We start from the raw sequence: 72,089 nt of genomic DNA, 5'->3' as shown, positions 1-72,089 counted from the left end.
ATGAGTGGCCACAGGTAAAGTGGCATCCACACAGCTTAACACTCTGTCCAGGTGCCCAGGCATGTACTAAACTGGGCAGCATGTCCACTTTACAGTGCAAGGCAGCTGTCTATGCCTGAAGGAGACCACACCTGCTAGGCTGAGAAGAAAATCTGTTATAAAGGTGAAAGGGTACCTCCCAAAAGACTTTTGGACATCTCTCTGGTGTCTTTATTTAGGTTTTTACTTTCTGTGGTGACTATTAGAGTTAAAAGGAATCCCCTCTCCTTCTGTCCTTTCTCTCACTAAAGTCCTTGTCCACATGTCTTGTAGGCAAAAAGACAACTGGGATCTACTCTTTTTTATGCATGCTAATTTCTTGAGCTTTCATACTTCTGTTTCAGGAGAGAACTGGACTGTTGACATTTCTTGTCAACTGAGGCATGAGATAACATGGGACTGGGTTGTGTGACTTGTGGTGTACCTGGCATCTTTGGGCTGCATGACTTTGGATGTGACTCCAGGGACTATCCCTTGTGTATAGGTGCCTTTCTGGTTAACACATCCCTGGGCTATTGCATAGTACTGTGGTCTTCTGCTCAGTGACATCAGCAGCTAGTCAGCAAGCCACAGACTAGGCTGATCAGCAACGGCACAGAGTGTTGAAGTGCAATGGACACCTTGGCTTTGTGCTGCATAAAGGGGCAGAGCAGATCACGTGGTGAGGCAGGAGTCAGTTACAAAACTTGTACAGTGTGTGAGGTGTGATGGGTCTGCTGAAGGCTGTCACTGCTTACTGTCAGTATCTGCTCCATGGTCCTTCATGAGCAGCTGCAGCAACTGAGAAACCTCACGCTTCTGCTTCTGACATCACTTTGAGGTCACTATATCCTAGCACCAGGCTGCACCAACAAGCGTCCCAAGGACGTGTGCTGTGTCTGTGCTCCTCAAACTTGCTAGGGCAGGCTCTCCTTGTGCTGCAGTTGAACCAAGGGACAAAACACCCATTGAAGATAATGAGGACATGGGTGAGCCCACTTCCCATATGGTGCCTGTCAACCACGTGCTTAAGAAACATCTGATATATTTTTATTTTGATTGTGTGCTCAGTGTAAAGATTGAGACTGGTAAGTCCTGAATGTAGACCTTAAGAAGTTCCCAAGTTTTGTATAAATATCCAGCTTCGTTCTTTTGTGAGAGAGCCACATGCCACCATGAGAACTCCTATGGTTTTGGGTGCAACTTAGAGAAGCCATCTGCTTTAACGCATGCTTATAGCACTCCGTGGCAAACCCTGTGACTCCTGTCAGTGCAGTATTTGTTTACAAAAACCTAAATTTAGTGGCAGGTCACTTTGAATTTCTGATGAATAATTGAGAAATATTAAGGTTGAGCCTTACATTTTTTGCATTTCTGTGGGTTTTGTATGGCTTTAGAATATCTGCCACCACGGCAGCTTAGTCATTGTGAAGCTGTAATGCTATTACCATTATTGTAAATTAAATTTACACTTCTTGTTTGAAACATAAACAGAAAATCTTTTACACAAGACTTTAGCCAAGAGTGCCACCTTTACAGTTAAAATACTTCCTGTAATAAAGTTGCTACAATATAAAATCACTGGAATTATAAGAGATCCTGATATGTATTCTCTATTGATTAATATCTTGTTACATGGTTCATTTCAGTTTAAATAGGTCCCTGAACTTCAGGTTGATGACCAAAATTTTAAAATGACATTATAGTGGACAGGATTTATCTGTTATGAAAAAAGCTTACCATTTTATGTCACCTTGACTTTGAGCAAATGTATCATATTATAACTCAAATTGTTCAAAGTACAATGGAGCATAAAAGAAAAATGATTCTGAAGAAGGCACAAGCACAAATTGACTTTCATGCTTCCTAAGGACAGAGGCTCAAGGAAAATGTGGAACATCATCTTTGTTGGTTTGCTTTTAGTTTCTGGAGTTGTTTGGGGAGTCCTCTAACACTCATGGATTGCACTTGGGTGGACTGGATGTAAATAACTTATGGCTTAGGAAAGGTGCAAAAAACAAAGAGACTTTCCCAAAACTTATTTCTGTTGTAGTAAATTGCTGACAGTGTCACCACAGCAGAGACCATCTTGTGTTTTCTTATGCTAACAGTAACAGTCAGGAAATTTTTTCTTGGTTTACTGTTTCATAATTACTATATTTCTTGTATTAATCCTAATTTGCATATTAGTTTGTGAGCAATAAAGGTCTGATAGAGGACAGGAATATGCAGCTATGTTATATATAGGAAACAAGAGTGAATTTAATATAATTTATTCTATTCAGAATGAAAATAAATATCTCAAATGGGTAAGTATCTTGAGTGGACAAAAGTCTTCATTTACTTCCACGGCACCCATAGTGGTTTCCCACTCTGCTGCCTAAAGCTCAAACTTCACAGTTAATAATAAACATCATTGACTAAATGATGACTGCAGTTCCTCTGCTAGAATCACAAGCAATCGCTTATGTTCCAGCCAGTGCTATTCTTCCTTCAGTGCATTCATTCACAGAGCACTCTATATTACCAAACCCTCTGCTTGATCACCAGCTTCAACCACTAACTCACTTAAAGCTGTAAACATTTTCCAAATAGTTGTGAAACACCTAATAAACCTGTGCGCTCTTCTTGTGCTTCAGTTAGTCATTGCCTATTACCATAAGAAAAAAAAAAGAAGGACTTTGACCTCTAGAATAGAATTTCAGGGGCGATCTCATCCAGAACGTCTGAAAAATGTGTCACCTCAAGCCACTAACCAATTTAACCTTTACTGTGTTTCATACTTAGCAGGGAAAACAATTCCCTCTAACTGTATCCTAAGGGTACAGGAGATACTGATATCACTTACAGTGTATTCTGGCAGATAAGGTTTCATTTTCATCTTTGGCATTTGAAGATCTTAGTCTAATGACACTGTATAAAAATGGTGATCTCTTCTGCAGTAATTTCCAAAATGCTAATTCAGTAATGCAAAAAGTGACTGGTGGTGAGCTTCTGAATGCGGTTCATTTGTCTACTGTTTAGAAAATGTTTTCTTGATTTCTTAATAAATAGGTGTCTGAGTTAAGTCCTGGAGTGTTAACCAAAATAGTTGTTAGTAATCTGAGAAAGCCTAAAGGTTGTTTGAAAGACTTGCGCATTATTTTTTCAAAATGGATTGGAACAAACTCTTCTCATGCTGTGTGTCAGTCCTCCAAATAGTATAAAATGTCTGTAAGTCCTGAAATGCTGTTTGAATCATTTCTCAGGGCTATGCTTACAAAGCATCTGTTTTAAAAGTTAATGTTAATCAAGGCTTAGTTATAAGTGAGAGAAAAACACAGCTGAATAACTACTCAGAATATCTTGTTAATCTAGATAGCTTGTGGCTTATGTCATGCTTCTGTTCCAATGAAATTATATCTCCTCCTGGATTATTTTCTACTTTCTTGTAGTCTAAGAAAGTTTACCATAGAGGCAATAAACTTTTAATGATAAATGCAATAGGAAATTGTTTTCATTCCAAATTTATTTATCTTCCTGGCAGTGCCAGGCACACACCAGCCACATAACATAATTTAACGGCAAGCTGCGCAACAGAATGGGAGTCACTGGAGGAAGCCATGCCCTGGTTGCGCAGTGCCTTAAGCAAAGTCTTGTGAGGGCATGCCTACCTGTTTGTTTTGCGTCTGCCCATCCAAAATACTGTATGTTACATTTCCATCTCGACTAACTGATTAATGAAGGCTGAAATAATTGATGATGAATGTAACAGAAACCTGGTGCAAGTATGGAGGTTAACAAGTTTATCTTATTTCTCACCATCCATTATCTGTGCATCTCTGATATTAATTAAGTAAACTGCCAAATCAAGAATTGAGTAAGTATAACCTAAAACCTATGAATGTTGCAATATTCCAATTATATTTTTCACAATGTGAAAGATTTTGGTAAGTCATTGGTCTGATTACGGAAGTGCGAGTGTTGCAGGTCCGTTCCCTGGGAATAATTGTATCTTTATGACTCCCTATTATTAAGCAGTGATACTGTTTAAAGGCCAGCAAAATAATTATGTTGTTTTAGTTCAGCCTGGGTGCTGATGTCATTCTTGTCAAAGTGAATGTGAAAAAATCAAACTGGGAGACAGGCTTCAGCATGACTCCAGTTCCTGTTCAAGTGACAGTTGAAGGTGCTTAGGATACCTCAGGAAATACTTAGCAACCTGGTGAACCATGTTCAGAACCTGGAGAAAAGAGAATCATTCTCATCTCCAGTTCTAAAGAAATTGAAGAAAAACAAATCTCTCTTGTTATTAAAAACAAATTTCCCAAGAGCATCTGGACTTTCCAAATGTTTAGCATGTGAATGACTCACCAGCTTTATGCTAAGATACCATGCTGTTATTTCAAAACCAAAATATCAGCTTTGACATTTTTATATGTTGCACAGAGATCCATAGTCTTTCTCATTATTATATATCATTCAGCTCTTAAAAATCTAAAAGGAAGCTTGGACTAAGCATGATGCTGATTTTGAATCTAGAAAGGTCTGTTACAAAAAGATTTTTCTCTGACAAACCATTTGGCAGAGGAATGATATTTTAAAAAGTTTTTATCTTTCTTGTTTGGCCAGACTCTCATATTAGCTGAATTGTACTTGTTGCAGAATTTGAAATAGGAAGAAAAAAAGTTATCCTTTTATTCTAGCTAGCTCAGGACTTAGCATGGACCAAAGGCTGCCCTAAGCTGGGCTAATTAAGATAGTGTGCTCACTGGGTCTTGCTAGAAAACAATTCAAAACGATTCCAACACTTCTTGTCAGGAGGCCTTAACTGCATCGAAACATCATTTTTAAAGGGGGTGAGAGGGAAGGAAATATTTAAAGTATTTTATGTATATACAGATTCCCTTGTTTTGAGAATTTTTACCACTATGAGTGGTTTAAAGGAGAGAGAGGGCTTTGCTTTTGGTGCTTGCATAAAAAACAAAGTAAAATGCCAATTTTCATGCATAAGGAATTATATGTGCATGAGGAATATATACTTAAACTCTCAGTGCGGTCATGCAAGCTCTTACTTGGAATAAACTAAATGATGAGTCTTCTTGAATGGCCAGTACTAGACAGGAGAAAGTAATCTAAGCCACAGAAGGAAAAGTACATTCCTTAGACTCATCTATTACTTGTGATAAATAAAGAATGAACTTGTTATTTTTGTTACAGTGAAGCATGAATTTTCAGATAAAGAAAAATTTAGTCCCCAGAAATTTCCAGGTCTTCAACACAGGGTGATATTTTGGTTGGCGTAATAGAATGAGCAGGGCTGAAGTACCTTCTGTAACAACATCTGGGGATCTTTTGGTTAACTCACCTTAGACTGACATCTAAATGATCTAAGGATCAAGAAGAAAATGGGAATATAAGGCTTCCTTATCTTCACAATTTAGTGCTAAAGTTGTGTTATAAAATATGGCCATATACACCAAGTCCAGAGAGAATGATTTTCGACGTATGGAGACCTACATCACAAATACAGGCATTCTCTGTGTATGTGCTATGTGAAATAAGAAGCTCTGGACTTGTTATGCACCATTTTTCATGATAAACTGGAATTTTTCTTGAGCCACATGGGCTCGTTGATTTTACATTTCCCTGGGTTTTCTCCAAATAGAACGAAGGCTACATTTTACTGTATCTGTATTTGTAACTAGCACAGATATCAAATGATTTCTATTTGTTTCATTAAGAGCTGTGACTATAGTGGCATGACCCAAGAATGCAAAGTCTGTCAAGCAGCCACTAAATTACATTTCTTGTCCTATTCCCAAAAGGCCTTGCCTCACACACCTGAACACGTGTCTACAGGCTGGAATAAAACAGGTGTAGGTAGGAGAAAAGACCAACCTTCTCTCAAAAAGCTATACCATTTACTGGCAGCGTCCTATCAAAGTAGGCTAGAACTTTTTAGCTACACTTTAATATGATGGGTGGACTGGTTATAGAGATATAATCACTGTAACTTCATGATCCCCCTGTATATGGTCATTGCTACTTTTCTAAATAAATAATTGAATAAGAGAGGGACTGCAGCCCCTCTCCTGGGGAACCAACTGCATTTCTTAAGCCCTGAAAATCCCTTTGCCTTCCCTGCTCCTATGCCTGCTATCCATTGCAGGCCATTAGGTATACAGTTCCCTCTCAGTAGCTAATGAGACTTAAATAAACATACTGAGAGACGAACACGGCCTCTACAGTTTAATAAATGATGCTGATTCTGGTCTCAATTACGCTGGTGTAAATCTGGAACACCACCACTGTTTACAGTTGAGTTACTCTAGATTTATATCCGTGCTGAGTTTAGCCCATAGATTTCATTTTTTTAACCTTCTGGAATTTTATCACTGTGGTTTAAGCCATTTTTAAAACCCAAATATGGAGATAGTTTAGCAGATCCTGTTGCGTACCTAATTTTTTCCATATCTCTTTGCATACTGCAGCTCCAGCTTTATTTTTATCTGTTTTTAAACCTTACTCTTCCAATAGTCAAGGAACCGATAACATTGTACTGATAACTGATAAGATAACATTACATATTATAATTAGAAGATCAATGCTGCTTTTCTTAGAAAAAGTCCTTTAACTCTGCCCTTGTACTTTTGGCTGCAAGTAATGTGCAGCCCAAGTTTTTGGGAGTAGTTTTATATCTGGTTCATGATTAAAATGATTTGATGGATGGAAGAAACACAATGAATCTTAAACTAGCCAGAGGAACAAAGTACTGTTTTGTTCTATAAAACAAGTAGTTCCAGACATACTATGATCACATCACCAGTGTTATAATGAACAGGTTGTTCAGCATCTGCCAAAAACCAAAGGTGAGTCAATGGAAAAAAGACGTTAACAGGGGAGATGTAGCCAGTCAGCTCACAGGCAACATAAATCTTTGAGTTAAGTAACTTTCTACCAGGATTCCTTTTAGGCTGAAATACTAATAAATGACAACACTTTCTACAGAAACTGAGTAGCCTTCCTTTAGGTTGTTCTTAGCTCAGAGTATGAGTACCAATAACTATATGCAGTACAAAGAAGGAAATTTCTATGCATTTTAATTCTAAGATGCATTAAATGTTATGATTTTAACCTTGTTTGAAGCTGATTCATCTCAGTAATGCTTCTTGAAAGTATTAGAATTTGGTGAAAAAAGGCAATATGAATTGGTGTAGTAAATGTATGAGGAAACAGGAATCTTGGATTGCATGAGTCTTGAGAACGTAAAATATGAAGGTGTTCTGAGCTGACTTTGGGTTAAATGCAATTGCCAATCTCGATGAAGCAATGATCTTTAGTAGTACTGAGGACAGGAATCCATATATCTTGTAATCGTTACCCGTATCTTCTTGATATAATAAGAAGAAAATGTGTGTGGGAAGGGGGAGGGGGAAGAAGATATAAAAACCTGTGCAACAGAAGCCATTTAAAAGACAAGATTTGCCAACTATCGTTACCATAGTTACCTTGCATTATAATTATAGGAGAAAGATCTGTGGTGGTCTTATTTAACCATGTGTGGGACGTATCAGTGATTTGATGATGACCCCTGTTCTATGAAGTTGAGACGAGACATACCTTCTCTCAGCACATCAGACTCAGGGAAATGAATTAACAAACATTAAAAAGTCAACCTGTCAGCATAATAATGATAAATTATGTTTATTTCAAGACATCTGATCACATTTCCTGGAGATGCAAGACTGAAAATTTCTTAAGAACAGTAAAGAAAGTTAGCTGAGTGCTGTAGTGTTAATTTTCAAGCCCACTAAGTCAGGTTGTGTGTTCCAAGAGAACTGATGCACACTCCTACAGAACTAAAGTACTCTGACAAGTCTAGATTAACTTTGAGGATTGAATAGGAGTCTGTTAAAGTTATATGTGTAAGCCTCCATGGTTCTTTGTTCTTTGTATTCGTAAACTAGTAATTCCTGAGACATGCATGCTCTCTTCCTACAGCTCATCTCTTTGGAGATATTTTTGATGTGTTTATCTTGTGAAGAAAAGAACTGAGGATTTTCAGAATAAACTTGACAGCATAGGAGAGCACGTGTTCTCCAGCTCTTCTTCCTTTCCATTCGTACTGGCCCAGCACTGGTGTGGGGCTTGGAAGATGTGGAAGTTCTGGCAGTGCCATACCCTTTTACATCCAAATTCTTCTTTGTATGTGCCTGGTACAACCCATGGACTGGTTGTAGATAATTTGTCTTGCCGTTGCTCTACCATTATCCTGGAGACACTGAAATATAGGACTGCAGAAAGCAAAGATACATGCTAACTCATGTGCCTAGTAACTGTTACTCATACAAACCCAAAGATGTAAACCTCTTGAACTTCGCCTTGTACGGCCTGGGAAGAACTCTTTAATCCTTCCTGACTGGTCAGTGCCCCAAGTTGATCCTTTTGGAAGCTGCCTCCTACATACAATTATGAAAAACACACAGCTGGGTAAAATGTAAAACTGTACTTACATGAGAGAGGAACTGTTTTGTAGCCTGTGGCTTCTGAGTCACAGCTGCATTGGACTTTTTAGATGCTGTAGATATATTTACATTGTGCTCAAATAACTGACCTTGGTAGAAGCTGGCTAATTTGGGACCTGCTGACATCACCATCCTGGCAGCTCAAGCTAGCTACCCTTGCATTTATCTGCTTCTGGGGCAGATTTTGCAGCCTCCTTTGGGCTTGCAGCTGCTTCTTCTACCACTGACATCAGGACCTGAAATAAAGTTTGCAATTACACTAGGTGTGTCTTCAGGGGTTGGAATGCATCCCTTCCTTTAACTATAAACATAAAACACTCTGTGCCATGTTGTGACTCATGATGAACTTTCTGTCAGTTTGGCATTTTCTGTGGAAACACCATTACTTTTTTGTTAGATCTCTTTGTTTCCCACAACTTCTTCCTGAGAAAAGTGAACCTGACTGTATTTCTGTTTTTCTACCCAGAACACTCACTTCTAACACCCAAATCATGGCATACCTGTGAAGCAAGGAAACACAACAGTTCTGTTTATTATAAAGAGAAGAGCTCCTTGGTTTACATAAGGTTTTATAGGGCAATCTAGGGCATTGAACACGAGCCACCTCCCGCTTGATTGGCTTTTAGGCTCTCATCATGGCTGCAGAGGAGGAGTTATCACAACGAGTTCTGCCGCTTCCCTGTTCTGAGCTGGTTTGTTGTAATTCTAGCCTGATTTCCAATTTTCATTTAGGTCTACATTAAAGTTACCCTGAAATATATCTACCCCCCTCCTCCCCAAACATTTTGACATGTTAGAAAAAGTCCAAAAATCATTTTGCATGTTATTTATTTTCTGCTCTGCCACAGACCCAGAGATATCAATTGTTGAGATAGTCCTACTTGTGGGATGGATTTTTTAGTTAAACTGAAGTAATTCTTGATTCTGATGGGCTATGCCAGCCTACATATACTGATAATCTGACCTGTAATTTGTTTGTTCTCTATATACTGAACATTCACTCACCCTACACCTAGAAGGAAGGGCAGAAGTGGGAAGGAAATAAAGACAGTCTGACATTTTTTATCTTTTTTTACTCTGCAAAACAATTCTTAGTCTACTCACATACTGATACACCAAAGAAACCAGTAAATCTTCAGTATGTTTCAGGTAGCATTTTAAACTTTTTCCTTTGTGTTGAAGGGATTAATCATAAAAGTGCAATACTTTATGGCAGTGAAAAAAATATATTGATGGAAATTATTTTCATTGGCTCGTGTTGTCTTTTTAGTCTCTGTAACATGATTAAAACAACTCAGAGAAGCAAACCATGCAACCTCACTATGCTTCCTGAAGCCTATCCTTTCTTTACAGAGCAGCATTTATTGCCTGGAGAGGAGATTAACTAAGGACTGGAAACACCCAAATATTTCATACTTGCTGCATGACCATGGAGGCTGCAGAATCTCTAAAGTCTTGATACTATTTCTGTAATCTTCTGTGAAGCCTAAAAGCCTGAATATGTGAAAAAGACCTTTTAGTTAATTTTCAGTGGGGGAGGCTGTAGCTTTTGACTGATGTCCCACATGCATGAACTACAAAATTTAAGCCAGTTAAGCCTATTCTCCAGGTATCAGCCTTGATGGAATATAGAGAGCGGGGGAACATCTCTCGTTTTGAATAGCCTCCATTTTACACGACATAAGTGGTAAGTATCACAGATTCTTCTGTGCTAAGAAAACAGTGTAAGAATAAGATGTAACTTCATTTTGTCTCCATGTTGAAGTGCCTTTTCCTTTTTTATCCATAGCAGTAATGTAGTAATGAACATGAATAATTAATTATCACTGTAAAGCCAGACACTAAATTGTTTCACAAGCAAACTGTTTATGCAAGTGAAATAACAGGCACTTAAACTCATTTTGCATATATATACAGTGCCTAATATTAACATATTAACATGGATTAAATGTTGTGGTTTCAGCCGTTTGGACATGAGGAGGCATATGCACAAAGTAGCTTGCTGGTACAGCTCCAGCCCAAAAGCTCACACTGGAAGAAACCAGCCTCACTGAGCTGTCTGATTTTGAGAATTGGAACTTTTATTTTTATGGGAATCTTTTTGAAATGCATGTTCAGGATTTAATCCAGTAATGCTGAAATGGGTAAAAAAGCTTAGTGATTCATTGGTCCACTCTATGAGAATTATTGTTACACAAGAATTCACAAGACTAGAATCTTAAGTTTGAAACTTTTCTGTGGGGTTGATAGCAGTGTCCAATTACCTAAGGCAAAAATGTTTATTGAGGTGAGACAATGTCAAACATCCAGCACCTGGAATCTCAGTAAGATTTAATTATTTTTTTTTCCACTTCGCTGTCTTCTATTTTACTCCTACATCTGCAGATTTGAATATTCAAGCACAAGCTGAGAGTGGGAGTACATTATTTTGGGCTACTGGTATTTGGTTTGAAATTGTCAATCAGCCTACAGTCAGTATACAGTCAAGAACAAATACTGCCACAATCTGAAAAAAAGCACTCATTACTGTTGATATGAAATGAATTTATACTGAATACTCCTGAATTAAATGTTAATAGTTCACAGAATGTGTATTAAATGTTGGTGCATATGACTACCTCACAGGGTTCTGCAGTACCTTAAACAGAATTTCATATGGTACATCAGTAAAAATTACTTCATACAAACTCATTTTTCTTAGGGTTTTCTCAAGGTCAGTAGCAATTTTCCTGCAGTGAATGAAAATGCAATTTTCTTTTGTCTTTTCTGTATCCTTCCCACAACTGGATTTAGATTTAACACTCCAAAGCTTCTACTCATATAAGACAGGAACATCTGCACATGCTCCGTCTGCTATCAACCAAATAAACTCAGCCTTCAGAAACTGCTCAAAGGAAACAGGATGAATTCACACACATCCAGTAGCTCTATGTGACATCACCTCTGGAAGAAATACACAATATAAGAAAATGTATGGGATACCTGTAAATAAATTAAAATTTCCTAAAGCATTAGAGATATGGAGAGCAATGTCATTGTCAAGTTATTGAGAACTGGGTAGTATATTACGTTCTCTATTTTCCCAAGTGAAGGTGATTTTTCAGAAGATTAGACATCACAGCGATTTCAGCTAAGCTGCTGGCTGAAGTTTGGCCTGAGGAATGCCGGTCTGCTACCATGTCGATGTGGTGGCTACCTGTCATAGATGCCACTGTCGTAGAATGACTTGTAAGAAACCTTGCTGAACTGCTGAGAAGTAAGTGGAATGTTTTTATATTGGAAAAATCCTAATTTATCATTAAAGAAAAATTTCCATGAAATGCATTTACTTTGAGAAAAAGGTTTGTTAAGAGGACAGCTCTTACCCAGTGTGAAATTTCTATTCAGAAAGAAAGGGTCAATACAGACCATCTCGGCATCTCAGGGTGCTGTAACACCTGGTTTGGCAGGCTGCTGCTCTCAGAAACCCCGCATCTCTAAAAACACAGGACACTGCATTTTTCCTGGCCTATTTCTTAAAACTAGGTTCTATTTTTTTCTTGTTAACTTAGGAGAAAACAATCCTGAAAATCTCTTTTTTTTGCAGTTCTTGTTGGATTGTTGGTGTTGCTGTTCAGTAATTTTTTGGTATGTATTTGCTTAAGATTATGACTTGGTCATCTTAAAAAATTAATTAACATATATTCCTTTGGTACATTTGTTAGTGATATGTGAAATAGAACATTCTCATGCATGTGTCTGAATATGCAATATTTCTCCCTTCAAAAATAAGCTTAATTTTGACTTCTATTCAGGATGGTAGCCTTAACCTCTTTTATTTACATATTAAGAATGATAAAATATATTAAGACAATGACCCCCAAAGTATTTTGATCAGAAAATACAGTTTGCTAGAATTTACTGAATTACTTATTACAGTATTTGTAAAGCAAATTATTCTATTGTAATTAATAACATCAATCTGTAAAGATCTAACAGATCATCTGAGGGCAATGACTAGTTAATAATGCACAGTCTGATATGTACCATCCCTCTTATGGAAGATAATACTGCTAATTACGCAGTAAACTCTGCCAGAAGCAACCACTCAGAAAACCTAACAGAAGCCCTTTGCAGAAGAGAAGTCATTGCTAATGACAAAGGTAGAGCAGAACCGTCAATACAGGTATAACTGAGGGATGGTCTCTGGATTTATGTGCCACAATGTGAAGCTGTGGAAGTTCTGCTTTGAAAAGTTGTTTCACGAAGGTTAATTTCTTGTGCAGACCCTTTTCCTGTTCGACTATTATTGGACATGTGCCCAAGTCAAGATTGTATCCAGGTAGGTTGAGCTCTTGCAGAACTATACCTGTGAATAGATTTTAATAAGAAGAAATCTACTTATTTTTCAATACGCAGATTCATGTTCTTGTCCTAGCATCCATAACAAACCAGCTGAATAGTGTAATAGCTATATCCTTATGTCAGGGTTTTATTTTGACTTGTTTGTAGAATTTTAATTTTTAAGCTTTTCAGTACAATTTTAAGTGGTGACAGAGAACCTTTGCATGGGCATGATATTGAGGTAGATACGTGCTGTTGCTGGTCATGTAAGGTCAGCTTTGGAAAGCAGTCATTGTCTTTTCACCTAATGACTATCTGGGCATCCAAACTGAAGAAATACAACTTGATCTTTCAGAACTGCTTCGTATCTGAATCTTCTGTTGGCCTTACCTCAATACTCTGATGTGCATTGAAATCACAAGGCACTTTTGGCTCCAAGCTACCATCAACTAAATTGTGCATCAGCATAATCATGCTAAATCAACAGTACTTTGTTGATACAAATACTGGATCGCCTTAAGTACTGAACAGAAGCACATTATTTTCATTTACAGTTCAATTTGAGAAATTTTTTACTTTTGTCTTCTGCCTGGGGACTCTAAGCTGCTCTGTTGGTTGTGAAACCATTTTGAGCATTGCTCTGCTTCCCAGTGCTGAGTCATGTGAAAGAAATAAATGGATACAATCTTTTTCAGACTTGCCTCTTGACAGTCATATACTTCAGGGGAAGATGCAGGTTGTCCACATTTTCTGAAGTCAATCGTTTTTATGTAGCTTTCTGTACTTTGAAGGAAAGGGTCATTCCCATTTCCACTTGCATTTGAACATGATCTTCTCACTAAGATTACAATATTTTACTGTTAGGCTTTGACCTGGAACTGTGCTAAACAGCCATAAGCTTTGATGCTGTATCTGGGAAATACATGGAATATTGTTCCATTGCAAACAAACCCCAACAGTGAGGCTTCCAACATCGCTCATACTGAAAAGATGGATATTACTGCCCTCCCACACCTGCAAGTATAATCTTTTATAAAGCAATGGGAACTGCCTGTACATATGGGAAGCAGAAATTTGCCCTGGATTAAAATGAATGTACAAAAAAAATTTGAGAACAGAGGACTTACAGAAAATGTTTCTTTGCCTGCTGGCTCCAACACACTAGTTCAGATAGAGGCCAGGAAAGCAGTGACTATTTGTTGTCACCATTTGGTAGTCTGTGTGAAATGAGATAGTAAATGCTGCCAGTTCCATTTTCTGACTAATCCAATGCCTGTTCAGTTACAGGAGTTGAGAATGTGCCTGAATAATGAAATATTTCCCATGCTCAAAATCAAGCAGGTGGTTTAGTACCTTGATGAGTCAGGTGTCATAGCAGAAAGCATTATAACTCTTAATGCTTGTTGGCATGCCTGTAGGTAGGCTCAGCCAAGAGGACAAGAAAGGAACAAACTTCTCAGCCCAGGAAGCTTGCTGGCAACATAATGAGGGATATTACCCTGTCACTGCCTAGGCTGTGCTGGAAGATTAATGCTTATTTTTTTCTAATTGCCTTCAAGTAGGAAACCGTGCTACAGCCTCCTTAAGAATAGCCAAAAATTTGTGTGTGCATCTGTGTATAAGTGCACAATTATATATAACATGCATACACACGTGTGCAACACATAACATACAGACTTGCATAACGTAAATGGCTCTGCTGCTACAGGGAGTCACATAAAAACCCCAGCTTCACTAGCCTTTCTCTGCACCTCACAGTTATCACCCCTCATTCAACTTTTTCACTTTTTTGGGTGACATTTTTTCATTGCAAAGTGAATTAAAAAAAGAATGACTAGCAACATAGTAGAAGCACTAAGGATTATAAACCTTTTGTCTAATCAGAGGTTTTTATAGAGTTTTATCATGAATTTTCTTCATGAGAGGGTGGAACATCTGAGGAATTACTGCACTTAAAAGGAAGTGGAAAATATTTATTTTATGATTTCCAAGGACTGGCTTTTCAAAGGCTGTTTTGTTTATATGTCTCAAAGTATGTGCATAGACAGACAAGAGTTTAAAGTTCTTTCCCAAGGTCTTCAAACCAAGCAGTTTATTCCTCCTTTTGCAAGCAGAGGCTTAACACACAGATCAGAGAAAGGGTATAAACCTTAGTACTCTCTAGCAGAAACCAGTTATCATGATTTTGTAGTCGAGCTGGCTGATCACGTACAGAAGCAGAGAGATTCATTGTAGCACTTGCACATTGTCCACGTGTGTGTCCTAGCCAATGCTTCAAGGGCATCGGCAGGCCCGGGATCAGCCACAGTGTATTTCCAAATTCCTGTAGCAAGAGTGGGCCAGAATGATCCTTTTGCAATTTTCTTTGCTCTTAACACATTTGAGGACTCCCGTGTTAGATTTTCTTGTGAGAGTGCAGCGCTCACTCTATCTGCAGCATGACTTTCTTCTGGCGCCTCACCACCTGTCACTGGCTGGTTGGTTAGCTGCCAAAGGCTGCTTACCACAGCCTGGAGAGGTATATTAAAAAACTAGAGCTTCACATTTTAGTGTGGCTTGGCAGTAAGTATTGTCTCAAAAAATCCCATTGCTTAGGGAGGGGCAACCACAGAGCTGTGCTGGGGAAATCCCAACTATTGTCTAACAGCCAGAGAGACTGCAAGTTCATAAGGGTAGTGAACTGCCTTAATGTATTTCATATATGCCTAAATCATACATAACAAGCCAAATATCCTAGTACACCTGTTTTACATGTTTTATATTAAAACAAACAAACAAAAAAAAAAAGGAAGAAACTCGGTCACTATACTGAGTAAGCTGAAAATTGCATCTCTTATGTAGCAAGCTAGTATTCACAACTATGGTTAGTACGTTGGTTTTCAGCTGAGAAAAGACTAGTTCACTAAAAACATAAACACAATGAGCCTCCTTTCTGCAAATGGGGCAGCTTTGAGATGCTCCACTTAACGCAGACAGAAATCTAGATGTCCCGAGTAATTAGATATTTGGTGGTTTTGGTGTTTGGGTTTGTTTTTTTTTTCAGATGAGGCAAAGGGAGAAACCAATTTGCAAAACAGACTGTTGGTCTTTCAGTGGTTCATAAAACAACCCCAGATCTCGCTCTTGCTTCTGCTGTACCTGGGATCACCCTACAGAACTGCTAAGTGCCTGTCCAGAGTGTAACAGAGGAAGGCAGTGAATTCACTCCAAACTCCCAACGATTTGAATCTGACAAACTACTTCACCTTTGCCTCCGTGCTTTTAACTCAACTGACCTTTTATATTATTTTGAATTATTCATTAGCTATCTAAAATTAATTTCACAAACTTACAACATTTAAGACTGTAAGCAAAGAGAAACTCATATTTGTACTATTACACTAATAGGTTTAATAACAATAATTCACCAACATCTGTAATCATAAAATAAAAACTTCATTATAATTTCAATACTGTTAATACAAATCCTCAGGTTTGCCAGTACACCAGCTGTGTCCTGGTGCTCAACAACACAAAACAGCAATTCATGCAAAATTACCAGTCTTTGTTACTGACTCTTTTCCCTGGCTCCAGTCCCAAAATATTCCTGCTGTTCAGGTCTTTTGTTTCCTCTCACTGGAAGTTTTTTTATTTCCTAGGAGAAAACAAAAGATATTCCCCAAGGATGCCTTCAGTAGCCTTTTCACCTCCAATATCATGCCTCCAGCTCTTTATTCCTCACAGTTAAAAGCCTCAAGTGTTTGGTTAATAGTCTCTACTGACTTGGACAACGTGATTCTTTCTCAGGTGCTTCTGGCATCATGACATGCCCACAGTGTTCTCTAGCACCTCTAACCAGTTTGGAAGCTTAAAGCATTAAGTAAAATACTCATATAGCAATAATATTTTCTGACTTCTTTCCTTAAGGATTGTAAAATGTTCAGAAAACCAAACCAACTAACATTTAATGATTCTTTTTGAATTAGGATGATACTCATAGTATTGGATACTCTGCTGAGGTAGAAACTTGAGGCCTTACCCAGGAGCAAGGCCTGAGTGTGTTGGGCACTGTGCATGCTTTTTGTTAGGAAAAGTTCCTCAGAAGGAGTTTGCAACTTAAAGGCATAATAAAGGCAAGAGGCTAAGAAGAGGAGATAGGTTCAGGATGAAATATTTCTTTCCTGGATTTGAACCATTAATTCAGAAATAGTCCCATTGCACTGGACCTACTGGTTCAATCACTGACAGCAACTTTCCAGCATGCATTGTAAAAATGTGTTAGAGAGGTGGCAATGATCGGAGAGTTCATGGTGCTGAGATATCACTCGTGTTCCTTCCAGGCAGCTTCTCGTCTTTGCCAAGTAGCCATCCAGAGAAAGGATAGTTTATGTTTCAGACTCCTGGGTTGCCTTTGTGTTTCTTCTCCATCTTAGTCAGCTGACCATCTTGTAATTCCTGGTGTGGGTACAGAAGAGCTTGCATGTTTGCTGACTGAGATAATGGATATCTTCACAGCAGTTCTTTTGGGAGGGGAGGGAGGGGAAAGAAAGTAAAAAGTTTGCCTGTCAGTTGGCTGCATCTGTTATTCCCCAAAGCCTACTGAGAATACAAAAAGGGGAATGAACTCAGATAATCAGTCTCAGATAATGCTCTATTGTGTAGCAGACCACAGATCTCTCAAGCTGCCATTAAGATGAGATTCATCACTGGTAGACAACAGAATAATCTAAAATAATTATCCATTATGAGAGCATTGGCACCTTTCCTGAAAGCATCCTGCACTGCACCTTGGTCGAAAGAGGACACAGGCTGTCTTAGGTCTATATGGTAGCTACACACTCTTTCTCTCTCCTTTTATACTGAGAAGCTCCTGTGTTTCTATACCCCCTGGTACTCTGGCAAGTAGTATCCAAATGAAAAAATGGCACATGTCTTTTAAGAACACAGGTTTCTCAGGTTATAGGATACATGCATCTTTACACTGATCATTTGGTCACTCACTAGTAGAGAGAATAAAGATTTTTTCAGTGGTATCTGGAGCACAAAAGTCTGTTAACAGTGTGGTTCTCTGGCTGAGCAGATTAGAAAATTCAAGATGTATATCATTTAAAGGTGTTTTAACCTCACTGGGAAGCTAGCAACATCATGTTTTGATATTGCTTTCAAAATAAGTATCAGAATTGTGTTTGGGCAAATAATGTGCCTGTAAAATGGGCAAAACACTTGCAATGATCTTACAAAGTGAGGGGAGACAGATGCTACACTGCAGTCAGCCATTGGTCTTTTGGACAGACCACTTCCTCAGTGCTATCTCTCCCTGTCATTCCCTACCTTATTCGCATTGCAGACTCCTTACAGCAGGACACATTTCCTAGTAAGAGTCTGTGAAATGCTAAAAAATTTCAGACCTTACTGCTTGTTCATTTTCATGCTGCTTTGAGACCTTAAGTGACTCATACGGGGCAGCTTCAAGGGGAGACTGGACAATGCTTTTAGTGCCATTGAACCAACTCAGGTGTGTCTGCACTGAAAATGTACTCCAGTCCATGTATCGCTGATATTCTGTAAAAACCTGAGGAGTTATAAATCTGGATTTTAAGGTCCAGTTTTGCAGCTACTGAGGTTGTTCTTGTGTATAGAGAATTTTTCATTTTAGCTAAAAGTTCACCTTTTAAAGCTTGTAACCATTTATCACAATGACCAGGATTATAAAACTTTAATTCTAAGACTTACTGTGAATATTTATGTTCAAAAAATAAAGTCCGGAAGATGACCAGTTGCACATCAGCTCTGGACTTGTTATGTGACAAATGTGGGATTCTTCATTTTGTTTAGACCCTTAACTAAACTTGCCCACATAAGCCAATTTTATTTCAGCAACAAAGAATTTAAAAAATGAAAGATCAAAAAGTTTCATTTTGATTTGGGATTGTCAGATCAAATCATTTGGTTAACATCTTTATGACTGTTTCATTCTACTATTATTGCTATGTCTAAATGTCAGTCTCTTTATCCTATGGTACAGATCTTTTTTGTTTGCATAGCTGATTCAGTCTTTCCTCCCTGAACCAGATGTAACAATCTCCCTTTGACCTTCTCTGTAGGTGTTGTAGATGAAATTCTGCACAAGGTGTTAAGAGGGAATATGAACAGACTTACAGCTTTGTCTATGGTTTCAATAGAAGTAAGAGAAAAACAGTCCAGCATCAGCATAAGACATGAAAACATCCTACAGGAGTGGGATGATTTCCTGAGCTCTTTGGGAACAAGGGCACTTAGGAAGACAGTACAGCTATTAACTCATTACTTAAGCAGAGATAAAGCACTTTGAAATACTATGTATTTGATAAGTTTTATATAGACCAAAGAGACAGCTTGATGGATGAATTTTCTGTCAGCCTGTCACATGACTCTCAACAAATGTGACGTTTATTCCCGTTTTTCATAATCTCTGCTGTATAATAGTAATAAGACAGTAAGCAAAGTGTTTCAAATCAATGGTGCATTTCTTGCCTGGTGGAAACCACTTAGCCTTCATTTGTGTTTCCAAGGTGCTTCACCTGAAGGTCAGAACAACTCCTTAGATACACCATGGACATTGACTGTCCTGGCACTTCAGCAAAATCACAGGCAGTCTCCAGTTTTGACAGAATGAAGTAATTTTCTGACAGCTGGTGCCCATAATACAGATGGTGATCTCAAAATATCATCCTAAGCTTTCTGTTCGAGGAGGGTGGGTAGTGCAGTGTAACCCTACCAACAACAAATAGCTTGTTTGTTCCTTTTCTGTGTGGTTGACACTGCAGTTCTGTTCTGAGAAACAGGATTTTGAGGTATTATTACTTTAGGACTCAGGACATTTGAATTCAATTCCTTGTGAATGTCATGTCTGCTGGGATACTGGGTAAGTCTAGATCCAACAAAGGACTCCAGTGCCCTACAAAGCAATGCCCAGGCATGCAGAATGCAGAGCTTTGTGCCTGGTAGTAGGCTTCCTATGTAGTGACTTGTTATATATGAGGCATAAAATAGCTTTCCTATTAAGCTTAACACTTAGACACCAGACTGAACTTTAGGCTTTTGATGCCTAAGTCAGGGTGGCAGGTAGAGGCCTCCTTTCATTCCACCAGTGCCCAGAGCGACCTCACAGAGACAGGTACCTACACTTCTTTGAAGGAACAGGACAGAGTTTTTGATTTTTATTGTTTCTGTCTCTCCTGCAGAATACAAGTGATAAATAAAGCCATAATCTCCTTGGTGGCTATCATCTTTTTCAAGTCCAGATTTTAGAATAGTATGACACTGATTACTGAACTCCTAGAGAAAGTCTACCTTTTAACAGTGAAAACTTATCATAAAGTTTCTAGAAGATACTTTTATGCATCTCTTATATTTTCCTCAGCTCTTTTGGTGAAATATTTAGCTGAATGTTGACAGGTATTGTATATTACTGTGGCTCAACTGTGCTCTTTACATTGATGTGTACTGAGAATCAGGATATATGCATCTGTTCCTTCCCTTTGCTTCAGCAAGGCAATCCTTTTCTTTGAGGTCATGAGTCCTGCAGAATGAAGCAAAAACTTGAACCACCTCAGTCATAGCTCAGCCATGCTTAGTGTGAGACCATCCTAGACTGATTCCAGCAGAAAACCTGTGGCTATTTCCAACTTGTGATGTCTTAACTACATGGTGCTGTAGCCGGTTGCTCAGTTTCTAAATACATTTCAAGGGAAACAGTAAATATGGATTGTTATTGCAGCAGAGCAGTCCAAAATATTTTCCACAGCATTTCCCCACTGCAGCAACCCTCCCTCTTATGAGGGCTGCTGGAGCTTCCTTGTCTTCCATTCTGCCATCACAGGGTCCTCTCCATCTTCTACCTGAGGGCAAAAGGTGTGGGAAGGATAAAGAAAGTTTATCCCATGTCTGGTTTGAACAATGTATACGTTATCTACTTCTCATAGACGTCAACACTGACATCTTTTTTTCTTTTTTTTTTTTTAAATCACTACACCATGACAAGGAGCTTCTAGCATTCAGAGGTGTGGGCAAATCACACTTCCACAGTGCATATAAGCCCCACCACAGCTGGACATACAATTTTCAACTCCCACATTTGTGTAAGTGGCCCGTTCCTGGAACCACCTAATGGAGAGGACATCTTTATCCCAAGAGTATTCTTGCTAGTAAAACCTGGTGATAGTGGGTTCCTGTTCCTGGGCAAAATAAATGTAAAAGTGGTATACTGAGTAGAAAAGCCATCCAGGGATTTGATCCAATAGAACCACTGGATGTGAGTCAACCACTTCCAATCAGTAACCCTATGCTCTGCTGTCTTGCACTTTATTCATAAGGATCATTTAGAATGAATATTGATTTTGTAAGCAATGTGGTATATTGGAAAAAGTCTGCTAATACCAGTAGGTGAAGAAACTGACTTACACCTTCGGTCCATTCAAAATTCATTATTTTGAGGTTATCATAAGTGAATGAACTAGTGGATTTTTATGCATATTTACACACAATTACCTGTACTTTAAAAGGTGCATATAGGACATTAATATTTTATCTTGCTAGCTATGAGCAAGCTCTGATCTTACCACTGCTCTGCACATTTTTTATTCAAGTTTTGCTTGCTTAGAGATGTATCTTGATATTTAAAAGGTTTATATATTCTATTTACTGTTTCAACAAACATATGTGAATATAAACAATGTCCAAAAAAAGTTTCTCCATGACTGAATAAAGGATTTTTCAAACTGTGGGTCTGCACACTGTGGAAACTGATACAAGATGGAAAGGATGGCCTTTTTTGAAGGGACCTTGGGAGACCTTGCATGCCTAACACTGACAAAAGTAGCTGTATGCTTTATACCAGGGGTCCTCAAACTACGGCCCGTGGGCCGGGTACGGCCCCCCAGGGTCCTCAATCTGGCCCCCGGTATTTACAGAACCCCCCCACCACCACCCCCCGCCGGGGGTTGGGGGGGAAACCAAGCAGCCACAGGTGACTGCCTGCCACTGCATCCGCGCGCCGGCCCCCTGGTTAAAAAGTGTGAGGACCCCTGCTCTATATGCATTAGCTCCTGTCCCAGTTCTAAGTGGTCTATGACATTTTCTGGATAGTGGCTGTTCTGCAAAAATAGGTTGCTTTTTTTCTGAAATCCTGCAAAGATGTCAGAATTTTCCACAGCATTTCTGTGACTAGCCTGTACATCAATGATACTGACAAAAGGCAAATGTTAAACTGACAGTCCATTGGTGTTTGTGTTAGAACTGGTTTGTTGCATTGGACAAAGCATCGGTAGACACAGAAGAAAGACAGAAATTCTTTTCAAAAGAGCTGTCACAGTGTACACAAATGAGCCTGCCTGTGATGTGATTATCCCAGTTCTAAGTATCATTTAGCAGGTACTTTGTGCACATGAGAATCATAAAAGATAGCAATAAAAAGATTATTTTAGACTTTCCATCGAACAGAGACTCATTTTTGGTTTCTTTTTGTTACCTTTAAGGAGTCCTTATTCATGAATGTGGGCAATAGGAAGTTTAATTAAAAATAATTAACTATATTGCATCTTGCTGTTGTTAACTTCTGCTCAGTCAGGTAGGACTTGAAAGACACATAGAAGAAAGATTCAGATTTTCCCCAGGTACTTTAATCTTGTTTATTGTCAGCTTCCCTCTTGGATTTTCCTCAGGAGAGAGCCCAAGGTCTGGTGATTGCTTCAGACCCTTATCTTTGTAAAAGGACTGCCCACCAGAAGGAGTAGAAAACACATTATTATACTCAGTAACTACTCACAGTGAATGAGCACAGGTCCATTTTTTGTCAATATTTGTGATAGCTATATGTTACAAAACTTGTCACCTACAGAGCTTATGTAATTATAAATTATTTAAAGGAGAGAAAAACATTCTCAAGAATTATTCCCAACCAGAAAAGAATCCAGCTTTGTCACATTAATGCCTCAGCTCTTCTGTAGTTTTCACAACACAGTATCTACAAATTTAGGTTGTGTGCCCATAGTCTTTCTAGCCACAACACTCAGATTTATGACAGCATAGATTTCCCATCAGAACAGATGGCATACTGCAGCAGAATTTATTAAAGCTGCATTTCCCAGACCCCTTTCTGTAGCACTCTTGCTCTTTCCCCTCCTTTTCTTAATGTGACAGGACATCGTATAGCTCTGACACTGAAACTAGCAAGAAGACATGTGTGGTTCCTTGCAAGTCTGCACTGCATAAATAATCATTCCGATTACTGACCTGCTAAGGCTCCTAGCTGGCAATCACACAGCAAAGCTTGTCATTTCTCCTGTTTGGTGCTGCTCCACCATTCCCTTATCCTGACTTCTAAGCTGTTATGTGTCTCTCATGTCTGACATCAGAGAAGATAATCAGCTGTGGCTTAGGAACTGTATCATTCTAGGTCTTATGAGTAAGTATCTTGGGTTAGTAAGAACACAGACAGGTATCGAAAAAAGGATGTGACTTGACAAAATAAGGCCAAGTTATGAGTCTTTATGTTTCTAGGAAGTGTTATAATTTCGGGTTTTCCATAAATCAGGTTTGTAACAGATGGGTGAAATGTAGGTCAGATGGAGCAGACATCTTAGTAAACACTTGCTTTATGGTTTTTTTTAATAATTTCTGTCTCTTGTCACATGATAAAAGGAGGTTTAAATCAATCTGTGCAGACCGCTTCCAGTAACACAAGGGATAATGCGAGGGCAGACCTGCAACATGAAGGGCAGGATTCTGGCATTCGTTTGTGCCTTGTGTCAGGTTCATCTTGGATGCACACTGGATAAAGCAGCAGCGTTGCAGGCAGAATTTGTACACCTGTTAATAAGTACTGTGACAAAAATGACACACAAGACCACATACTGAGCTGAAGCTCTTGCAGTCCCAGGGCATCAAAGGGTCAACCAAGGACACAGTGGCAGCCTTGACTTTGAATTTCCTGGCTGTTGTTGACCAGCTCAATACTTGAGGTTCATGTGTCTCCTTCATATTTTGAAAAAAGCTGCATGGGACACAGAGCCCCCTCCTCCAAAACATAAGGAATTCCCAGTCCTTTCCTTTTAATGGCTCACAGCCCCTTCTGTAAACATATATATTGAAGAATTTAAATGATGGGCTTTTACGTTGGATATCCCTGGATCTGTGAGGGCCTGCCATATAAATACATCACACCTCACAGGTGCAAGCACTGTTGCTGCTCCTTTTGAGCTGTAATGGTCTCTGATGTTGTTGCACCTGCTGCACATGCTGCAGGTTCTCATCTTGTGACGTATGCAGAGCTCAGCGTGTATTGCTCTGCCCTTGCGGCTGCTTTGGGCATAGAGCTAATACAGATCTCCACTTCTTACTTGATTTAGCTTTAAATATGAAAAAATAAACTTGCAGAAGATTCAAAATCATCTGTCATATTACCCTTTTTTCCCAAATACTTCCCTCCAACTGTTTTCCTCACATCTGGTATCTTTCCCTAATTTAGACACCATGTTTCTTGTTTTACATCACTGACCGTGTGTACTAGGATTTTAATCCCCAGTAAAGGTTGAGTCAAACCCAGGAACTTTTTTCCTCATACATTTCTAAGTTTGTTTAGTTCTGAGCCTAAGAACAAATTATTTTGGCTATTATTTCTTTATACAGTTTATATATTTTATGTACTCTATCTAGAGAAGCCAGCCAATAAAGCGCTTGCATATGTGCTTAATTCAATGGAATTGCCATTCATCTTAAAGATATAAGTACTTGACTTTCTGACATCCCTGGGTAGAGCTGTAAACAGGAAATTACAGTTACTGATACAGATTTAAAAATCTCTGTCTTAGAATACTTCATAGCCTGTATGGAAAATAATTCTTGAACCAGACTCATGTCTATGGGCAAAAGGCGGGTAAGAAATTACATGGTTTCCGTGATACACCTTTGGGGGCCACTGCTGTTAATTGCAAGCCAGACCTGCAGTGGGGCAGATGAAGGCCAGGCTACGTCTTCCTCGGCAAGCACTGCATGAAGAGGGGTGCAACAGGAAGCCTCTGGCTGGGGCCTAAAGACAACATCCACTGGAACTGAAATCAGTGGTAACCTTTCCACGGCATGAAATCACATTTGGATAGGATCCAATAGGAAAATAAATTTTAACTTTCTGTGGAACTGACTATCTTTGCTGCCATCCTGTTCATTTAAAAGGAATAAGCAAAGACCCATTTCCCCTCATGCAGCGGAAACTTATTAGAAACCACTTTTTTTGGTGACACATCTAAGCTCCCCTCTGGGACCACTCATCCCGTAAAAGTTGTTTAAGGCATTTCTGAAGAATAGCTACCGGTACTTGTTCTGGCTCTGTTCTGATTCTTCCTTGCTCTCTTCTCTCTTGAGTGAATTTGTTGGCTCCTCTATAATACATACAATATTAATCAGAGCCAGAGACACTTTGCCACATACAGGTGAGCTGAATAGGGTCATAAAAGCCTTTGGTGGGAACACAACTCTGGTTTCACCAAAGTAGTTACACATACATGCTTGTAGCCTATTTACTTATCATTACCTTAAAGAAACCTTGCAACTTCTCTTATCTTTGGAGAAATTTAATCTGATTCATCACAGCTGCATTTTATGTTGTCTTTTTTCTAGATTTCTGCACAAAATCAGAGTATTATGCTTTGCCTCGCTTCAGCTTTTGGCAGTTGGTGGTCTTTAAAACAGAGATGAACTGGTGAACTGTTCTTGACTGGAAGGGCCATGCAAAAGGCAATGCACTTCTCTTCATTGCAGCTGTAGGCTGTGGGTCCATGTGGTGCTATAAGTAGAATGGGTTCTTTACTGATCAAATATCAACATATCTTTGATAGAAAATTACCTGTATAGAATATATTTATTGCAGTACAGTTACCTCACTTTATGAGAAGTGGAAGAAGAATACCGTGACTTGTGGCTGTGTCTAAGCTCTTAACAATGGACCATTTGATCTAGATAAATATGATGTAAAAGCTCTGCAAGAAACACGTCTTCATGTTTAATGACTCATCTGTCGTGGATGGAGAACAACTGCCTTTCTCCACCTCCAGGAGAGTTGTTAGAAATGAAGCCTTTCTCCTTTTCACGTTGTCACTGTTTTTAACAAACAGCAAAAACTAAACGTGCCTCCTTGCTTGATGTTGCCCTGAAACTATGCGTAGTAATGGATTATCAAAGCAGTGCAGCTCTGCTTGTTAGGGACATTTTCCAAAGTGGAGCTTTGATGTACCATGGCACAAGAATTGTGCTCTGGCTTCTAATTAGTGCTGACGTGGATTTGATAAGGTGCAGAGGCAGGGCTGGGACTGCAGTTGCCAGAGTGGTGTCTCTCGCCCAGCATGAGCAGTTCCAGTACATGCACACCACTAGGGAGGGTAGCGACCTGCCCTGTGATACAGCTCCACAGCCGCATGGCGTTTTATATTTGTTTCCACCATTAAAAAGACCCACTTAAACTCAAAAAACCTGTAAGCAGTGAATGGAAATTATAGCCTGGCAAAGATGACATTTCTCAGGATTGGCTATCTTGAAAATGCAGCCTGTTGGTCACAATTGTTGAGTCATTAATTTCCTTTCTAGGCAAGCAATTAGTGCTCTGTTTCCTGTGAAGAAAATTTCCCTTTGGATGGCAGTGAGTGAGGCTGGGCAAATGATGACAGTTTTGCAGAGGTTAGCCAGCTGCCTAATCCTTAGAAAAGTTTCTGACAAGATGCATTTTACAGAGGAACACTTGCATGTCCATAAACATCCACACACATGTTCATTCACATCCCACACAGAAATGTCAGCCACGATATGGGCCTCATTGTTCCCTGTGCTGTAAAGATAGGGTTTATGCCTAAAAAACTTATAAACCCCACAGCTGATGCCACCTGAAAAGTGATAGATCTATATAAATCAATGAGATTTGATTTATACCAAGTGAGAAAAACATAATTTCTCTGCTTTTATTGGAGCTTTGCTTGAATAAAGATTAAAAAAAAATATGACAGTGTATACCTAAATATATCTTATTTGAGCAAAGATAGAGAGAAATAGACGGATTTTCTTATTCTTCACTTTGTTGTACAGTTCATCTGTCTCTGTTATTATAAGTGAAAACTGATAGACATTAATAAACTAAATATTTCTCACCGTGCCTTTTATTTCTGTTGTTAGTGAGTGCTGCTCAGCTCAATTTCAAATCCAGTTCAGACTGCAGAGCATTAATAAAGTCAACTGATGAAACAAATTCCACCTTTTATAATCTTAAGCTCTAAAAGATTTACTAAATTCTAGTGTCCTTCGATCTCATGTGACGTGTGCAGTCAGAGGAAAATATAAAAACTGCAGCTGGGCAGATAAGATTTAGATTAAGAGAACCATTGCCTCAAGAAATCACAAATGTTGAATTCAGTTTGGATGTTGCACAAAGCAGAACATAAAGCTGTGGGAAGAGCCTGTGAACCCCCTACTGCTGGACAATTTCTTAATGCAGCTGCAGCACTTCAGTAATCAAAAAATGACACTATACCTTTCTCTTTCAGTTAAACAGGAATAATTATAAATAAGCTTTCTATGAAACTCTTTCCACCACTAAGCATGGCATTTTACATTGAAAATTGCTGCCCCACGTTTTTCAAAGGCCTTCAAACACATGAACATTTTCTGTAAGGGCTTGGGGACAATGGGCAGATGCGGCTCCTGGTTATATGACCCATAGGATGGGTAAGGACAGGAGCCTTCCCTCAATATCACGTGGCCAAGGGTAAATGATGCTGTGCTCTTGCCAGTGGATTCCCCTACTCTTTGTGGAACAATGTGCTGGACCGGGTCCTCAGCCCGTGCAGGCCCCCAGGGTGCCAGCAGAATGTCAGGCTTCCCCTGCAAAGCTGGCCATGCGGTTTGGTACTTCTGGATGTCAGCCCCAGCTCTTGCTTGGATGGTAATCTAATGGCCTTGAGCTACTGGGGGATTTCTCTGCACCTCTCTCTCCATCTTCTCCTTCTTCCCCCGCTTGTCAAGTGCAGAAGGAAACTTTTTTGGCTGGAGGAGAGGTATGGAGGGGAGGAATAATACACATCTCTCTGCTTCTCTGATCCTGGAGCTGGTAGCATGGGAGGCAGAGCCACACTGCCTCTGTTCTCATTGGAATCTGTAGTTACCATTCCCCAGGGGACAATTATTCAGTTGGGAGCTTTATGAAGCAGCAATGGTCTCCCAGGGATCAGTCCCTCAAGGCAGGTGAGAGGAGTAAGAAAACTGAGACAATGTTCTGGCTCTGTTTGACAGAATATTTCCTCTGTGTTTGTTGGTTTTGCCTGTTCCTGGAAATGCAAAGGGCCTAGAAATAGTTGTGGACCTGTCTGTACATGCTGATGCCAGTTCTCTTTTTCAAGTTCATCCAAAGCTAGAATGAAGAGTAATCTCAGAATTGATTTTTGCTTCTGATGAGCTCTGAAATATGTGTCAGATTTGTGCTTCAAAGAAAATGATTATTCACCCACACAGGATTGCACTTTTTTTATATTCTTCTCTGCATTTTAACTACATGCTGTGGACTGTTCTTCCAAACAGAATTCGGATGCTCAGCTGAGTACCAGCAGCTTTTGTGACACGTGTGCTGCAGTAAACAGCCCTTGTTTCTTCTGCTGCATATAACCTGAGGTGAGCACTTTTTTTCTGCAAAAAAATTAGTATTTTATTTCTCAAAATATCTTTTTTTTTTTAATTAATATATATGTGTGTGGATAACTATTGATTAGGCCCTTACAAAAAGATTTTCCAGTCACAGTGAAAAATTCCAGTGAAGTGGTTGGTCATGTTGCACAATACTAATTGTTTTAGGGAAATAAATGAGAACAATTAAGCTAAGTTGATCTGTGGTTCACACTTCTTGAAGATGAGATGAACACCTACGTTCAGCGGCCAATTTTTCCAAAATGAAGTATAGTCTTTACATGTTTATATTATTCTGAGCCTTTCAGAAAAACATCTGCAGGGCCAGCTTCAGGTCAGAGTCCTGCCTGGAGCAGCACAAAACCAGGGAGTGTGGCTGCAGTAAAATTTGCTCCTTAGTCTGAAGTGAAGAGCTAATTCTTGAGCAGTGAGGCAAGGTAACAGAGTGGTGATTATCCATACTTTATGATTATCATAACTCTGCTGCTGCTGCAATATTTTCAGCCAGCACAGGATCCACTTACCATGCCACCTTACAACCATCAACAAGGAGCACAGTAGATCCCAGCTGGGACACATATCAGCATATATTATGGCTGAGGGACAAAGTAATTCTCCTATCTGCAGGAATTTATACTTACAAACCAGAGTGTATCACCTGCCTGGGGTGGTAAATCCTTGCTGTAGCTGATTGCCCAGTAGTCTGGCTCTGTAGCAATGCAGGGGATCTCATGGGCAACCTAGACCTGCTGTTGCACAAAGCTATCTCATATTAGGTTTATAGCCAGGAGCTGCTGAAACAACAAGGGCTTATATTTGTTTCCTTTAAGTGCTGATGTGAACAATAGTTCACTCAAAAGACTATTTGCACAAAGTAATTAGGAAGGGTGTGAACTTGCCTGACGAGTTATGTTTCACAACTCAGCTGTGTGCTCAAGGCTGCCTTTGCTACTTAGCGTGAGCGGGTAGTCAAGCTGAGTGCATAGGCTTCATATCAGGAACAGGCTTGTGGCTGTGGCCATAGATATTCTCCTTTCTACGCCTTTGTTCTCTACGTACCCTTCGTCTGTCTTGCCTATTCAGGCTACAAGCAATTTTGGGGCAGGGATTGTTTCTATCGATATGCAGAGTGGAATGATGCACTAGTTTGAACTCATCACCAGCTCTGTACATGCCCCAAACCCAGAATCAGTACAGAAACATCAGCACAGCATTTGACCATTAAAATTGTTGTGGAGGATAATTAATCCAGACAAATATCACATTGACAAAGTTATATTGTCTCCTAGTTCCTTTCACTCTGCTGTGCCCTTTAGCTACAGCCTATTTAGATGAACAGCATTTACACTAAAGGGACCTTGATGTTGAACAGGACTACTGTGTAGTACTATAACAGAAACTGAGGACATTATCAAGCGGTGCCCAAATTACTTAGTGCAGGGATAAGGAATAAGGTGAACAGCAGTAACTGTTCAGCAGTGCCCTGGATGCCAATTGATGAATACCTTCATGGTCCTGGAGGGTTTGTGCTTGGGGGAGTAACTAAACAGATAAGGGAGGGAGGATAAGAAACAGCTGTTTCATGAACTATGAACTGAATGAAGGTAGATTTAAACTAGTTCGAGGTTATAGCCTGTAAAATAAGGCCAGGATAGCTGTTGAGCTCCTGTCTTACTGAGGTAATAGGAAAACAACTTGATTTATAGTGAGTCCCTTTGGCCTTATTTATATCTGGACTTGTGGCAAAAACTTCCGGAGTGAGGCATTCCTACTCTCATTTCTGTAACTTACACCACTTTGTTTTGTAATTTTTATTTTTGGTAATCTCTTTTGTAAACAGAATGTCCTGCAGAGACCTACAGTAGTGAGTCCAATGCAAACAGGACATCAAAATGCATTACATTTAAAAACACATGCTGGTGTATGGTTAAGATTACAACATTCAGAGCTACATTATATAGGATACACTATACAAACACTTGAATTTCTCACACAGTTACCACTATTTTTGAGGGAGTTTATGTTTGAGTTTCTTAGCACCTTATCACAGATTTTATTAACCGTTCCTTGGAAAATCCTTTCCTTTCCTTTCCTTTGTATGTAACAGAAATTGGTGTGTAACCAGACCACAGGGATATCTTTGCACAGGGTATTCTGCTCAGGCACTCTATAACAGACCTTTAAGGCAGCTGGGATTTGCAGGTAGCCCCAGCTCTGGGCAGTGATACAGCCAAGCCTGGGAAGCTGCCAGGCATGCAGAGCCCACTGGGGCTCTAACTCTTTAGGCTCATGAGACTGCTCAGACCCATCTCTCACGCTCTTCTCTCTCCTTGTCACTCAGCTGCTGCCACCCAGGTGCTGAAGCAGCCAGCAACAGTTTTCTGGTCCGCAATGTCTGTCCCCTTGCTTGTGTTCCCTTGCTGTCCCTGCTGCTGCTGTCAGATGAAGGTGGCTGATGGTTGCAAGGAGCAGACTGGGCAAACAAGATGCAAGAGGCTGGGGGACTGCCCACACTGCAGTCTCAAGTCCAGTGGCTCCTACTAAAGACATAGAAAAATGCAGAAACAGGTAACATCCCAATATTTTAGTCTATGTCTTTGTTTGGAAAGGAAGTCCCATATTAAATTGGAAATCTAGCAACCTATTTGGGGCTTACTCCAGCCTTGCTGAGAGACTTAAACTGGAGCGTCATGGCTTAGCTCTGTCTGGTAGAGTAGAAATATGTGAGAAGATTTGGCCCCTGTAGAAGATAGCTTCCAGTCCAATTCATTTCAGTGATTTCTGTGTTTGTCTTGCAGCTTGTCCTTCAATGAGATGGAGTACCGCAGTGTGTGGGAACTTACTGTTTTGTAACTAGCTTTTGCAAAAAAAAAAATATTGCTTTGATAGAGATATCATTCAGTTTAGGCAATGTCCAAGTTTTATCAAGGCCTTCCAGTCTGCTTAATTTGCTCATATACCACATGATTGTGACCCCAGTTTCTCAGATGACTTTGACTGTTCCCTCCCACATAATTAATTTAATGCAACCCTGAAAACAGCGCAGTTTAGTCTCTGTGGAAAGCCCTGTAGCTCCAGCACAACTTAATTCTTTCCAGCTCTTTTTTATCCACGGACTTTCTTGCAGTGGAAAGAAATGGCAGTGCAGGAGCTGCTGAGAGACAGCATCCCTACAGCCATAAAGCTGACACACTAAGACAAGCAACAAGGTAGCACTTAAAAATCTCCTGACACAGCCAAAAAAGAATGTTTGCTCTAAAAACTTGTCTAACTATGTTAATTAAAAAGAGCAACTCAACAAAGAAGAACAAATTCCAGTCTTTATGAAGGCAACAGGAATCTGGAATTACTTTCTAATTACTGAAGTGCAGTTACAAAAGATTTCCACTGGCAGAGGCAAGATCATCAGGCCCATGTCACAAGCCACATTTTAATGTTGTTTTAAGGACAATTTGCCCCAGGTGTGGCTAAAGTGTGTATATGGATTTTAGACGGGAGGAATAAATACCTGGGGAAATTCTAGACATTTTTTTTTATATATTGGTGAGATACAGGCAACACTTACGAATTGAAAACAGTCCTAGAGACAGCCTTTGGACATTGCTTTCAGAAAGATTGATTCTTATCATCTTATCAGCTGAAGCATATGACTGCAGAATGCACCAAGAGGCGGCAGACCGTTTCCACAGCTATGACACAGAAATGACCAGCAGATTATCTGCTTGAGTACAGAAGGTCAGCAATCTTGCTGGGATCTTGGAATACAGGGAGGACAAATTCCTCTCTGTTACCAGGTACAAGTTTAAGGAAAAAAAAAATAATAAAAAGTGCAATCGATTTTAATGGAGTGACTCTGGATTTACACTATTACAGCTGAGACCAGAATTTGGCTCATTGTGTGTAGATATATCTATGAATAACCTTCTTAACCTGTTGGAAAGCTAATGATGGAAAATGTTCCCCATGAAAGCATATATATTACAGCTGTGTAAATATATTAAAAAACCCCAAACTGTCAGCAAACTTGCTGGCAGACATATGAATGTTTCAACAAGTTCTCTGTACTCCACATAGCTTCATTTTTATTCTTTACATAGACACGCATACATGCAAACACTTGCATATAGACTTAATAGGGTCTAAAGAGTACAAGACTCTTAAGAGAGGTAATTTTGATCAGCTAGCTCCCCCAAACAAACAGGATCCTGTTGCAGAATATATGGGATGTGCTGCTTATGAAACACATTTTATAAACCTTACCTGCTTGCCAGCTGTGAAATTCAGCAGGCAATCTACATAATAACCCTGAGATTTAAGAAACAGAGGGCCTTTTTCTCTCCCTTCACATCTTCCAGGGGAGAACAAGAGATGCCCTAATGATGGCACTGGAGTCTCCCCAAAAAATCTTCAGCAAGAGCAGCTGTCCTTCTTGAGTCTTGCTGTAAATTGCTTTTATTGTAGGCTAGTGGCAAATTTTTAAGGAGCAAGGAAGAAACATAGAGTAGGTGTCTTTTAAGTCCCAGTGCCCCTTGGAATTACTTCTGGAGAGGTGTGAGTGACACTCAAGGCTAAAGCTAGAGACATGATCGATCGGTCCTTCATTTTTATAACTGTGTTTAATAAATAAAGTGACTCCTGACCCAAACTTGTACATCCACTATTTCAGTGGAAAAAAAAGGGGGGTAAGGGAGGATTTGACACATACTTCTGGTATTTTTAAAAGCTAATAGACTGGTTAAATCCCTATAACTGAGTAGTTATAGTGAATAGTTAGTGTTTTTGGCAAGGCTGTTAAGACATATTTACAGCATGCAATTGGAAAATAAGCTTGTTATAAATAAACTATTCCCAGTTACAGATTAAGAAAATATTGGATATGTACAAAATGACAGCATTAAACAATGAAAGTATTTCCTGAGGAGCTGAGCCTTAGCAAAAGCCACAGACAAAATATTTTTAGTGGCATTCCAACACTGTGTTTCAGAGCCATTTATAACAGAGCTCATTATGAGATATTCCTTTCTGCTACAGGCCACAGCTGGATATACCAAAAAATAACCCTCAGGAAAAAAAAGATTAAAGAAATATTTACCTATGAGAAAGAGTCACAGTACCTGGCTTTATTTCATACAGCCAATTTCTCCTTTTCGATCCACCATGTGGGTTCAAGAGAAGAATTTGCCCTTATGTCTCCAAATCTTCAAGCCCCTGCCTCTCCTGAGGACTGCTATAAATCCTGAGTCATTCCCATCTGCAGGACCACAGAAATCCCAGAAAAAGGCTTCTGTAGAAGCCTGGCAGGGCATGAGGATACCTGTATATGTGGGCTGTAATTACCTGCTCCCCTGCCATCCTCCTACAGCACAGTAGCTGTGAACCCTCTTTACAGCACATGTAAAATGGATCCTGACTTCAGCTATTGTGCTGGGCATGAAAACTAGCTTTCAAGTGAATCATGCTGCTAAAAAGTTCAGGTATACTTTGTCTGTTTAGAACAGCAAACCCAAACACTAAACTAATATCTGTATTATAGCTCTTAACGCCTAAGATAAGGTGGGGAGGTGGAGGGTGAAAGGAAGAGAACACAAGTGTAAAAATGTGTAGCCTCTGGGCAGCAGTGGCTGGAATGCCTTCAGGGCACTAGGAGGAAAATACTCAGAGGAGGCACTTTGCAGGCTTTGTAAAGGATAAAAGCATCATTGCCAGTGAAACTGCCCTGCCCCGCAGGCCAGCTGTGTTACTGTTCAGTGACACCACAAAGGGCATTTTGGTTGCTCCCCATTGGGCATGTATCCACCTTAATAACATTTGTGATAGTCTGCTTTGTCCTGCTTGTGACTCAAACCACAGCTCACCCCAGGCACTTTTGTTTTATGCAGCAGTTTTGCCTCCTACCAATCTATGTCTGTACTCCTGGGTTTTCACCTTTTTCCTCCCAGCCAGGGCAGATGGCGCAGTCTGTAACTGACCCAGGAAAGCCGTTCCGGGGAGAAGCAAGTTGGAAGGAGGCAGAGGGGTATCATCCCTTTGCTCAGGGGACAGCTCTATAGAGAGCTACATCTAATTTTGCTTCTGTTCCTCTCCTTTCCTGTGTGAATGGTTTTGATAGGGTGTGTGCAGGGAAGCCTGCCAGGCTCCTGCAGCTGCCTAGCTGGTTACACTTTCCCAGGGAGAAGACATGCAGGTAGAGCTGCCAGTTGTCTTCCTTAGCTGAGCTTGCTGTATAAATGCGTACACTCTTCACATGTTTGACTTTCTTTTGGAGAATATTAGTTCATGCATGTCTGGATGACTGCAACTCAACACACATCAAGTGCCACCTTGTCTTCTCACCCTTTGTATGTCCCCTTGTGTGCTGACTTTAAACATACCCAAACCCAATTGTATATATAGACGCACAGGAATCCATGCCACTGCATGACAACAGCCCTCTCCTGGAAGTGAGAGGCAAAAGGGTTCTCTTGGGTCAATTTGTTTGTCCCTCTGATCAGTGGGGATGCAACACATTCTGAAATAGCTAATAAGAAGTCTAGGTGTTCCCTGATTTTTTGCGGACAACTGTTTACTGCATCAAAAGTTTGTCTTATACTTCTTCCATAAAAGACCATGGATATACACTGATGAGCTTTGATGGGAGCTGAATCTCATTCAATATTTTTAATAAAAAAATAAAACATATCAGTTTTTCTAATCAAGGTGATCCATCTTTTTTTGATGGCAAATTTTAGATCTCTTCTGGGCAACATGGAATTGGCAATGGTAGGTCTTGTTCTAGGAAGATACGAGAGTATTCATACCTCCAACCCTTCCTTCCAAGAGACAGAACAGCAGTGATGGCATATCTTCTGAGCTCATAGAAAGATTTCATAGGCCTGCCCTAACCTCTGGTCCTCCTGCTGTTTTGAATGATACATGCTACGTGGTGGAAAATGAGTTTGAGAGTCCAAATTATTTTATTCCGAGGGAAGTCTAGTATAACTGAAATGAGACTTTTGGCATTTATACTAGCCTGATTTTGTTTTACTGTCTGGATTGCTTGATGCTATGAAGGGCTACACGGTAAGCAAAGCTGTTGCAATGGCCAGAATTTCCTTGTGGGGTTGTTCCAGTGAGTTGAAAACTTAACTAGGAAATCAGATAGTCCTTTACAGAAATACATCATTTACATACTACTTTTCCAAAAAGATCCCAAGAGGACCCTAACATACTGTAGTGAGGTATATTTATGACTTGTTGCATATTTTTTCCATGAATCATATCACATTTTGAAGATAAGAATTTGATAGTAATTGAGGCATGTTTTAGATCAGATAGGAGTGGCAAATTTTATTCGTAGGTAGTGTAAAAACAGAATAGTTCCTCTAGGGTTTATTTCCTTAGCACAAAATCTCACTTCCATTGAATAAAATGCAAGTGTGTCTCAACTTTAATAGGGTTAACTGGATCCACTGAGTGGTATAGATGAGGGTAACAACAGAAGATAATGATTGAGTCTATAAGCCATGTAGAAGCAAAAATAAAACTCAATAGGAAGATTACTGTATTAAACAGGAGCTTTTACATGTGTTCATGAATCTGTATTTACTGTCAGTAACTATATACATAAGAAAATATTTTTTTTACTGTGAAGGTGGTTGAACAACTGGAAAAGAACATGTCCAGGGAAGCTGTGAGTCTCCCTTCTTTACAGAAATTCAGAACTTGACTGGTCATTGTCCTGAGCAAACTGCTTTAGCTGTAGGGTTGGACTAGATGATTTCCAGAGGTCCCTGCCAGCCTCAGTAATTTTGTAATTCTGTAATTTCAAAGTCCAAGGGAAAGTTTAAGAAAAGATAAAACGTACTCTTTTCTAAAGCTTTGTGCTTTAAAAGCTACAGCTTGCTCCAGCAACAAATAAAAGCTTTTGTTTTGTAGACTTTTTGCATGGAAAGTTGTTGTAAATATGAAGTGCAGCAAAAACAAAGCGTAGAAAAATTGTCAAAGGTAAATAGTAAATTTTGGTACAATTTTTCCTTTTTCCCTGGATTTCCCACTCAAAGCAAAAAGCACAGCATCGGAAGTGAGTGCTGGAGGATGGGACTACATTCAGAAAGCTCTAGTTCTTGTAAGCTGGAAACATAATCAATAACCATGTAGCAGAATGGAGAGTCACCAGTATTGTACCGCCCTTCAGAAATCTGCTGTTGCAAAACCAGGTATGGTGACTGTCATGTTCAGGATAACTAGCTAATGGGCAATTACAGTCAAATCCCTTCAATTTTCCCTGTAATTAGAGTAATTATATACCCTACATGCCTATATCCCAAGATGTGAGGACGCTAGAAAAAGTAATTTGTTTTCATGAAAATCTTATTAAGCTGCTTCATTGGTATTAATCTTTCCCTGTTAAAAACTTTGTTATTTCCAATAATTGAAGTCCAATGCATTGTGCTTTTTATATTGCAAAATCCATCTGTATTTTGCCTCGGGGCAAAAGGTCTGAAGCAGCTGTTAATGGAGAAAGGTCTAACAGTATAAATCATTTGAATTTCTCTTCAGTTTGATTCTAAGTAACAGCTGCTTTAGGCTACTTCACAGCACATTATGTTTGTAAAACAATGCAAATTGGGCTGTGTTTCAATGGTTGTCCTGTTTGTCTGGTGAGTGTTAATTCAACACAGTGCTGCATTTTACTGTCATATTTATAAAGAACAACTGATTCCTACCTTGGGAATTCTCTGTCTGGATGTTTTCCACCTTTTGAAGTATAATAAGAGATTGACTTCAGCTGGAGTAGATGATATTTTCATCCCATTGAAACGTACATATCTGATCAAATTCTTTGCCCCTGTTTTCCTTGTGCAATCCAGTTAAGGAAACAGAGTGAGTGATATGTGTTGCATATAGCCTTCCCTTGTGCACAGATAGTTACAGGGCAAACCTGAATGGAACATCGCTGAAAATATTTACTGTACCCAATAGTGACCTAAGTCAAAGTAGCTGTTTTTGCACAAGCGTCCTTTACATGTTTCACTTACACTGAAAGGATAAAAAAACCTAAGATTTTTCCCCTGTCTGCTTTATTAATTTGTATTCAGAAACCTGCTAAGAGTAAATGCTTCACTTTACTCTTAGTATATGGCTAGGATTTGTGCCCTTTCTATTTCCACAGTTTTCTTTTAATTTGCTAGTTTCCCCCAACCAGTTTTAGACAGTTTATTTTTCAGCTAAGCTTGAGGTAGATGTGGGTAACCATTTGAGAATAGTTTTGCACATTCTGAGTCAGTTTTCCCATCTTAGATTCATAAATTCACACATCTTTGCTTCTCAATGAATTTTGGGTGTTTGTTTCTTTGAATGGTAAAGAATTCCTACTCTTTGAGAAAATATATATGTAACACCCATGCAGGTAACAGGAGTTGGCAAATGCTTTAGTGATGCTACTGTAGTTGATGTCACTACATTCATCAAAAATTCTTAACTTTGCTTACAATGTTTTTAGACATCCAAAAGCAATGCAGTGGCCGATATATGGTCAGGAAAACAATAACAGAGAAGCTCTGGTATGTCTTGATGAACTAGTTAAATCAGCACTTTTTTCAAGAAGATATGGCCCCCAATTGCTAAAGCTGGCAGAATAGAGCATTTTACTGCACCTCAGCTGTTCCATTGTACAGTTCTATACATGAGCTTAACTTATCAACAGAAGTTGTTTTGCAGTAAGATACCAGATTATGAGCAGCAGCAGCTGAGGTGCAGCAGGTTTTCCTGTATCTGGAACAGGAGCAAGAATTTCTGGCAAAGGGTCAGTAACAAACAGCTGGGATAGGGGGAGAAGAGGCAGTAAGGTCTTAGCCACCACAGCTGGTTGCTCAGTGAACGTGAATCAAAGCCTTGAGAAAAGCATATACTCAAAAATAGTTTAATAGTTCATGAAGCACCTGTAGTCTGAAATACATTCACAGAGAATATTTGTTGGACAGCTGTAAATGATGAACAAAAGCACCCTTATCTACTCTTGGATCATTTGCACAGAGAAAAGAAGGCTATGTCTGTAGTAAAAAATATTCTTTATGAAGCTCAAGGCCTTGTACCTGAACTTTGAAGATAAAATATTTTGAATGGAGATGACTTTTGTTGAGTGTGTCCTTGTAACCAATATGTCCATATCACTTTGCAAAATGCAATACATTTGAAGTTATGCAAATGGCACCATGGCACCTGCCCTTTACAGTGCTGCAATAGTTTATGAGGAAATACCACAATAGGAGTCAGAGGACATTGAGGAGAAAGAAAGCTATGACACCAGCCAAAAAGAGGTCTTGGTGTCAAAATACTCCTGTTTTTCACCCCTGTTCTGATCATTTCCTGACTCTCCTATACGGAGAAGCACTCACACTATTTATTTATCGATTGACAATCACATCTATAAAATACATGCCCACTGCCTAAGCATCTGGGTGGATTTACATTCACAAAAAGCCTAATAAATCATTCACAACATATTGCCAACAACTGCTAGAGAAAAGAGAATCCCAAAACTAATTAGTATCCGAGAGCACAAAAGCCCTCTAGAAACTTCATTTCTAACCAATTTCACCCCTAATTCTGCTAAGATAACAAGCCTCATGGATTTTCTTAGGAAGAAGCACAGGGAAACAGATAAGCTTTTCTGTGAGCCCTGAAGGCTAGCAGGACTAGCAGTCCAGCTGGGAAACAAGTTCTAGAGCTGAGCATACTTCACAGCAAATATTTTCCTGTCCATTACTGAAACTGGAACTGGCAAAAGAAATCGTCAGGTGAACTCAATGGCTTAAAAGATAAAGGAAAGAAAAAAACAGGTCCCAGACCATTTAGGGCTTTGTAGCTTATGCCAACATGTTCAATATAATCATTCCACAAACAAAACTTTTATAGAGTGCTTTCATAAAAAATGCACTCAGAACTAAGAGTAAAATGTCCATGGAGTTCATATATAAAGCAATAAAAGTAAATTAGTCATGGAGCAATAGAATAAGGTAAAATAAAATCAGATTTGCTTATTTGAACAATTTACAACCTGGAAAATAAAAGACAATAATTTGGAAAAAGTTTTATGCCTTGACAATAAAACCTTTAAACAGTCAGATACATTATCTTACATTTAATGTGAGGGCAAGCAAGTTGAAAGCTGTTTAGAAACCTGCAGAACTCATTGACTTCTACAGTAAGAATTCAGCAGATGAGTAAAATTTATAGAGTTCTGCTGGTGTAGGCTGGATGCTTATGACCTTGTGACACATGCCACCGAGGGTTTAAGCTCAAGAAGCTGACACTGTTCACAGACTTGAAGGGTTCCTTGCTTGGTGGATTGCATTCCACAAGTGCTGGGGTTCCCTATGTACTTCAAGCCTGTCAGGTGCAATACTATTCCAGCAGGTGTTTCGCTTATTGGTCTCATTAGGAAAGGGAAACTTTCTTTGTCCTGTAGAGATATTTTTCCGAACTTCCTTTCTGCCTTTTCCCCACCACAAACCATTATTGTCTAATGGGAAACAGCCACGCTGTTTGGTGGGGGGGAGCTGAACAGTTCTATCACTTCACCAAAGATGGTGGAAACTCTTGTCCTTAGTTCTATGTCAGGGTAATTGTGATGGAGAAACATTTTTCAGAATGTCTAAGGGGAGTTTAGAGGACACTGTTGATTTCCGGGAAGAAGGTGAAGAATCACTAAGTGTGTGCAGAGAACACAATGGAAGGTGAGAAGGAAAATTAAACTACTTCTACTCAAGCCTGAGGACATTCAAAATGCGTATCTAATCAGGACTCAGATAAGATTCTAGTTCATATAGAACATTTTACTTGCTGTGTATCTCATTCAAGAAAATCTCAGAGCTCCTGCTGTTCAATAGTCTGTAAATTCTAAAATATGGGAGAATCCAAGAATCCCCCTCCCCAGTGACATAAACTTCATTATTCCCTCTATTAAACAAAAGACAAATCTTATTATATCCCATGTCTGCTGATTAAAATCAATACCGCAAGTACAGTCCCGACAGTGCAGATGGGGCCAAGCTAAGGAGGGCCTGCTGGGAGAGGTTCTGCTCTATTTGCTTCCCAGCTCTGTCATTCTTTGTTAGGTTTTTACTCAGCCAGCAATTGTCTTTTGGACAGTATTAAAGAGCCGGGAGTTATCTATGCATTTCTACTCAGTGTAGGACTATTACATAAAAATGGCAGAACACACTTACTCAGGGCATAGTCAGAGCACTCTTCGTATGCAGGCTTGTGGCTTACTTCATGAAGAAGTTGACATGAGGTTATTTATTGTCTGTTTCCTAGAGATAGAGCTCATTGTTCTGAGATGACACCTTCAGCAGCACAGATTTTGATCACATAGTTTCTGTGTGGTCACAGACTTTAACTTGAGATTTCCTGCTAACCAGACTGATGCTATCAACACATTGTCTTCAGCACAGGGATTTCTACTTTATTTTCTTGCTTCTTTTTACGGTGAAGTTATCGTTCCTACACAAACAGCAATAGGAGGTAATTGGAGACATGTTCCCTAGCAGTGTGAATGGCATGGGTGTCTTTTTTTGCTTTTTTCTGCTGGAGGTTGGTTCAAGTTGGCACCAGTGCCACCTGAAGTGCAGAGCAGAGTCTGTCGCCTGTGGAACCACCATCTGTTCTACCTGAAAATTCAGCAGGAGTCTCGCTGTGAGGTTCTTTTTGTTGGTCTGCTTCATCAGTGTTTCAGGATAGGGAAGGACGTGCTACGGGTAGTGGGTGGCACGACAGAGCCTGAGGACTTCACAGGTCCAGATGGGCTCCCAGGAGGGCACCATCTACCAGCCCCTTATGAGAAGGGTCTGAGGCACTGATAACCCCCTTGTGCTTCCCAGCACACTCCTAAAGCAGCTGCGCTGCCTGAGACTTCACAGAGAAAGTTCCCCAGAGTCGTGAATATAGCTCCAGGGTCTTAGTCCAGTAGTCTGTACTGGTGAATAAGAAATGATGTACTGATTAAAGGTGTACAATTTTAAGTAATAGTCACTCCTGGTTTATATTTTTTTTTCTGTGCACATCATAACTCCATGGATAGCATCTAAGGGGTCTATGTAGAAGGTATCTGCTACCACAGAAATGATCACTAAATCTTTGTTGTGCAACTAATTTCTGATCCTCCGTCAGATATGCTGCTCTTTGTTCTTCAGAATGTGGCTCAGACATCCACTGAGATCAGCGACCTTCAAAGGCCATCCAAGAGTTTTCCCAAAGGACAGATAAATCAATCTACCAACACTGTCAGAAAAGTAAACTTTACATCAGTAAATTACATGCACTGTGTTTCTTCCCATAGGATGCTTGTGCAGTCCATTGAATGTCTGCTCCAGTGTGTTATGCAAAAGCATCACTAAGACCAAACAGAATATTCCAGTGTTTGAGAGTGTCAAGCCATCTACATTTTTAGAATGTTAAACTGTGATTAAGATCTTTGCTTTTTGTAGAGCCATTTCCAAAGCTCTATCAAAAACGCTTGTAAAATATATAGATGCATACTCTTTTATCAGCCTTCTGGGATAAAATTAAATTTCATATAGATCTGTGCACCTCTTGAATTTTATGAATCCAGGCACTTTTTCACAAAGGACAATCACAAAAGTGATCTTAACTAATTTCACCCTATATAAAGTTAAGTGTATATAAAGTTATGTAATGCCAGAAAGTGGGCAGATGCGATCCCTGTCAAAAGAAAGGAGGCAAGTCTAGTTGGCAATTTGTCTTATTCTAAACTGGATAGTTAAGTTATCCTGGCAGAGTACCTCTCTGGAAGTACCGCACTTTACTGAGTATAGCGGGGTTCCAGGAAAGATTAAGACCTCCTACTATTTGACAGGTGCAATCAGTCCTAGCTCTAATAAATGCAGTCCCTGGTTTACACACTTAGAACGTCCCAAGTATTATTCCTAATATTGTATCTCTGTTTTACTAGGCCAGATTTATAGATTTGTAACTTGATGCTAAGACATTAATCACGAGATGGTACTGACAACACACTGTTAGCAGCTGGCAAGAATGACCAGATTTTTTTTGCAGTATTTTGTAAAGTTAACAAGAAATTCATTGCGGCAGGAGGCAAGGACTGATCTTGACTAAAGCCAGAGCCACTGCAGATGTTATCATGACTAGAGTCATGCATATGAAAAACATAACCCTGAGTTCACAAATCTTAACAGCACCTCCCATGAATCCTCCTAGGCCACATTTAAGATTTTAAGTCTACAATTGTATATCTTACCATTTTCTGCAGGAGGCTTCAAAACACTTCTGTGTAAGCATCACGTTTCATGAATTCATCCACCTGCATAAAGATAGAGGAATATATTCATAGGAACACAGAGCACTGAATGCATCAAGTACTTTGCAGAGGAAGCAGACCACACTTCAATTTACTTACAAGTGAGTTAACAAAACATTGTAACAGAGGATTTATTAAAATGCAGAATGTGAAAATGGGTAAGAATCTGATTCTGAAAATCGCTGAGTGCCTGAAAGGCTGTGTGGAAATGATAGATACTGTGGGAAATATGAAATGCTGTGCAAAAGCTGCACTACAAGAGTGTCTGTCATCATGGCACTGCCCATGGGACTAAATAAATACAATGGCTGCACTCACTTCCATTGCCTCTGATTTTCTTTCTTCGGTTTCTAAGATTGAACTGAATTATGTTTTGTGCAAACACTACATTTTCCTTCCTTCAGATGCTTTCTGATATATCTGCCAGTGTTTGTCACTGTAACAATTTGTCAATAAAGAAAAAGGAGGTGTAGTATCTTAGTCCTTGCTGCAATATTTCTTAATAAGGCTCTTTGCTCTAGGAAGTTCAGTCAAATGTTAACTACTATGAGCTACTGAAGTGATAACAAAACAAATATTTCAGAAAAGCTTTTCAGCTCTGGGACCAAGTCTAGGATGTGTCTCTTTTGTGACAAGACGGGTTCAAAGCTTATAAACAGCCATGACACTAGTAGAATCAGGTAACAAGTTAAAAAGTAAAAAAGAAGCCTCATGAAGGTTTCACATTTTCTCATGTCACGTCTGCAACATTTTTCTTTTTCTTCCCTGCTGTAGATGAGTGTATTCTGTAGTTACAGAGCTGGCAGGACATGGTGTAGATACCTGAGGAGAAGCGTTTTGCTGCAAACTGGTGTTGTGCCATCCTGAACACTGTTGTAGGCAAAAGCGATAGATCTGGTGGACCACAGCAATGGCTGTGACACAGCTGCTTCTGTGCTACATAGATTGTGTTAGGATGAAGACTATGTGATAGCGTGTCTTCCATCTCTCCTGCTTATATTTTGCACAATCTCTTTTCCACATGGTAAGTTTTTTATCTGCACTGAGTGAATATTGTTCTAGCTTGTTCCTTGTTATTGCTGTGATTGAAACAACATTTGAAAATTCAACCAGATCTCCAGAGACTGGACACTGTATTTCTGTAATACCACACAGACCATTTTGTATTGTTAAGAAACATGGACAAACTTAAGACAAATTCTTAGATCAAGCCAAGACTTCCAGTTAAAACTCTCCACTTGTAATGCTGAAGAATTATTACACCTGTATTTACACATACAATTTATTATTTTAAAGATAAGGCAAGTTAACTGTAGCATCCAAAGTAACACCATTTTCTCTAAACAAAAAATAGGATCTACTGGCAGCATCTCAAATACTTATTCTTTACTGCTGGCAAAAATTGAATTGTTTAAATGATGACAAATATGTGCAGTTTACTTTCAGCTTGCTCCTAGTGATTAGATCTGTATAGTAGCAGTTAACCACTTTTAACTTGTTTTATCCCTGTTAGTATTAGGAAATGAGTCAGCCTATTTCCAGTTGGACAGCAACAGGAGATCGTGGAAGTTGGGAGAGCTTCTAATTCTTTCATTCAACATGATTCAAATAGTAAACTTGAAAAAAGAATAAAAATCCTGAAGTCATTTAGGCATCCATGGCAAAGAGTAAAATTTCATTTCTGTTCTCATGTGATTCACTGTGAAGACAAAAGGACTAATATTTAAGATTGCCTCAGTGACTTGGGAATTGTAGAACTTATTTTTAAAGGAAGTTTGTGCAAACATACTCTGTGCTGTGGCACTCTGTGCAAGGACACCCCAAGTCTGGGCTTTGGGACTTAAGCCATTATCCTCATGTAGCAATGTGCTGCTCTGTGAAGATACAGCAACCTGTACAGAGCTACTCCAGGGATCTCTCAGCTGAGTTCCCTTGATAATATAGACATGATGTCAAGCAGTTGCATGACTAAGTATTATCGAAAATCGATGGGGTACTCATTTCTGTTTCCAGTAAGGATTCATATTACCGTAGCGTAGACGTGCTTCTATTCCTTCATCCTTTCACTGGAAAAGCTGACAAAGACTTCAAGACAAGATTGTTAGTATCTTTTATACTGTCTCAATGCTATATGGCCAAAGTTAGTAGGAATTATACAGTGGTGTGGGGTAAATGTTTTTTTTTCCATGGGTGTAATTATGTTCCTGTTTGCTTTCATTTCTTTTTTTCTGCTTAGGCTGCTTGCATATGTACCTTTATTTTCTTTCCTGATGCCCTGTATTACCTAACTCTAGAGTACCTTACTTTGTGGATCAATACACCTACTGGCCAAAAGCATTACAATTTGGAGACCTGCCCCCTGATGCACATGATGCAGTTTCCTTGCTTCCCAAGTGCTGGAGGCTACACGTCAGGTGGTAACTATGGTCAATGGTGAGACAATTTTAGAGTTCACTTCATCTCGTCCCAGAGTAGAAATCTGAAATAGGCCTGATGAATAAATTTGCCTTTGGCTCTCTATTGACAACCAAGGCTGTAAATGCCCACTTTCCTCAGCTCATGTGTGGATGGGTAACTTTGAATGTCATGACTTGTGTTCATTGAGGCTTTTTTTTTTTTTTTTTTTTTGGTTAGTCACCGGTTTAAAAATGTTTCCAATGAGGACAACGGTTGCTAATGTGACTGTAAGCCAATGGTCAGGATGACTGTGTCTGATCTGGGCTAGATACTAATTAAGTCTCCCAGTTTCTTTTATGTGGTTCATGAGATCGGACTTCAAACAACAGCTTCTTTGTCCTGTTCCAGAGCCATGCCTGTTAAAAATGGTACAATAGATATTCCTGGTACAGTAAATATTCCATTCACTAGTGAGCTGAACATCTTTTTGTTCCTCTTATCATAAAGAGAGATTGCTGGTAAGCCTAAAATTGGATCCATTAGTTCTGCGTTTTCTGTTTGTGAATGTGTATGCACTTGTCACACCACCCCTCTGTTCTGCCTGTCCACTCAGTTCTTGTAAGTAGATAGACACTGAAGTAAATGTTATAAGGGTCATGCTCCCCGAGAGGTCCAGGAAAGGAGAGTCTTGCATACCTCTCTACCTTGCCTGCACACAGAAGCAAAGGAGAGAAGTGGAGTGGCAAGGTGATGTGACTCACATATATCTGCACAGAGATTATGATCAGTCCACTTATTCCTCTGGGTTTGCTGTGGCCATGATACCATGAGAATAGCTGAATTTTAGCAGTACTGCACTTGGTCACTGGGAGGAATCTTGCTTCTATAGGGCAGTGGACAAAAATAGCATTCTCAAATGAACAGATAGTTAAAAATGGGACCTGTCATTCTTAATAATGTCAGTTTAAACTTGAACTCAGGGCTTCTTCAAAACACACAGAGCTATAAATGCCACAACAGATTCACATTTAGCGGGTAGCTGGCAACCACAGCATACAGAGGCAGAGTGCAGCTACTGTTTTGTGGCAATGCAACTTTATTACAGAGCTGCTTAATGTTATGCAGGGAACCTGGAGGGGGAAAAAATCACAAAGGGTATTAAAATCAGGTCTGCTGGGAAGCTCTAATTATAGCTGTTGCACAAAATGTTAAGGCCTGTATATAAGTCAGCTTCTGTGTGCCTGTACCTCTTGCCAGCACAAAATGTAAGTACTTTCTCTCTTTGCCTTTCTCCATTTCATAGTGGTCTGTAGAAAGGTGAAGAGTATTGTTTCTACAGAGGCAAGATACCAAAATTTTGTTCTGTGCTACCTGTGGTTGTAGAGATTGGAGGAATCATGGGCAGTGTTCAGCCTTGTACAGGCGTGAGGCTATGTATTAAAGAAAACACTTAGAAATCTGTGAATCATTCCCCAAGCTCCAGCATATTTTCTAAAAGCACTTCCAAGAAGATCTGTAGAGACTTAGAAAAATTGCCAGTACATTTCCAGCACTTGAAAGGCATTCTGAGACATAATATGAAAACAACCAAAGGTGTAAATTTCCATCATAGGAGATGCTCTGGACTACTGATGAAGATTAAATGAGATGAAATATATCTCCTTTGTGTATGAGGTATAGACCAAGCAGACCTTAGAAAGGTTTTTTTGGGGTGGGTTTTTTTTGGGGGGGGGGGGTTGGGGTTTTTTGTTTGTTTTTTATTATTTGTTTGTCTGATTTTTTTAAAGATATATTAAGACACACATGCACACACACACACTGCCTCCCACCTGCTAAAAGATCAAAAGAAAATGCTTGAGACTATAGAGAGGTGAGATACAGCTTTTTTTTTTTTTTTTTTTTGCTTGTTTTCAGCACTGGACAGCAGAGTGAATGATTAAAGTTTGTTGCATGAAATTAAAATGGTCTGGGATATAAAGTAGTGCAATCCTTTCCTTAAACAGAAATCTTTCTCATGATAGAATGATAATGATATGCAATGTCTATAACAGCAGTCTTCCAATAGCAGTTATCCACCCATTGGTAACATTGATAGGCAAAGCCAACCTTGTATCATGGTGTAATTATAGCACATACAACATATTTAGTAAGTTTAAAATTGTGTCTTGTGTATCCTCCCATGTGGTGACAGCAGGTATGTGAGACACACACAGGGGCAGGGGCTGAAAAAGCCAAAGACTTGGGTCTTTGTGTTTTGTCCAATAGGAAAGACCAAATTACATCTTGGCTCTGAAGAATATACTGAGAAATTAAACTCCATGGTTGAGACTAACTGATTCACAGGACATGTGAAAGGGAAGACAGCCAGGGGGTTGCACAAAGTCTCAAAACAGGTGAATCTAAGACTTATAGAATAAAAAAAAAATCTGAGTAATCTTCTAAAAAATATTGAAAAAAACAACAGAGAGATTTTAAGGTACCTTCCCAATTAGGTGACCATCCGCATACAGGACTGTTATTTCTGCCAAAGCCTACAATGCATTGGTGAGTCTAGCTTAAAATGACAGTAAGGAAGAGTGACAGATGCTTTGTCTGCTTGCTGAGGAGTACAATCTTATGGAAATCTCTGGACCATTTGAAATAGTTCTGTGTTACCCAGAAACTATGTTGCTCTCAGTTAAATACCCTTCTCCATTTGCTAGGGTAAGGGAGAAAACATACTTCATTCTGAAATGAAAGCAGGCTTTGTTGTACCCCACCAGGAAACCAAAACTGTGTTCTTGATAAGGAATTCCTGTTGGGCACTTTAACAGCTCAAAGTCAACCACCATCTGCAGGTCTCTGAAGCAGTTTCCTTCCATCAGATGAGACAAATAAAAATCATACAATCATCCAACCTCATTCCAAATGAGGCTGCTGCTGACAAATTGGAAGCAATATTAAAATAAGGGGTCTCCTACCCCACTGGAATTAAAGGTTGAGTGGAAAAGAGTACAAAAATAGCAGAGTATATACTGCCTGGGAGTATAAGACATCACCTATATAACATTATTCCACTACTCCAATGGAAGAAGACTTGGAAGAAGACATCTACTGGCCCATTAAACCTAGGCAAAACCATGTAGGGTGGGCTTCTGGCTAGTCTTACAAACTTATCCTGGGGTACTAGTTGAGGGGTATTCCCAGGAAGGTTTCCTTGTCTCCAAGGAGCTGCTTGGAAAAGGAAAGATGAAGACATAATTCCTGAAGACATACCTGGCACCCACTTTGAAAAAATAACCTTCCAGAATGCTGGACAGATGGCAATCTTAATGAGAGGAGAAGCTTCACTATGTCTACATTAACTTGATTGGGTGCCACTTAATGACTTTATTCATCTATTTAAATCATCTTGCAAAATCCTGTACAAGCTTTATACTGGCAAGTGGAAGAGCAAGGCCCTGTTGCTAGTCACATGGGCTTTTATTGGGTCATAACACATTTTGTGACATGCTCTTCATTTATACTCTTCCCTTAACATTGAAAAATCATTGTCACAATAATGAGCTATCTAAAATCAAGACTAATTGAGACAAAATGAAAACCAGATTGACACTTTGTTCAGACATTTCTAGCTTGTTTCCTCCTTCTTCCCACCTGCAGGGAGGTAAGATAAGGTGCAAGTACAGCAGGGCACATCTTCTTGCTGACCTCTTATTCCTACAGGCAGTTTGCAGGTGGGAGCATTCATCACCTCAATTCTCGTCCCTACTTGTCAATTCAGGCATGGGAGATGCTGGGCATACAGCATCCTTCTCCCCACTTCTTTTCTTGGATCCAAAATGCAGGCAACCCTGATGTCAGTGTATTGATTTAATAGTGGCTGCAGGAGACAGGACTTCAGTCTTCTAAGAGACAAGTGTCTTCTCAAAGGGCCCTGTAAGTTCCCTCTGTAGTTGAGAGGTACAGGCATTTCCAAAGGATGATTCATATAATCAAAAATTAAATGTGTAGAATAGATGGGATGAACCCTCTAGAGGAACAATTTTCTCTGCACTGTCTGTTCAACTAACCTAGATGACAATTTCAGACTAGATGCTTGAATTTTACAGGGTTGCAGTTAGCTAAGGTGAACCCTATCTAAACATAAATTCCAAGGACACAAAACAGTATCTAGAAGAGCACTTTAAACCACAAATGTGGCTGAGTTAAACCTGTATGCCTATTGAAATAAAATGGGATTTGGGTGTGGAGATCCATAAAGAAATTTTGGAAATACCAGTTTAGCTAGTGGAAGCTGGCAAAAATCACCATCCAGTAAGCACACATTTACAGGTTGATTATTTTTCCCTCTGCAGATGAGTCATTTACATGAGTAGTCCAAGAACTATAGTCCTTCTTTTCCTGTTCAAACATGTTCTCTGTAATCCTTTCATTTTCCTTTGAGGAACAACTTCAGTGCTTTCTGTTTTCTTTAACGAAGTTGTTGCTTTGATTAATGATTTAATTGTTTAAACAGTTTGAAAATGTAAAGACTGCCTCTAAGCCAGGGCCTTTTTAATGAACAGCAAGAACAAAGAAGCTGCAGTATATGTTACAGAATTGTCTTCATTGTGGTGGCCCTGGTGAGATCACCAATTCCCTTGTCCACCTCTGCAGTCTAGACATTATTTCCCGTGGAACAAACCCTGAGATCTATACTCAAAATTTAATCAGGAGAAGGAAACAATAATGGCCCTGAGAACAACTTCTGGAGCAGCCCTGCATAACCTGAAGCTATTTTGTCTTCCCTGCAGCAGCGTGCTCCATTTTGCTTGACATAATGATAATGCTCAGGAAAAGGCAACACTGTCAATCCTAAGGAAAGCTGACCCACATCCCTGTCTACCCGCTCTTGGAAGCGTGATGAGAAGGTTTCACTCATTACCTTTACCTCTGTCTTTTAAGAACGATAGCAGCATGAGAGAGTTTTTAATGAAAGAAACGTTATACGTTATCTCTGTGCTTTTAAGTCACACCTTAAATCCCCTGCCCATTTCTTTTTAGGTGACATTGGCCTCCTTCTTTCACAAAGCCTCATCCTGTTTTATCTCCCCTCCCATATTTCTTCTTCTCTGCATTGACCTCTTGCCACAATGACTATCCTCTTGCTTCTGTTAATTGAACTTTGATGGTGTCGAAATAAAGTTTCACTGTGCTGGTGTACTGCTGTGTGCCACTTTCCATAAAAATATGCTTTTCTCTTTCTTCTCTTCAATGCTTCTGTTATTTTAGTGCTCAGTGCTGTCATCACTTTACTTGCTTCCTCCAACTCGCAGCCCAGCAGAAGGTGAGAGAGGCAGTCAGCTTTCAGCTCAGGATGACCACTCAAATATATGGAAAGAGCTGTTTTGTTCTTTTTCTCAGAATCAGAAGTGCTGAGAAACGCAGAGCAGGCACTGTTCTGCTCTGCAGCTCACTGCAAGGTATGGTTTGTTGGGCTGATAAGAGGCTCTGTGCTTGCACATGAGTAGCTCATGATAAGGGAAGTGATTCAGTGCCCAAATGTCCTATTATCAAGAATGTACAACATGTAAAAGAAGTGTCTGCTCCTAGACAAAGATAGTGAAGTTGTTAACAAAACCCAAACAAAATAAACCTGCCTATATTGTAATTAAAACCACAGGAGATAATGTGAGTGTTATGCATTGCTTGGACTGTAGCTGTAATATAGGTGCTATCTTTTGCTTTATTGCATGATTTATTTCATTTTTATCTGCTTAAAAAATACTCATTATGGATGAGCTGCAGGAGAGTGATTTTTGGATAGACATGGGTCAAAATTAACACATAATGAAAGGTGACCTTTCAAAAGGGGGATTACCTATAAATAGCAATGGTTATCCTTCACAGACTTCTGACACAAGCCTGCCAGGAGTATGAAAAGGAGACCCTTTCCACCAGTTCCTCCAACATTATTGCAGATTGGCACATGATACATTTTGGCCATGAATATCTGAAGAGAATTTGCAAGGGATCAAGCAAAAAGCCTTAGCAGCTGGCTGGCTGTCAATATTCCCTTGTGTTTAAAAATTAGCTCAGAGCTTCCTTCTCTTTCCCCATTAACAATGACACACACTTCACTAGAAAGGAATATTAAGATTTTATGTTTGAAATATGTCACTTTGGGAGCTCATTTATTTAAAAAATTAATTGTAGCAATTTTTAAAATTAGCCAAGCAGTGTCAGCAGAGTATATTCAAACCCCAGAGGGCTTTAGTATCAGGCTGCAGTTCTTAACTACTGTTTTAACTTCTGCTCTGCACCATGGATGGATGAAATCCTTTATTTGGAATGAGGAAGAACTGGTATTCCTGGTAATTTACTACTGTTAATCTAAAAGAAGTGAGTAAATTAATCAGGAAAAGATAAAGTCTGTTCTGTTTGTAATGCATGTTCGTTACTTTTTTGCCCTGTAGGATTGTTATAAAATAATATTTCAGAGTTCTTATTTTGTGAACCTTCGCCTGAAGGTCACTCTGCAAAGAGTCAGTGCATAGATGATGGTTTTAAACAGTCAGATGTAGTCAGTGTCTGAACGCTTCTGTACTTTTTGGATGCTTATGTGTCTGCATCGCATTTTCAGGTGCATCCTGTGTGCAACCAGAGATCGCCAGCAGCCCCTCCACAACAGGTAAAACTGTTCCGTGGTTCTGACTTTTGTGGCCTCATGTACTTAGGATAACAATTCTGAGAAAAAAACCAACCCAAAGCAGCTTGGTTGTTGTTGTTAGATTTATATTGGGTAATTACATTGTTTATTGTCAGTATTAAAATGATGATTATTAGTGACCAGGATCTGTATACAAGACCAAGGCCATGTACTACATACTGTTGGTAAACAAAGTAAGAGATGGTCTTTGTTGGAAGGCATTTACAACCTAAATAGACATTCAGACAAGAGGTGTTATTATCTCCACTTCACAGATGGTGACCAAGATATGCTGATATGTTGTGCCAAGGGATAGGCGCAAATGTGAGGGGGCAGGGAGGGAGCAAGCCAAGCGCTGAAGTGGGGTTACCAGGCTGCCCTGACCACGACCATGCTTCCTCACTGCACCTGCTGCAAACCTAACAACTACCGGGTTTCCCTCTGCTCGAAGACAGGGAATGCATGACAAGCAGCTTCCTCTTGGTATACAGCAGCCCTGGTTTTGCCCTCACAGTTGATTTCTGCCAAGCGGTGCCAGGTTCCTGTTTACCCAGGAAGTATTTGTTACTGGTTGGCTCCACAAAAGAGATATCCGTCTTGCAGATGTTTTTTCAATGCACATTTGCAGTTGTTTCTCTGCTTTAACATCATGATCTGGAAGCTGCTCACTCTGGATGTTTACAGCTGTTGTTGGGTTTAACAGCAGTGCTTCATTCAAACCTTTCTGCAGCCCAGAATTCATCCCTGATTATTTTGTGGGGAAATGTCGCCTTTAAAAAATTAGGGTTCTTAGAGATGAGTTAGTGAAAAAGGTTATGTAACATCGTGCTGGCACTAGAAACAGACTCTGTGACACAGAAGATAGCTTGCAGTCCTGTGTTACTGCTGCCTATGATACAATGACTTATTTTCAGTGCAACACTACTGAGCATTGCAAATTCTCTTCTGACATGAAAACCCCCTGAACGGTGACACGGATCTCTCTTTTACTATTGCTATCGTGTTTATACTTACATGCAACTCCAGTCTGGGATCAGTGCCCTATTGTGACCTCTCTCACAAGGACAGATACAGAAAATCATCCCTGTCCTGAACTACCAGGAGAATAGGAAATGTCAGCAGATGCTAACTGCCAATTTACATCTCCTGGTTTTCCTTCCAGCATAAAATTGAGGGTAGCTTTATCATGCAGCTGCCTTGCTGCTCCACTCTAACTGGCAGGTTAGTTTTTAAATGTGATTTATAATGTGGATCTTGTTTCTGTGTTGGAGTGCTTTTGGATTACAGTATGGAATTTGAATGTGTCTAAATAAAGGGAATGCAGTGGTGGTGGTGGCTGGGAGGCAGGGATTATATGAAAGCTTTCAGGATGCTCCGAGCAGTGTGTTTCAGTAGCCAAGGGATTTTTATGGGCACAGAGGCACAAAGTAACCCCTCTAATCCCTTTCTCACTGGCTTACAGACTCTGAAGAAGCTTAATAATTACAGGGGAATGCAGTCAAAGTGTTTTTAAGGACATATGTGCAGAGGCTTATGTTAGTCATTTCCTAACAGCGAATGCACTGGCAGATTCTCAAGGAGAAATCTCAGTGCAAGTTCTCCCTTCTCCCACCTCCCCAGCAAAAAGATGACGATTTACACTTATACCAAAAAGAGGCTTAACCAGTGAGGACATGAGGGAATATTTCCCAGCCTGTAGGATTATGATTTTTCCACAGCCACACCATGCACCCTCCTCTTTCTGGTGAAATACAAAGTGTGTCCCTGTTCTGTTGAGCCCCTGAGATGATGGGCTTTTTTCAGTGAAAAGGTCAACAGAAAGCTTGAGTGTTGCCTTTAACTTATTATCCTTCTGGAGAAGTATTTCACCTTATCTGAAATTACTAGTTCAGCTGATGGTGACTCTGCTTCTTATGTATCGCTACACATAAGTATGTCCCTTATACATAACTGCGTGTGTACTATATATATGCATACACAGGAGGTGTCCAGGAACTGTTACTGTGCTCAGCTTTTAGTTTCACAGCTGTGTCATTTCTGGAGGAATCTGTGCCCCAAAGGAAAGATATGGTGTTACTCCCTCACCCTGGAGAGTTTTTGTGATTTTTTTTCTTTGACAGTCTTGCCCAATTCAAAAATTATGGCACAGATTTTCCCTCATTCTTCCTCAATTATCACCTCCTAAGAAAACTGGGCACAAAAAAATTACAGCGCCATGAAAAGTTTTTTTGAGTGTTAATGGTAGAGGAGGATAGGAAATGTATACTTGCTTTATGGTGCATGCTAATGCAGTACTTGGCATCCCACTGTTGTTTGGCATATAAACCGCAATAGAAATGAAAACACTTATATCTCATTGCATTACTAACTAAAAATGGCCTATTTTCTCAGCTTTCTATCAAAGATGAAAGTTTTGTCCATATACTTGCCATTTCTGTAAGACACTCTTGAGACCTGTAAATTCATATTAAAAATATATGATGTAAGAATTAAGCTCAGCTGCCTGGAATTTCTCTTTTCAAATCACAATATTCTGCCTGCATCATCAAAAAAGACCCTCCTAACTAAAGTCTTGATCTTTTTCTCCTGTGGAACATGTTGCTCATGTTAGGACTGCAAACTAACTTTGGTTTGAACCCTTAACATTTGCTATGCTAGATCCAGTTTACTGTGTAAGAAGGTTTTAGATGAAACAGTATAAACTAATCCAAGATCTGTCTTTCCAGTTTTGATATTTAGCAATTTCTGAAGACAGGGTGTTTGCCGAAATGATATGAACCTGAACCTTCTTTCCTGTGAACCCAAACTTTTTTCCTGGGGGAACTGACTCCCCTTTTACTTAATGATTTCCCACCAAAGGGAGGGCAGCCTGATTCGTGTGCTCTAAGCAGTTTAGATTTAAGCTGATTCAGCCAATCTCGGGTTTCAAGGTTGGAATCTAGACACCAGAATGAAGTTATGGACAGGTGGGTCACAATGCGTACTGAGACCCTGGTTGGCTCCATATGAATGTGGGTGTCATTGCACTCACGTCAGCCTCTTGCACTCTATCATGCTTCTTTCTCTTGCTTTGCATAAAAGATGCCAGAGACCTTCTTGACAGCAATGGAAAAGAGAAAGCTTTCACCCTGCAAATGGGAAGGTCTCCTTCCCTGTGTGGTGGCTACACATCCATCCTTCAAACAGAGCTTTGAAGTTCTCTGAAAGCCTTCAGAGAGCCACAAACCCATCGCTAATTTTTTGTGGATGGCATAGAGTACCTTCACAGTATTTGAGATGAACAGGTCTATGCTACTCTATAGTGTCCTATTAATACACCCCAACTCATGCTAATATGGGGTGCTACAAACTCTTAGTCTGACCTATCTAAAAGTTACTTACACTGAACAATGTTTCTTTCATAACTAGTTCTGTAGACTTCTGTGGAACGGCTTACTGTGGACACAAGTGGTATAATCCAGCCTTTCACATTCATAATTTGAGTTACCAGCTTAAAAAAAAACAAACCCCCCAAAAAACCCCAAAGAAAAAGAAAAAAAAAGTGTGGGATTTGGATTTTAGATGCCATTACCCCAAGGTGCTGGCTGTAATCGGGTTTTGTTCCCTTTGAATGTTTCCAGGAAAAGCTGCTCCCTGAGCAAAGGAAACATGAAAGATCAGGAAAGTGACTAATAACATAGAAACCTTAATGACACCTATCAAGTGCAATAACTGAGAACACTGCAGACTGTGGCAAGGATAACAAAATGGGCTGTTTAGCACAATGACTGCCAGCTATTGTTTTTCAAGCAAATGACTGAGACTTGGCAATGATTAGTCTATAACCAGAGGAGAGGAGAGGAAAAACACAAAACAAAATGTGAAAGGGACTGTAAAAACCCAGGAAATAAACCCCATAAACAGACTTCATATAGACATGAATTTCACTCCAGAAATTGTCAATGATCAAATTTACTCTTCATATATGCTAATAAAGTCAGCATGTTTGCACTGGGTTAAGTTTAATCTGATAAACTTGATCACAAATTAGCTCTCTTTGGCAATAAAGAATTATCTTTTACTGCTTGAATAAGTTCAGCCCTACCTTGTACACCTTCATGCTGCCCCATTGGCTTTGTTGGTAGAAGGGAGTAGAGATGGTATTTCCTGAAGAAATAGTCGTAAGCATTTGCAACAGAAAATCACCACTGATGACAACTCTCCAGACAGAAACAAATGTCATCCATAAACACATCCATTTCTGTGGTGTCTGTCTGCCCCAGCAAGGACCTCATGTTACAGTAGGAACACAATCGAAAAGGCAACTTGTCATTAAAATATTGATGGAATGATGTTAGTAGGAAGGGGAATGCATATTTAATAAGTGCCTAGATATTTTTCATGTACACAGGTGATACCAGATCTCTCAGGCTAATCAGAGTGAGGTTGGGTCAGTCCTTGTGAGGGAAAGGTTCCAGACAATACATGGGGATATCCTGTTGTAGCTGGTTTGAACATGTCTTTCAGTGCCTTGACAGGATGCAAGGAGCAGGGTAAGTGATGTCTTGATGTCTTCCTGCTAGGGACACTGTTCAGGTGCCTCCCCTCAGGTGGTGTCTCAAAAAGCTCATTTTCTCCATGACTACCTCCTTTGTAAGGAAACACATGCTTGAAGACGCTGCTGTTGTAGCTTTTGTGGGCCAACAGGAAGGTTGGAAGACATAATGCTCATTGTCGTTCCCCACCTGGAAGCTGGGAGGTGGCAGAACTCTTGATCCAGCAACATGACATAAGGAAGCCCCAGTCTGCTCAGAGAAAGCATCTGGGCAGGTAAGACAAAAAGCTCACTGTGTTCTGAACACCTCCTCACAGAGAAAGGTTAAGAACAACATAACCCAGGCTGTTAACGGCAATGAGCTGTAAAAGTTGTGGCTTCTGCATTGTGAAACTGTGGTTGTGACTATGATGTACAATAGAAACTGCAATTCCATCTTTGTCTGTGCTGGGCCTCCACATGGGACTGTAAAACTACATGTAAACAGATGTGCACACCTCCATGCTCTGGCTTCACAAAGGTGTGAACCGCAAGCAGCTGTTAAGTTTTACAGACATGACAGACAGCTTCCCAACACTTTGTTGTAGATGCGTAAACGTTAGCCTTTGAATTGTAAAATTGTCCTTTGTGTTAAAGTACATAAGTTGCCTCGTGTGCTGATGTATGTATGTGTCTGTGTGTTTAGGTACTTGTTCCTTTATTTGGCTAAAAATGACTTATAACACTTACCAACAGTCCCCTGTACATTTTTATTATTACCAGCTCTTCTTTAGCTCTCACACACCATGCATTTAGTATGAGTAATAAAGTTTACTTAATTGTTGCAATAAAGGCAACTTTGCATGCTTGAACTTTGATTTTGAAGGAGTTGCCATTATATAACTATATACTTTAAATGTAGACAATAAAGTAATGACTTAATAGAGAAGTACTTGGAAACAGTGGTAAACCTTATTATGAATGTCATCTATTGGTGACTAGAGTGCGTTGTAGATTGCTTTTTAGTCCTAGTAACAGCCAGTGTGTTTTTCCATCTGAGAGCGTATGTTTCCTTTTAATACCTTAGGTAGTGAAGAGGAAAAAAAATCTATGGTAATGAGAAAAAATCAGCTCGGTTAAAGGAAGAGAGTATTTTCACAGAACCTGGACAAAGCTAAAGCACACTACAGGCAATTATTTGTAGTCCATTACATCCCAGGCAAAGCATACTTGCAAAGCATTAATAGTTACGTGTGCCAAGCCAGAACGATGCTTTCATCATAAACGTACTCCATGTTCTGGCACATCATTGCAGACACAAATCTCTGAGGATCATTATGTTATTGCTGTTCCCTTAAGATGTATTCAGTGATAATGTCGGTTATAAAGAACCTTAGAAAAAGATGGAAATATCACTATTAGGCCAACTTCTACATATATTGCCAATTTGCCATTTATAAACTCACTAAACTTTGGTTTGATTCATTTCACAGATGTTTATTGGTTTATAAAATATTAACAGGAGCAGTAGAAAATATTTGTCATAGAAATGCCGACAAGTAAGATGAAATAAAAGCAAACTGGAATATAATCTGAAGACCAGGAAACTTCTCTAGCTCCACCTTTTACCAGGTTATTCATTAAGGAATAATTGAGTCAAATCTGTTAGAAATAAGTGGAAGTGTAGGACTTTTGAGGACTCAAGTTACTCAAGCCACTAATGCCTGACTTAGAGCCTTTCCTGAAGTGAAGGCAACACAGTGGAGATATTTAGCATGCGTATGGAAACAGACTGGCAGATACTAAAAAGGGGCCCAAAACAGCACCTCAGCTATTTATTTGGCATGTTGAGATCTACAGAAATAACAGAGCAGCCTGTCCAAAACACTTCCAAATGATCTGGAAGAGTAAATATACATCTAGTTGGGAGTATTCAATGCAAAATACACACTGAAGTTGGAAGAACTATAGAGCAACCACACTGTATTACATAAAAAAGCCAGTTTGGATTGCTCTCTGTGGAGCAAACACCCGTAAAGGAGAAAAATGCATCACATTCCTGGGCTTCTGTTTCATTTCCTGGGGTGGGCTGCCTCCAGTGGAAGGGGCAAGGGTGACAACACCTATGGTGTGGGCCAGGGTGACTGCACTGGAGACCCTTTGCTCCCAGCATTACACCTGCAGCCTATTGCCCCCAAACTTTCTCCTGGGAGGCAGCCATTAAATAGAGCCATGGTTGCAAGGACTATTGACCTGACAGGTGTCCCTGCAGTCCACTTATATTGACGCTCTCAGAAAGGAGCTGGGGTGCCTTTTGCAAGGGTTTCCTTTGCAAGACAAGGTGAAAGGGAGAAGACATACCTTCATATTCCTTCCTCCCTCTTCTCCTCTAGTCTTATTGCAAAGACCTGGTGCCACAGAAGGGCATGGGGGCAGAAGGATCTCTGACAGGACGGAGGACCAGGTCTGTATACAAAGGCTCCTCTTTATGTGTCTATCATGAGGATCACTGGCTCAAGGAGGAGCTGAGCTGGCTGCTACTAGATGAAGGGCTGCATGTGCTAATCTGCCTGAATTGAAAGGATTGAATAGCATTTTACTCACTGCTGCTCCAGATCAGAATAATTAGTGAATTAAAATGGATTTTCCACTAGGCAATGTGTTGCTGAGGCTGGTTGTAGAAGGGCTTTTTTCCCTTCTTGTTAATAAAAAAAAATTTAAAAAATCCAAGACAGCTGTCTTGTGAGGGATCTGTATTCAATATTAGAAAGCTACACAGCTGTGGAGTCTGGATGCTATCATAAGAATTGAATAGCAGAGACATGGCATTGCTGGAATACAACCCACTTTGTAAGTGTGCTGGGTGCTTGGAATGTGCATATCACACAATAAAAGTGCTGCTCTTGTCTGTGTTCAAAGCAAGAGCACCAATAGGCCTAGCGAGCTGATGTAATGAGATTCAGGCTGCCCTCAACAGCTGAACTATTCAGTTCAGCAAATGGGTATTTCAAATGTAAATATTTATATGGGCCAAGGGCTCTTTGTTGCTCTGCTATTTTGACATTTTCAAATCCCTCAGCTTTACTTTTGTTGAAAAGATGGTCTATTTGCTGACGAGAAGAACAAAGGTCAGTGGCTAGTTATGCAGAGATGGTGTTATTATCACAGAAAAATACCAGTTCTCCCAACCCACATAGCTGTGGTTCCATATGCTTCAACATCAGAACCTACACATTGATGGGAATAATGCATTCCCCTGGTTGTTATAAGGAAATACAATAATAAAAAGAAAGAAACAAGTTATTTGAGGTCCTGATTAGATAGAATTAATGGTTCATCAGGAAGAAATGTTAAGTGCCTTTACCTTTCATTTCAGAAACATTCCCCAGCTGCTCTTAATAACCACTTGTTACATTTTGCAGGACTTGTATTCAGTTTCAATTCCATTGCTATTGCAATTGTTCATTCATTTAGCAGTATGCTCACCTTTTGGGTTTCACCCAATTTAGAGATTTAGGAGAGGTTTAGAAGACTTACATTTTAGCTAAAATTATTACTGTTTTCTAATCTCTAAAGCTTTAAAATCAATGCTACATTCTTCTTGATGTTACATGAGTGATTCCTTGCCTTTCTAAAGTTAGGTGTCACTGCCACTGCTTTTTCCTCTTTGTGTACCCCACCTCCTTCAATCTTCTGACTCCTCACCCCTTCCCTACTCTTTCCCCTTGCTATACTTTCTGCTTTCTCTCTTTTCCTTCCAGTTCTTGGATCACCTGCTGCCCTCAAGCAGTGTGCCTCTGCCTCCTTGCCTACCACCTTTTTACTGTCTTCTGCCATTCTTCTGGGTCGCTGCTAACTCCTCAGCCCACTTCCATCAACTCGGATCCTCAAGCAAAGCTCCTTAGTTTAGGTTTCCCCCAACTCAGTGCTAAGTCTGATTTTTCTTATTGCTATGTCTTATTAGTGGGAATTGTTGAATTATATATAACAGCTTCTTGGAAACTTGAAACAAAGCCTGAATGTTTACCAAACCACTCTTTGGCAGATGCCCAGATTTATATTCATATTGTTGGACTTCTGCCATGAATTGTTTTCTATAAAAATAGAATACCGATAGTTTTCCTGAGGAATATATACACCTGAAGAATGAATTCTTCCAAGACAATCAAAACAAATACAGCTGATATGGCCTTGCTGCTACCTGCTTAGGTGGGATGGGTCAAGTTCTGAGGATATCTTAGCCCACTTAAATGTTTGGGTCCTCAATATTGCTGGCTACTTGGTGTTGCTTTTGATGAGGGATGCATTGAGGCATCATTATTCATATTCGGTTTTTTTCACTATGCAATTCAGAAACCAAGGGTTAAGCTTTCAGCAGGAGTCTAATTATGATTCAGATCTGGAGCTCTATTTGACTTGCAAACCAAACTGGGGTGAAACTGTTCCCTGCAGGATTCCTTCCTCCAGCCTCCGGCATCCTGTGTGCACAGACCTCTGCTCATTTCCTCCATTCATCACCAAATTCTTGGTCCTGGTAAGTGGTTTAGATTCTCCAGGCATTTAAAAAAAACCACCAAAAAACACAAACCAAAACATTGAAACATTCTTTTTCAAAGCAAAACCCCAGCTACATTAACTGCTGGAGAAAGGAAGTTCCTGAGACAGAGCTGTAGAATCAGGCTACTATGAAAGTAGATGGGAGGTCAGGAGCATGCAGATGTCCTAAGAACATATGGCAAAGGTTGGGACTGTGAATACTTGTATTATAGGGTAATTAATGTGATACAGAACCACAGTGTAATTGCAGAACTCCAGCTAGCCTCTTAAAAGAGGAGGTCTGAGGTAAATGACCTCAGTTCTTTTCCAGTGCCTCCAATTTTGCTCAGTTTTCAGATATGAAAATTTATGTCTTAGCATTTGGACCATGACTAACAAATGCTTTTTTGATGGATGTAATTGAATTTCCACATGGAGCCAGTTACATATTTTGTTAACATCTTACAATATGGTCAGGTCACAACTTGTGTTCCCTCTTAAGGGAATGGATTTGGAGAGATGTACTGGTGTGTTTGTGAGAGTAGTTCCCTGACCGTTAAGTGTATCATCATTCAGTTGAATGAAGATCTCACTTGCACACCCCACCTTGTCACAGATGAAGTAAGCATGGACTGCACTGCTCTTATCAGGAAAAATCATTCTCGAGATCATTCTTCCAGGTCACTGAGAAGCTCATGCAGAAGTTTCATTTTTTGTGTGCTTTCATATGCACTGGTGTGTTTGTGAGAGTAGTTCCCTGACCGTTAAGTGTATCATCATTCAGTTGAATGAAAATTTCACTTGCACAGGGAAGGAGCACAAAGCTGTTTAGGGGATTGGGGCATCTTTCATATGAGGAAAGGCTGAGAGAGCTGGGACTGTTCTGCCTGTAGAAGGCAAAGCTCAAGGGAATCTTATCAATGTGTATAAATACCTTATGGAGGGGGATGAAGAAGACAGAGCAAAATTCTTTTCAGTGGTGTTCAATTAATGGAAAAGATACAGTAGGCACAAATGGTTTAAAACCAACCGCCTCCCTTTTTTATTGTGAGGGTGATTGAACACTGGACCAGTTTGCTCAGACAGGTTGTGGAGTCTCCATCTTTGAAGGTTTTCAGAACCTAACTGGGCACAACCCTGAGCGACCTGCTGTAGTTGACCTTGCTTTGAGCAGGGGGGTTGAAGTAGATGATCCCCAGACATCCCTGTCAACCTCAAACATTTTGTGGTTTTGAAGTTCTTCCTCATACTGCTATAAGATTCTAACTTTTTTCTTATTTTGCATGCCTTCATGGTCTGCTTTTTTTGAGACAGTTCAGATGTAAAGAGCTTTTGTGTGTGCATCACATGCTGGTGTGACTTGGAGTAAGCCTTTAGTTTTGCCAGCAGGTCACATTTTGAGAACAATTTGCCTAGTGATTTTCTTTCACATCTACTCATGCTCTTAAATAAAATAAATTCTTTTTGATCAAACTTTCCGGTGATTTTTTGCACCAAATGTATCTCATTATTCTAGAACAATTTGCTCAGTGCAATTTTCTGACCTGCCTCTCATTTCCTTTTGCTTCTATGTGTTGCCTGGCTAGGTTTTAATGGCATGCAGTGCCTGGAAAGTTGTATACATATAGGTATCAAAACATTACTTTGTCTCAGGTCCTGCAGTCCCACAGAAGTTTCCAAACAAACTCTTCATGAAGCAGTTTCTGCACACTTGGAGAGAAAAAAACCCAACTCTGTATTACTATCACTACCTAAATGCCATCAGAACCACACTTCTCTATCTGTACTAATGTTAATTCCCTATGAGCTTTAATGTGGGTGGCTGTGAATCTCAGCTCCTTTTCTGAAGGGGAGGGGGGGGCACCAGTTGGAAGGAGGGAAGGAAGGAAGGAAGGAAGGAAGGTAGGAAGGAAGGAGGGAAAGAAGGTTGGGAGGAATCTTAACAAAATCAGTGGAAGCACAAATTTCCTGAAGAGCAAGATATAATCTTAGTAAGATGAACAGTAAAACTTCCAAAGCCTTCTGGAGGTCCATGGTTTTATCTCACTCTGCCTCACTTTATCTTCCCATCATTTTCATTCTCCTTTAGCTTGTCTACCAGTCTCTGCCTTTCAGTTCTGGGAAAACCTTTATCAAAACCGTTGAAGTTACTCGGTGCTATAGACCACTTATGAAGTCATTTCCACAATGCAGTCCTTCAGATGCAAGACTGAGAGCTAGACTTAGCTCATGCTTGCAAAAGCATGTTTCACAAAGGTGACCGAAGTAACAATACTGCCTCTTTCTCCCCCATTTTTTTTCTTTTGGGGGGGTGGGGGATGGGGAAGGGGCCAGGGAGGGAATACATATATATTAAGTATGTCTTTCTCCTGTTACAGACACTTCCAACAAGGCAGGTGGTGGGTTTTTTTTGTTGTTGGGGTTTTTTTTTTCCCATTTTCTTCCTGACTATAAGCTGACAACGGAGCAAAACGGAGAGGGGAATGGAGCCCTTCTGAGCTGTGGCAGCTGATAATTACCTTGCTCTGCACAGGGGTCTCCATAACCCCAGCACTGTGAGAAGTGTACTTGATTACAGCATGTAAGCCCAGCTTGGTGTAAGAGTTCTGCTTCATTAGGGGAATAGAGCTGCATTGCTTTTGGTGATCTCATTTCCATCTCCATCTTTGCCCTTGCGTGTAGAGCTAAACTACCTTTATACTCAAGTAGCTGCCATACTTTTGTCCTTGCAGAGCCTTACAGGTAAATGCATGGAGGAAAAACAGTTGGTGAAATATTTGTAAAAGAGGGCAGGGTGAGGAGAGGATAACCTGGAGGACCACTGAATGATCTCCAGAAAAGAAAGAATAAAGTTATGATAGGCTTTCTCTGGGGAAATAACAGTCCATATCATGTGAGTGGGTTGGTTTGTTCAGTCCCTGGAGGAAAAAAAAAAGAAACACATTCTGCCCCACAGGGAAAGAGGAATGAAATCCTTGTGGAGTAAACAGACACTAAGTACAATGATAATGATGATGATGATCAGAGGCTTTTTAATTTAGAAAAATGGGTACATTGAACATTGTAGCAGCCTGGCTCCCGCTAGGTTCAGGAATAGCCCGTGGCACTCCATTAAGGTATGTAGGTTCTTGGGACATGAAGAGAGCTTACTTGAAGGGATTGTTCTTACAACTGACTGATGTTTTCCAGGATGCATGTTTTCTTCTGTTAGTGTTCAAATATTTAAATTGTAATTGTGTCGTTCTCTGATTTGTCAACTTTTCAGGACATTTATAATGACATTTGAAAGGTACATCCTCTCAACCCCAGCGTTGTTCCTCAGCACTCAGCAGTGAGTGTGCAACCCTGAGAACAAAGCAAAAACTTCATCTTGGACAGGAAAATTATTTAAGCATCTTTAGACCTAACAGCAGATTTGGGATTATTTATTCTTTCAGGACCACAGTGTTTAACTCTTAATGAGTTTGTGAGTGTAGGTCCATTGGCATTAAAGGGATGGGACAAGCTAACGGATAATTAGGGTTTATTTACACCTTATAATGGAGCAAATAGAACCCTGAGCTAGGGTAGACTGGGGCTAGTGCACACATATTACAATGCAGTCAGCAGCAACCAGCTTAGGACTGAAGGTAGATAATATCCTCCTGAGACCATCTTGCTTCCAGCTAATTCAAGCACAGATGGCAAGTGAAGGTGGGAAGTAGGATAAGTGAGTATTTCCCTCCAGGTAATGCTGCTCTCATGCTCTGTTATAAGATATGCTACTGCCACATTTTTGTGGCTGTGGAGTCTCTGTGGGGTCAGGGCTGGGTATCACCGTGGCTGTCACAGATCCAGCTTGGCTATCACCCTACTGCTAGCATAGACATACTGTTAGCTTTTCAGATCTCATGCCTATGTTACACAGACGATGAAGCAAGCTGCTTGAACGGCTTTCCTCAGTCATGTGTGTCTTCAGCTGATATTCCACATGCTGCAGTTCAGTTCACAGTGATTTTCTGGATGGTTTTGAAATCTGTAGCTACAAAAAGCTGGGGTTTTAAACCTAATTTGTTACATCATTATCTTTAAAAGAGCTCCTCACTGTTAGCTGTACAAAGGGAAAAGACTGATCTGAAAGTCAGGAAATATGGACCTTAGCTCTCGTTTTCATGACCATTTATATCCACTCCTAGGACCCCTTTATAGTGATGGGCCTGCTGTGAATTTGGTTAGTGCTGTGCTGCAGCACATTAGGCATGATAGAAGCAAAAAAATGGGGCCTGCTGCTCTGCCAGCCACCCATGTTCCTTCTGGTTCCCTGCACCTCCATGGAGTGATGCTGGTCCTCCCCAGCCTGGTAGAATTCCCATGCCTGTATACTCAGTATCTTCCTTTTTTTTAATGTATAGAAAAAGACCCACCACATCAAACCTATTCATGAAGCTCCTCTGAACTTAATAATGCTACTTAAATGAAGTCACCACAGAAGGAAAGAATGTTTTGTTCTATTACAATTGAGAGCGAGGCAGTATTACTGGAAATCTGGTAAAACAAACAAAAAGGTCTCATTGGAAACAAACCTCTAACCTACTTTTTAGCATTCGTCCAAAGAAGAATGAGTTTTATTTCCACCAGTGGCTGAGGTTTAAAATAAGATCTTTCCTATTATGCTGCTCATGACCTCCTTAGATCTTGTCTCAGTCATAGTGTGTGGAATGAAATGGAGTATTACAGTGTTGGCTCCCAAGGGACACTCGAGTCTTAGTTACCTTTTGAATTAACTAAGCCTTTTGGAAAGATTAAGCTATTCCCATGCTATTGTGTTTCATCTGCCCATTTTTTTGTTTTAGTTAGCATTTTATATTTTACCAGCTTTGATCAATATTGTCAGATCTCTCCCTAGATCAGAAGAATCATGAATGCAGTTCACCTAATCAAATTATTCTCACAATTCTCATCTTAGTACAGTCATTGGCCATGTCATGAGCAGCACACATGCAGCTCCAGAGGTAGTCTCTTCTGCCTTATTGTCAAATGTGCTGCTTTTCTAGGACCAAGGTTGTTTATAATGCAAGGGCTGCTAAAGCTGTCTCAATCAAATCCTTGCAATATTTTCATCTGTTTCTATACAGTAAACGTGGTGGAGCCTTTGACTGCACACTATATTGTATCTGCATTAAGAGTGTTGGCCCCATGCTCTGGTTCTCAGGCAAGATTCTCTGCTTTGAATCAAGAACAGGTAGGGAAGAGGTATAGGGTAAACTGAGTCTGTAAGGTTATTTTGAGGGCTTTTGAAGCAGTGCCAAGGCCGGCCTGCCTCATTTATACCTATAGCATTCTGAACTTTTCTGTGCTGAAGCACAGTCTGCTTTCACTGTCTCCATCACACTTAAGGAGCTGAGTGTCACCAACAGAGCAGACTCTTCCTGCTAATTGCCTTGCATCCTCTTTCTAGCCCTCCTTGGACCCATGTTCTTCTACGCAGGGGACTAAGCTTATCCAGCGCTCCTGTATAGAATCTAGGATAGCTGAAACTGCTTTCATAGAAATGGGATGTCCCTTTTTTTTTTTGCTTTTTTAAAAGATCCTTTTTGAAGCCAGTGTTCAACAGTAAGACCCTTGTGTGACTGCAAATCAGCTTTAGTGCCATGCTTTTCTGTATCCTCTTGGGATGGTGGAGCCTTGTGGAAGGGAAAATCAAGCTGTGAGAACTTTGTAAGAGCAGGGTAGGTGTTGCTCCATTTCCAGATGATGATATTGTGGGGGGCTAAACTTGGCACCTTAAGACTATTTTCCTAGTGTAGTAAGGTGGGCAATTAAAGCATCTGGTCATTCAGCAATTACCTTCATTTGATAGGTAAATCATTAACAGTGCTTAGGTAGGCAGTTGTGTGAGACCCATGGCAACTGGATAGTACCTTTAACAGTGGTTGTGCCCCTCACACAGATATGTTTATGTTGCAAGCTAGAGAGATCCAAGATATCTCTAAAGCAGCTAGCTTGAGTTTGGGAAATGGTGTGGTTAAATAGGGTAACCTACCTGCCAAGAAACAGAGAAAGAATCACAATAAGGTTTAGGGGGTGAAGGCTTATGCTATGCAGGTAAAAAACAATGGTGTTTCAGTCATGTAAGAACTGAATAAGAGCGTGTTGAATCATTTTTTTTATTATTTTTAACCATGGGAAACAGACACTGAAATGTGTATGGGAAATGCAGCAGAATGTGCTATAGCCCAAGAATCTGCAGAAAACCTGCTTCACATTTTGGGTAGACTGTTAAGGTAGGAGAATTAATAGCACTAACAGCCTTTGAGGAGAAACACAGCTTTCAGATTTCCTAAGTGGGTGGGTGTTAAAACAAGGTGGATGGTGGCAAGATGATTTTCAGCTTTAAAAAGAGCACCCAGAGCTCCAGTGAATAGCTTTAACAGCTCAAACAGCTCGCTACCAAGTTGAACAGCAGTGCTAGGAATGAGGAGAGCGAATGGGGAAAGGAAGGGAGGGAGAGGAGAGGAATGGAAGAAATAGCCCACAGATTACCATCAGTCTCTGGCCAAGCTTACTGAACTACAAAAGGATGGCTCTATTAATTCAGCTTCACCTGCTGCTGGGAACCTTCTCCCCTGCCCTCTGTCACATCTGATCTCAGCTCTACATTTAAGAGCATGTGTCAAGCACAAGGGAGAAAAGCTGCTGAATATTTTGAGCACGGACTGTTTCTTTGTGAAAAGTAAAAGATATTTTGAAACTGAAGCATGCCTCCTGGAAACATCTTTTCCCTTCCCTTTCCAAACCACATTTACTTTCTGACATGTATAATCTGAACCTAGGTCATTCTAATTTTAAACATAAAACCTACCCTGCTTTATCTTCTTTCCTGACTGCTGTTTGATAAACTCTTTCCTTCACAAACACAATTCACAATGTTGCAGAAGTTACGGTCTTTTCATCCTCAGCACTGAAACTGTGTAGTCAAATATTCATTTTGTAAAGCTGCCACACGGGTATGATGTTGTGAGCAACAAGAGTACCTCACATTTAGTTACAGGCCTCTATCTCCAAAACCATGTGACACTGGTGGATAAACATTTAAAGTATCAGAGTAAAGAAAACAGCCACCTTCAAGATCCCCTTCCCCAAGGAGAGGAAGTCCTGACTCGCCAGATGCCCCAGGCCATACTCCTGACTGACTCAGGGCACTGCTACAAGTTGCATCCCCATGTCACTCCTGCTCACAATGGGCATGGAAGGGACACTTAGTAAATACAAACAGATTTGATTTGGGATATCTGTTCTTTTTTTTTTTTTTTTTTTTTTTTTTCCTTAGCCTGGCAACAGCATGCATGGTGAATCTGTGCTAGCACATGTTCTTCTTGCTGCCACCCCCTCTTTGTCTGTTCAATATTCTTGCCAATTGCTGCCTTAAATTGGGCTTTAGCATCCCATGTAGGGACCCTCCCTTCTTCAGTTTTTGGTGTCTGAAGCCACCAGGACTATAGAACTTTATTTCTGGCTAGGACTGGATTCAGTATTACTGTAAAAGCAGGTCTTCTGGCTCCTCTGGCTCTGGGCCTGTTACCACAGACTTTCTTCAGGCTCTCGCCACAGTTACAACATGACAGTAGGAAAGTGTCATTTTTCATGCATTCTTCCCTGGTTGTACTAGTTCATCTATATTTTAATCACTGTTCCCCCCTAGGAGGCTTCTTTGGATGATCAGCCTGTGGTGGCTGGGGCCCCTGGACATGCTGCCACAGAAACATGGTTGAGTCATGGAGCTCTGCCCTTTCTGCTGCTGGAAGCCTGGTGGCAACCAGCTGCCTGAGAGACCCTACAAATATGTGAGACAAATGTGAAATCTCAGTGACTGTGGGTACTACATGTGTGCCAGGCCACAGTTCAGCAGGAAACACAGTTCTGGCCAAGCACCGTGGGTTGAGTGAAGCTCCACACCCTCCCTTATCTGTGTCAAAACCAGCAAAAAGGCAGGAGGTGGTGGGTGCATTCCCATGGGCCTGGAGCTGGCTGTAAATGGCCTCTGCTGGGTGCCAGGTGGGCCTCCCACAGTCAGGGACCACCAGGCACCCCGAAGGGGCCACATGGCATGGGGAACACGCAGGGCTGTGCTGCTGCAGGGTGGGCGGCAGCACCGTGCCACCGGGAAGGTCACCCCGTGCCACCGCGGTGCTCACCCCACGCCAGGCAGGGCAGCCTCCCCATGCTGTGTCCCAAGCCACCCGAGGTGCCCGCAGAGCTCCATGCTGCTCTCGTGCCACTCTCTGCCCAGGGCAGGCGATGCCGGGAGGCCCTTCCGCTGCTGGGCCGCAGTGGGTATAAATAGCTCTAGCTGAGGGAAGCAGAGGGGCCACCGTCCTGCCAAGAGGACAGAGCTGGCACGGGGAGGGGGGGGGCTGGCAGGGGTGGCAGCAGCCTCCCTGCCGGGCTGTGCCTCTCAAAGCCTCCTCTGTCTCAGCTGACTCCCTCCCAGCAGTTGCTAGGTAAAGGCAGGTGTGTCAGCTGAAGTAGTGGAAATTTCTATTCATCTTATAAATAGTTGAACAGCCCGACTTGGTGAAATGTGAAACGAGCAAACATCCCATCTTCTCCTCAGAGGGCAGATCGGGATTCAGTCTATAGTGCTGTCATGTCAACTGTGTCAGCGCTGCTGTTCATGATGCCAAGGCCCTATAAGTTATTCATGTGAACACAGCAAACAAAGGTTTAGCCTAACAGAGGGATGAACATTCCTCCACCTGCAGCTTTCTCCACAGCTAGACACAAAAAGTGCAGAGGTCACTTAATCTGTGACAGAAATAGACTGCATCGTCTTTGGGATCAGTATGCTTTGCAAGTATAGTAATATGACTGCAGGCAGGCCTGGGGGCTTCTGGCACAGCGTCCTTGGTAGTAAAAGAAACTGTCATTAAAATACTAATGCAGCTTGGCTAGTTTGCTTGAAATTTGCTGGGCAAAATTATAAATTTCCCTTATAATCTTGTTTATACCCTAGGCTATTAGAAGTTTTTTTTCCTTCTGCTAATCCCTCATGCTTCTTGTCAGACCACGTTGACCCTTGTTCTCTGGTGTATTAAGACAGATCTCCACCAGAGGTTCAGACTGTGGGAGATTTTCAGGTCTTCCTCAGTGACTGAAGAGTTTCTGCTCATAAAATGATAGACTCCACAGCCTGAATTTGGAGCTATATGTCTGCTTGGCAATATATTAAATGGAGTTTATTGTAGTATTTAAATCACAATCAGTTTTAAAGAAAGGAGATATCTCTGTAGTATTGCCTGGAAACAGATGTGTCTGAGCAAGCTTTCATATAATCTCAAAGAATCTAGCCACCAACATCGTCTAGTGCTCAAAGCAGAGGGCTGGAAGTAAAGACACATAGATTTCAGTTCTGCCACAAATCCTTTAGCTGAACCAACTAAGCCAATCTCTCCTGTATCTTACATGATCAAATTGCCATGAGGACACCAAGAATAACATGCACAGTAAAGCATGGTTTGCTCATTAGATAATAAGGAGTCTGTAAATGCAAGTTTTTGCTTTCTTTTGTTCCCGTTTATTCTTGTTAACCAGATGGTAGGATTACGCCAATCCATAGCTGGTCTGTGCTCACACCTCCACATAGAGGTGAGAACACGGCAATGGCCCTGGGTAGCAGCTACTGCCAGCTACTGCCATGATAGTGACTGATACTGTCTGAAATGGAACCAGTATAACATTTGCGTGCAAAACCGAACACGTTCTTTCATCTGACTGGTTTACTGGTGAATGATAAGACCCTGCTCTCATTTGCCTTCTTTCTGTGTAGCTGCTTCTGGAAAGCGGTGGCTTGTGGCAAGCCAAAGGAGGGTGCTGTGATGAGGAGCCAAAGGAAGCATGTGACTGAAAACCAAGCCATTTAATACCATCTTATGCCTCTCCTGCACCCTTCTTTTTGTTAGATTCATATCCACAGAGAAGGAAAAACTCAGCCTTGTCATGTTAGCTATTATTCTTAACCCATGTTTGTCCGTAATATGATCAAATACAGGCAAAAGGAAATCAATCAAAATTAAGACAGAAGACATTGCTCAGCACAAAGCTGGTTCTTTACCCCTTAGCCTGTGATGTAGGCTGTAAGTGAGCCTTGCTACCTTTCTGGGAGACAGGTAAGTAAGTGGAGCAGTCATATTTAGCAGATGTAGGAACATGAAAGCCTATAGCTACAGCATGAAGGGGGAGGATAAACAATTTATAAGTACTTGTAAGTGATGATGGCACAGCTCTGAGTTGCAGTTCTAATTTACTGCTCTCTGCTTGTCTCCCCCGCAAGCTTCAGCCAGCAGATTGCAGGGCCATCGCTTTTTGAGCTCTGTGCGGTGTCAGACACATGCCGAGGGCTACGCTGTATGAACTACAATTGCATTTTTGAGAGCATACACGAATAGCCTCACTAAACTCAGTGGGATGCTTTGCATAAACTCACTCTGTGTACAGCTTACGTAGTATAGTGCTTACAAGATGAGCCACTCAGCCACAAAACTTAGCAAAGGCATAAAAATACAACCACTTTTTATATAGAGCTACTGCAGCCCATTGCCCTCAAAAGTCCTTGTTTTTAAGATGATAAATGGCTAGTTCCCAAGGGCAGTCACTACTGTTGTGGAGAACAATCTGATACAGAACGGCAAACAAGGGTTTATTTGATGCACAGTATTGTAAGTGAATTAATGATTTAAAAACTGCCTTCTCTACTGGGCTAACCAAGTACAGTTCTACACCATGCAAATAAGGTACCCATGTGGACATATGCATGTTAATGTGGTATTGCTGGAAGTGTTACGTGGTCTCATTTAGTGAGATGCAAGACGCCATTTTTTGGTAGGATTTCTCAACACCTGAATGGAAGGGTAAAGATTTCTTGAGGACCTGTGTGCAGATCAAAGGTGCTATTTGAACTGCACCTAAGAATCGTTGAGGCCTCGGAAATGAGTTGTTATGGAAGATGTCTTTAACTGTGAGTGAATATGTATCTTGCAGCAAGAGAAAGGAAACTGTAGTTTCCTTAGAACTTCAAAGGGAGGAAACTTTATAATGAAAAACTAATATACATCTTCACATAATGCTTCAGATTTTGTGTCTCCTGCCATTGTG

At 40.3% G+C, this 72,089-nt stretch overlaps 1 long non-coding RNA gene across 1 annotated transcript; it reads right to left on the bottom strand.

The window, feature by feature from the left end:
• Positions 1-16,241: 16,241 nt before the first annotated feature.
• On the bottom strand, positions 16,242-58,896 carry LOC119147953. Its single transcript, XR_005104247.1, has 3 exons — positions 58,785-58,896; positions 42,784-42,846; positions 16,242-20,707 (listed from the first exon to the last, which is right to left on the bottom strand). It is a non-coding gene; the product is annotated as an uncharacterized LOC119147953 (long non-coding RNA).
• Between the last annotated feature and the right edge of the window lie 13,193 nt (positions 58,897-72,089).

Source organism: Falco rusticolus, chromosome 5 (assembly GCF_015220075.1).
Source record: "Falco rusticolus isolate bFalRus1 chromosome 5, bFalRus1.pri, whole genome shotgun sequence".
In the NCBI taxonomy this organism is placed as follows: domain Eukaryota; kingdom Metazoa; phylum Chordata; class Aves; order Falconiformes; family Falconidae; genus Falco; species Falco rusticolus.
This window is presented reverse-complemented; position numbering and strand designations above follow the sequence as displayed.